Source organism: Amblyomma americanum, chromosome 4 (assembly GCF_052857255.1).
Source record: "Amblyomma americanum isolate KBUSLIRL-KWMA chromosome 4, ASM5285725v1, whole genome shotgun sequence".
Lineage (NCBI taxonomy): Eukaryota > Metazoa > Arthropoda > Arachnida > Ixodida > Ixodidae > Amblyomma > Amblyomma americanum.
Genome location: NC_135500.1, coordinates 215069579 through 215140158, shown reverse-complemented (window position 1 = coordinate 215140158; position 70580 = coordinate 215069579). Strand labels below are relative to the sequence as shown.

The window sequence follows — 70580 nt, the reverse complement described above, 5'->3', positions numbered from 1 at the left end:
TTCTTCAATAAAAAAAAAACAGTTGATAGTCAGCGCCTGTTTGTGCTAGTCTTCGTCTTGTGTCCCGTTCGTGTTGCGCTGAGTGCGAAAATGAACACTTACCAACTCGCCCAAATTTCCGCCTTGCTATGCAGGACAACCCGAGTTTTCTCCTGTTTAAAGTATTTATTTGTCACTTATTTCGTATACACTCATAGCCAAGTGCATTTGAGAAGGAGCGTTTGCAGACACACATAAAACACAGAACGGAACTGGCCTACTGTTATCACACGTAACGCAATGCACATAGTAAAATCGACTTGAAGAAAACATTACTTCTGCAGAGTGGGATGTCGACCTTGTAGGAATGATATGTTTGAGATAACATGACATGCGAGGAGGGCTAATTTTACTTCGAAAGTATTGGGTATGAAATATCTTAGGAACCAGATCGGCACGAAAGAGTTGGAGGTAGTTTAATGGTCGACTTAACTGAAGATAAAGTTGTTGATTTTGGACAGGGGGGCTTTAACTTTGTGAGGCGACTCAGGCTATCGGGGGGTGTTGTAATGAAGGTCTTCAGACTTTTTTTTTTTTGACCGTCTGGGGTCCTTTAACGTGCGCTGACGTCACAAAGCACACGGGTGTTTTTGTATTTCGCTTGCATCTAACAGCGGTCGCCGCTGCCGGAATCGAACCCGCGACCTATCTCAGCAGCCAAACGCCATAGTTAATGAGTCACCGCGGCGAGTATTGAAGATGCACGGGCGGTTTTTTTACAGCTGGAAGAAATGACGCGGACTGATTTATTTCGAATGAATGAATTATGTTGTCTTAATGAGGATGTCATACAAATGCGGAGCATTCGAGTTATTGGTGCTTTGTACCTTAGTGTTTCGTGCCGATACCTTAACGATTTTAAAGCCACCGAGGTCACATCATTCTCGGCTTTTCGGTTCTAAGAGGTTACTATAGGCCTTAGCCACTGTGACGGCGCGGCGTGAATGCCAGGTGTATAAACCGACTTTTCTGCTTCGAACAGAACTGCGCGTGTTCTCGAGCTAACAAGAGGCCGCCTTTCAGCGCACGCGGCTCAATAACATCGACGGATCGGGCGAGTCGAGAGAGAAATCCTCTGCTCTTCTTCGTTGCCACTGCGGTAGCGAACAAGGAAATACTCTCCAGACCCGTAATGGACTGGGATACAACCTGGACGAGCACTGTGTGGGTTGGGGACAGAGACTCGGATGCCCTGGGAAAAAAGCAAAGCCATGGGCTATTTCTTCAAATACAAAGCGAAAGTTGCGCGCAACTGAGAATAGAGATTGCCTCCGCGATGCATTAAATGAGATGTCAAGAATCTGTGCTGGCTGGGGGCTGCGCGGCCCGAGGAAAGGTTTTGTAAATATTGAACCGCTGACAGCTAAATAAGGACTGCCATCAGCGAAAGCAAACGCAGAGCGCGCATTGGCGGAACCTCGTCGAATGCAGTTTAGGCTCGCCACACGAATCCAGCTTGTGGCAGCGTGTGCTGAAGTTGGAAGTGTGTGCATCTTTATTTTTCATGCCCACGTATAAGGAGAGATATGTCGCTATAAAGAATGAATAGAAAAGCTTACTGCTCTCAGTGAATTGTGTTCCTGTAGGCGAATTTGCATAACGAGTCGGCTTACGAACCTCACCGACCATCCGTTCTGTCACGCTTTATTCTAGTTCGGCTCGGAAACCGCCATACGACTCCCTCAGCCATCCACGCCGCCAATGTCCCTGTAATTACTACGGTGAAACGTAACTTGTAGAATCTGGACGGGTCGGTTTTGTCACGTGACCCATCGTTTATCTGATCCCGGCCTCTGTGCCGGTGCGAGACTTTCACATCAACTTGGGGATTTCTTCGCGGGCGTGCCACTTGTAGTGTTTAGGATCCGGCTTCGATGCCGCGAACAAATTTGCATCCTTCACAACTCTATTCGTTTTTCTTCCAAGCGACAGGGCGAGGCACGTGTTTCAGTACGCACTTACTAGCGCCATTTATCCCATCCTTAGGCGTTACGCCTCGCTTTACTGTAATGCTAGTAACGCGAAAAGTTTGACGGTGCTTACGAGCAAGACCAGCCACTGCCAGCACTCGCGAGGTTTCCTAACAGAACACACGGGCGGCTGATTCATGCATAATTCTCCTCACGAGTAACGCCAGGCCGTCATCCTGAGATTCTGCCTTCAGTGATTCTCTCTGATGCGTGCTAGTTGGCTCCGGTACCGTTATTTTGCAACGCGGTACTGGAGCTATACACGCCTCTAAAGACGGTCTTGCGATAATGAGGGCAATGACAAGTGAGTTGCATATGCGTGTAGATTCCGAACGCTTCGGCTAACATAAAAGTTGTTTTAGGACGCAATAAGGCCATTAAATTGGTCACGTTTTTGAAACAATGTCGGCACATCCGGCAGTGACCAGAGGGATGGAATGTCAAGCCTAGATGTAATGTTATGCGAATAATGGCGAATATGCTTCAAGTGCGTCGGCATGTCGCGAGCTCCAATTGATAATTCCTGTCTTGATACAGCCGCAAGTTTTTCCGTCAGCTCAAAACTTTAAACAGCCGCCGCGGTAGCTCAGCGGTTATGATACTCGGCTGCTGACCCGAAGGACGCGGGTTCGGTCCCGGCAGCATTTCGATGGAGGCGAAATTCTAGGGGCCCGTGTAGTGTGCAGTGTCAGTGCACGTTAAAGAACTCCTGGTGGTCGAAATTATCCGGAGGCCTCAACTACAGCGACCTTCATAGGCTGAGTCGCTTTGGGACGCTAAAGCCTATAAACCAAACCAACCAACCAAAACTTGAAACACCGTTACCCCTAACTTCAAGAAGCATCGGAAATCGGGATTTCTTTCGCCGGCCCCAGTAGGAAACAGCGTCAGAACGGAACAGCCGTCTTGTTTAAAATTTTAACTCCTAGCGAATAAAAAGAACCTCTTAGGATCTGTAAAAAATATAAAAGGCCAAAGCACGCGCCTGCGCGTTTCTTCTAAGCAAGCATGCAAAGGCATAAATGCGGAGCTGTCGTGAAATAAACCATCAACAAAGATGCGTGGCAGCGTAATGCGTACGCGGCAAGGACGCGTCTTTTTCAATCACCCCTAGTGCAGAGGAGGCAAAAGGCCGGCCTAATGTGGGACCGTGTACCAATTCGCACCAATACATCGGCGCACCCGCCCTCCCTATTTGGCGCTATTTTTCAATTTCGATCGCGATCAATTCACCCTGTCGGTGGGACGAGATTGAAGTCGCCCCAAACTAAGATAAATACTAAGAAAACTCTAATAAACAAACGTGAACAGAGATAGAGGAATAGACGTAAGGAGTGCAATCTCTTTCTCCTAGCCGGCTTCCCCCCTCCCCTTCCTTCTCAGTGTGGATTTCTTCATCGGCCGGGTTCTCAAATCCCTTTGCAGCCTAACAGGTTGCCGCTTAAATTCTTGCATCACGTCTCTTTACACAGTTTATTACATTATTTATGCCGGCGAAATGAGTCTGAAACAAGCTTGGGCAAGCGCATTTTCGAAACTAGAGTTGCATTAAAGAACAGAAGAAGAAAAATAAGCGAGTCATGGCGCGTACAAATGCGGCGCAATAGGCCATCAAAACACTGGTGACGTTAAAATTGCTTCCCTGCAAAGGCATCCTCCATTGCCTCGACGATACGCATTTGATTCGGTTAACTCGCACCCGTAGAGAGCCCCTCTTGTAATCGAAAATTTGTTGGGGAAAATGCGTTCTGCTTGAGGGTACGTGGCCAGCGATGCAGCTCAAATCACTAAACTTGGTAATAATGACGAGGATAGGTAAGCGGTTTATTCATAACCGTGCGTGCTTGTGGGCATGTTTACACAGCGTACGCAAAGAATATATGACGACTTCCATATGCGAAACGGATAGAATTAATGTGTTTCATTAACAAGCGCGCATTCTTTGGGGCACGTTGGTCGAAATCTGTTCGCCCGCGGCTACTGCACTCCATTCGTAGCACTAAGCAGAGTGAAGAGATCAAGGAAAACTACAAACCGCTAACCCATTTCTCGCGCTGCTGTGCAGCCAGTTTGAGGCAAGAAGGAACAAAAGAAACAAACCATGGAACAAAAATTGCTACACCAACCGCGATATCAATCCGATATCATTTCTTCGAATTGCCTCCGAGAGCATGCTATTAACGCAAAGATCATGGGCGATGAAAAGTGCGCTGCAGCAACTCTGGCGTGGCTCATACTTGAGCGCTTTCGCCCGGTAGAGAAGACCTTTCGGAGATACTTGCGGCTTAGAAGGTCCACTGTCAAGTTCCAATGGCTTGACTTGATATAAATGAAGCGGTTGATAGATCGGCGCAGGAATCACGGGCACATCACAGTTTCAAGTTGGAATCTAAGAATGCGGTCTCGATTCTCCTCTTTCCTTTGGTCTTCGTTGAAGGGCACATCGTATCCATTTTGCGTCTGCAAAAGCTTGTTTCGACAGTCTTCTTGAATGCGGTGCGACTATCGGGACTACCCTTCACACTCTCCTGTTGTCTGATGTCTGGATGACTGGCGTCGATAGAACATAACGTTATCGAGACTGGAGTAGAAGGAAAAAGTTGCAACAAAAAGAGGAAGCTAGAATAGAGTGTTATCGATGTGGCTGTGGAGCAAGAAGAAGAAGGTTAATGTACTATTGATAAAATACGTGGAGTTCCATGGGAGATCTCGTTATCAGGGCTCTTCCCTCTCTATGTTGAATGTACTTGAACCTTGGTGTCACGCAGCCTCGGCGTTAAATGCAACGAAAGCGTCGCGTTTAAATCGACACAGGGGCACGGCTGTGAACGCATGCTGTGATAATTGTGTGTGTGCTTTTGTGCGGCGCGACTTTCGTGTGAATGCTTCTTCTTCTTCTTCGTCCTCTTAAGGCATGGCACATACCCACATGGGGGGATTGGCCAGGGTGTAGTGGCATAAACAAGGAAATTTCCATAGCAGATTACGACAAAATTTTAGCATCAAGCGTTAATTTTGAGAAATGTATCAATAAAAAGGACAGAAGAATATTTAAAGTAAAATAACAGACAGCAGTTTGGTGAAAAAAGAAGAGCTCAAAGAATTTTAAAAGAATTAGCAAATCAACCTACCAGTTGCAATTATGTAATCATAGAGAATCCCACAAATTGAACCCAATGCAAATCCTTTGGCGCTTGCACCGAACGATAATAACACTGATAGAGATAACGGGAGCCCTAACCAGGAGAGAGGAACCTCTAGGTGAATCTTCGTCTGAAGTGCGAAATGTGGACAGTAGAGGAGAAAATGGTCTACAGATTCAACTTCCCCGCATGCGTCACATAGGTTTGTCGGTGTCAACCCACACCTGCATAGATACAAATTCAAACTGGGAATCCTGCACCGCAACCGCGTCATTGATACCTCACACAGCCTGGTTTTACACGAACGGACGTTCCAATTATATACTAAGGGCTGATAATCAGTGGTATCTTGTAAGGGATCATGTAACCTGGCTGATATGTGTTGGAACCGCTGAAACCTGGAAATCGCCAAGAGGCTGAAATTCGGGACAGGATGTGTCGCTGACCCGTCAAGAGCCGACCTTGCGAAGTAACCAGCCACCTCATTTGGATGAATACCTGCATGGCCAGGAACCCAGACAAAACAGACCTCCTTTAAAGTGCATTGGACAGAAAATCGCAGGAAACGGCTCAGACAATCTTTTTGTGATGTTTCAAGGGAGACTGAAACTGACAAACAATCAGCGAGAATAATAACGTGAGACACATGACATGGAATTTTGTGCAGGGCCAATCCAAGAGCCAAAAATTCTGCAAAGAATATAAGAATATAATCAGGGATGTGGACAGAATAGCTCCAGGCCAAATGCTGCGAAAAGATGCCAACTGCAGCTTTTTGCAGCTTTCGTGTGAATGTGAATTTCGCTTCGTCTTCATCGCGCTCATCTTGAGTTAGCCTACCGGATAGATTACCGGGCGGACATCTCCAGTGATCATTACAGAGCGCCGCCTCTTACGTTAAGAAACGTCGTGATATGTGCTCAGAATGCATCTCTTATTCTCGAATCCTGCAGGGTCATTTGGGATGGATAAAACTCTTTACTGTTTCCGATAGATTATTAGAGAGTCAGGATGGGTGGACCTCCTAGTACGGATCAGTGTCACTTAACCATGGCTTTGATGGAAACGTGGAAGCGTGCGACTGGGCGATGTTTTCTTTTACGGGGCAGGAAGTAACAGGCGGCAAGTGTTGCTCGTGGTATCTGACATATTTGAAATTGATTCCGAGGCTAGCGGAAAGCGCCTTAAACGATAGTGAGTAATAACAGACTAGAGTGCAGCAAATCGTGGCCTTCGTGCTAGGAAAGACCGGTGTATACTTGACGACACGATACTATTGTGCACAAGTAAATTAAAAAAAAGGAACGACTAAGCTAATCTTATGGCTTAGCTTGGTTTCAATACAGCGAGGGTAGACGCCCAACCAGCCAGTTGGCTGCGTGACGACCAAACGGCATGCAAGGCGGCATTGCCCACCCTACCGGCGATGTGTTTGTCATAACAGTAGACTCTTGCCGTTAACGTAATAACAACAACTTACGTGTGGACTTCCCCGAAAAAGCTTGTGCACGAAACAGACTGTTAAATTAAAACACACGTCGGGGGCCCGCGCAAGAAATCTGGATATTTAGTTCAGCATCTCTGCGCTAACCCTATGGCCTCAGAGGCCATTCGAAAAGTGTCATCACACATCAGTGGTTTTGACGTGTGCGGGTATGTTCTAATTAGAAAGCATTTCATGCATTTTCATATTCTCGATGACAGCATAAGCCAGGTGGTGATGATCATGTCGTCAGTCTTAATAATAAAAGCATCTTTCTTCGTTCTCTCTTCGCTGTAGAAATCAGTCATGTGGCTTGGGCTACGAAGAGCCAATAACGATGTTCTTTTCCAAGTGGCTGTGCCTTTAACGTTATTGTTCGTGAATTTTTTTGAGGCATACAAATGAGTTTTAAGCTGAACCATACGTTTGTGGTATAATAAATCTGATGAATACTTATCACGTGCCTCGTATAGCAGTCTTATATAGGGCTGCTAGCAAATTCTTATAGTGCTCGTAAAAGCTTACTTTTCTTGTTCTTTTTTCTCTGTTTAAGAATTTTTTGGGAGTGCACACAGCATGTGTTATAAGTAATGCTCACTGTTTCTTTGCAAATGTCGCTTCGCTGATCTACGCAAATGTCTGCCTTAATTCTCATCACAGATATCGGTTTCTTTGGACGCCGCTACCACCCGTGTCCTCCTTTCTCACCGAAACGCCTCCGCCCCCGTCTTATTTTTCTCAGGTTCACCGTTTCCTTTGCCCTTAAAACTTTATGTACCTTTCTCGAGAAGCATCGGAAGCTCTATTTATGTTTGCCACGGGCATGTCTCCACTTCTAACGTTAAAGCCCGCGGGCCAGGTTATTCAACCTGGAAGCAGCGTTTATTCAGGCACGAAATAGAGTCCCTAAGTCTGCTATCGACAGCGCACCGCTGTGCGCGACCGTTTGTCGATTGAAAACGTTTGAAGAACGACCAAAAGTGAGATATCGCATTCCTCTTCCGCTTTACTTGTGTACCAGCGCATTTTCTGTATATCGGTATCAACACAACTCGCCTACCGCGCACGCGTTGCCGAACAAATTTCCATCACGTAGGGCGAACAGAATTTCTGTCGCGCTTCTCACATTCTCCCCCTCTCTCTCGTTTAGATTTTTGAGGGTGTTAGCTTTGCGTTTATGACCGGCGCTTGGTGGTCGGCTACCAAGGTGAGCTAGAGGTCTATTCAAGGCTGCAGCTGGAGAGATATTATTTTTGCTCACTTTATATACGTTCTGCTTATTTATTTTGCACCAAGTAAAGTGACATTGGCATTTATGTGGCCAGATGAACTCAGGGTAGTTTACAGCGAAGGAAAAATGTGCATCGCATTGTGTGTCACATTTTAATATGTAAGAGTACTCGACGGATTTATGTCAGAAAGACTGAAGCGCACAACTTTATTTTTCACGCAAGCAGGCGCATTACCTAAATACCTTGCGATGCTTAGGGGTGCTTGCGCGTGGGGAAGAAATATGAATGACAGTCAAGAAACGTAATTCCATCGTACGTGGTCCGTAAAGGAGCACGGATCATATTTGCTCAACTCCGCACGGGGAGACAGTATTCCGAACGTTGAAGTAAATTCCAACATTTTGGAAACCATCCGTCACAATGTTGCTTATTTGATAATTTCCACCGTTTGTACAGCCGAGTGGCAGGCACCCGCGTAGGCAGTGAATCAAATGAAAACTTTAGGTATGATGTCGAAGACGTTGTTTCACGCTGCAATGCCCCACTTGTGTGCAGCGAGCGGATGAATTTGAAAGGTTTTAGGTCTCAGAAATGATTTTTGCGCTGCTGCGGTGGCCTGGCGGCTTGAGCGCCAGCCTCGCTTGTGGGACTTGCGAGGTTCGATCCCCATTGCCGCCAGGTACCCACCGTTTTTCCAGTGGGCAGAAGGTTTCCCCTGGCGATATTGCTTGGTTTTATGTGAAGCAAATGCTTGGAAAACTAAAAGCAATCTCTGACTCCACATTGTGCCGACTGAACACGTCGGTCACCAGGCTCGGGAGCCAAGATGCCTTTGTGCCAATAAACATTAAATCATCATCATCGTGATCATAATCCGTCCTACGGCGTTGCAACAGGAAGGAAACTGCAGCTGTCTTTCAGATTCAGTTTACAATTCGGGACCATGATATTGTCGCGCGTGGTTCAGGGCGTCTCAATAGGGAGAACCGCAGGGCATTGACGGCGGACGTCGGTGACAAAAACGCGACAGCGTCCGCTGGATAGACTTCAGATTTCTCGCCTCGTGAACCTCGAGGTCTCCGCAGAATGACGGCGATGAACGCACCGCATCAGTATGTAGCATTTAAATTAGCAGAGTTCATTAGCAGCTGGTTCTCTGAGTTGAAACTTGGATGCTGAAGAACCAGCGGCACGTGGCAGCAGGAACCTGAACTAACGGCTGACTAAAAACTGCCGCGCTAAGCAAGGATTGCCATGGAAGAAGGCGAACACGCGAGGGAAATCCTGCATCCAGAGGCGATGGTTCCTCACACTGCGGTAGGAGGAGATGGGCGAGGCCAACTCCTCTCGGGTCACGAAAAAATGCGGTCGGTGAAAGCAAACAAGCGAAGCGAAGGGGGCGACGACTCTCCGGAAAGGACTGCGGATCGAACGCTGGCTGCTACGCCCCGCCAGCGGCAGTGCGCTCCGCCGAACGAAGCTTCGCGTTGCTCCCGCTTAAGGGGCGAAGAAGAGAAAAACAGAAATGGAAGCAGCCTCCTTCTACTCCCAGCTCTGCAACAAAGGCGTCCCATTAGACTGGCAAACACGGGAGCCTGACAGCGCCCGGCCAGGTACGCCTGCTGGGGCCATTGGAAGCAACGCCTTCCTTCCTTCCTTCGTCGTCACTGGGACAATAAGGGCTACAAAGAGCCCGGGGTCACTGCATTCCACCGGAGTCCATCTGTAGGCGCGCAGAGAAGCAGGACAGCTGTACTATTCATGTTGATTGCATCGGACCACTTGTCCCTTGCATGACTGTGCGCCCCTGCTGGGAGAAGCGGGGTAAGAAGAGTCTGACGCCCTGCCATGTGCCATATGTTTCGCTTGCACCACGCAGCGTCCAGCCAATCAGATATGATCTTCGTGAGACTTTTACATAAAACTCATTCGTGGTTAGGTCGTGCTCGTCAAAAATTGTTCTCGCGTGCGTACTGCTCCGCGTGTTGGGCACCGACTGGATGGAGCCGCCCACAAAGCTTCAAAATTTCAGTGAGATGCCGCAAAACGCGGACATAAAAGTCGTGACAAGAACAAAATAAAGGGAATATACAAATGTGGTTACGTAGCGCAAAAGCAACAATTTCCCGTCTCACTGGTGTAGACGGAGTCGCCTAATCGGTGAGGCGGGGAATTTGCCAAGGCGGCTAAAAGAGCACCCCAATGATGTCGCCAGGAACCGGACCGCGTCAAATGCTGTGGCACAACACGCGCAAAAAGTATGGCATGAAATCGCCTGGGATGGCGTGGAAACCGTTGCTACCGAAGGACGCCTCTCAGCACGGCTGCACCTATAATCACACAGTTCACGCCGAACACTATCAACAGGACTAAACAAAATTGAGTAATACTTGTTGGGGGGCTAGTTGATGCATGTTTCCAGAAGTGGGTTGTAGCGCCGAAAAAGACAACACATAGCAAGCGAGACGGGAAAGGCGCATCCCGTCTCGCTTGCTATGTGTTGTCTTTTTCGGCGCTACAACCCTATTCTGGAAACTAAGGGGAATCTTTACCCGGCTTACGCAACATCATTACGTCGACTTTTCAAAGCTTCTTAAGCTGCTTCTCACTCGGTCGGTTCTTCATTGTGAACAAGTAACCCATAGGGGTTCCGAAACGTCAACTAACTGTTTTTTGACCATTGGCCAGTGACCCAAGACTCGTTCAACCATGCTAATACCTGACCAAACGGCGTTCCGTCACACCCTGAATTACAGCACGGTTGAACAATCTTACGCGTTTCAAGCAGGGTTACACTTCACATGCAGTGTTCAGTTAATGAGCGAGAGGGCCGAAAACAGCCTGCTTCATCTCAAGGTTGTCAGGTACTACCACGCATATCAGGCTGGAAACAATTCAGCTTGACAGGCTCGAGGGCGGAGAGACACGGAAAAAGCTTAGACAGCTGTAACGCGAGCAGCGTTTTTTTTTCATGGCTTGAATGGTTAAGCACAGTTTTCAACTTAACAAAGTGAGAGGCTCTTTAGCCAGGAGTATACCTCAAGGTGGAAGAAAACAAGGCTTGGGATGGAGGGGGGGGGGGGGGGATGATGGGCTTACTCCGCGTTATAGTGAACCCGATTACTGCTCGCCCCTAATAGCAGCTGGCTCTCTACCGAGTCCGCGCAGTAACGATGTTTGGTCCACGCGTAAGCAATGCAAGAAGAATCCAAGGTACTTGGCTGCAGTTTTTTCTATTTCGGGCACATAGCGGACGAAGGAAGCATACATTGCGTGAAGATTTGGAGCCTGGGGCTTGTGTAGCGAGAGTTGTCGCTGGTGATGGGCGGAACGCGTATCTCACGTAGGGTGCCCCTTTTTTCAGGGTGCACATTAGAAGGAAGAAAAAAAATTGAATCGCATAAATGATTAGTTAATTAATGAATTTCTTTTCCATCTTCATTGCCGCTTTGAATCGTAACTGCAAAGGCGCTAATCCGGCGGTAATTTGGTCTTTCTTTAAATGCCACAGCGGAAAACAAGTTTTATGTATTCCTCAAGATATGTTGGGATAAAGACGAATGGCCCGCGGCAGAAGTTAGCAAGAAACAGTGATCGAAGGCTGGAAACTTAGTATTCTGGCATACGTGTACATAGGCTCTATAGCTATTTTTCTTCTAATTAGAGAGCTGTGCTTAAATTGTACAGTCTTTATAAACTCTAATGATGGATATACGAAAAAAACCAAGGCAATCTGTAAAAATGAAATTAATTGCTCAAACAAAACATATTTGAATTTATCATGGTCACTTTCACAGATTAAAGACCGGCAGGGAATATCCCATTGCTGTTTCAAGTAAAAATCTGGTGGCAGTCGGGATAAAGTAGAATTTGCATATAGTGAATTAGTGCTGATGGCTTTATGTGAGGCATCAAATGGATTATTTAACAAAATGAGCCGGCGCAACTTGTTGCCTTGTCTTAGGGTGCTTAATGAACGGAATAAAAAAAGAGGAAAGAAGTCATTAAATGCATGAAAGGTGGCTTTGTCAACAAGAGGAGAGATGTAATGCAGGTAAGTCCAACTCAAGCGTAAATTTTTCAACGATAAAATATGCGCCTTTGACTAATTGGACCGGTTAAAATCATACGTAGATTTACGCTAAAAGCACGAATTGCGCGGCAAGTTTCATTTTGCAGGAAGCACATACTTTACCAAATAAGCTCCGGTGGTGCCGGTGACACTGAACCTAGCTATTCTCTGCTTGTGTCTTTTATAAGAGTCCTTAAGATCAGAAATTTACGCCCTGTGTATCGCTGAATTGAAAGTAGGCGCAAACACACTGGCTTCTACTCGCGCACATCTCAAGAGGCGCACTTTTTTCGAAGCTCTTCACAACATGCGTAATTGTTGGTTCCGGCTTGACCGGTCCCGGGAAGCGGTGGTCCCGGGTTCGAACCCTGGGCCAGGACGAATCTTTCTCTAACTACATAGCTTCTGAAAAGCTATATAGCTTTCCTTTGTAGCCGTAAGGCTGCGCTTGGGTGGATACCAATGAGTAATTACTCCCTTATTATGCGTAATTGTTATTCACTTTCAAGAACTGCAAGGAATAAAAGTGGACCTATTTCGCTGAGCTATTGCGAATTTAACCGTAAGGAAATGTGCACGAGGTTTGTTCATCTTGTTTTTAGTGGAATGTTGCGGATATTTTTAAATTTCTTATGGCGATTTAATTTCGCAACTCTGCAGTATATTAGTGCATGCATCGAAAACGAGCCGTAAGTCTATACGGTGCATGTGTTCACTCACACCTGATATTGAGCGGATGTCTTAGTCATTCATCTCTTCAAGGAATTTCTCCGGAAGTCGTGGCTACAATGTGATACATTTCGCTCACTAGCTTACAAGCTATCAAAGAGTGATCAAAACATCACTGCACTGAAGCTGCGTTTAACGAATTAATGATTCTAAGGGAATGATGCTTGGACTGAAGAAATTCAACGTTCCATCTACTTCGTTATTAGGTAGGTTTAAGTTCTGTCGCTCACAGGCTAAGTTGAATATTTTGAGAAACCCGTACGTAGTCACGGACGTGTCACACAGTTGAATGAAACAACATGGAATTCTTTCACGTATGAGTTATGCGCCTCCTGGATGTCGTAAGAAGTACAAATGTGTCTGCAGAATTTTAAACAAAACAGGAGCCAAGCAGAGACAGAAATGACCAGGGGGGTAGTGAACCGCCAATCAAAAACATCTGAATACCACTGCGACGCGAATCAAAGGAGTTGAACCGTGAGACTCGCATCCCGACCGCGGAGCATTCCTCGCATCAGCCTATAGCAGCGCAGAATATTCCTCTCCGCAATGTCAATTTGACGGAGTCAGTCACCGATTTCAAAAAGCGTGGGCATTTGCTGCCGAAACCCGTGTATTGCTCCGCCGCATGCGTCAAGGCTTGCCAGGACTCGCACCTAATAACTTTCCCCGTGGCTGCGCAGACTTCAACAAAGCGCCCGCGGCGAGCGGCATTTTAATCCTCGCAGCCAGGTGCGGTAGAGGGCGACAGCCACTTCACTGAATTACTCTCGGCGGTCGGGATTAGCGGGATGTTCGCTGGCCCATCAGATTGGCCGAGGAACGGTTCCTGCGCTGCGAGCGCTGCAGTTCGGCAAAAAACAAACGAACAAACAAACGCCGGAGCAGAAGAAGCTGTTCAATCGACAGCCCTCTCAGCCGGTTGTTGCGAGATAACAAAAGAGGCGCGAACTCAACTGTTCCGAGGCGACGATAACAAAGCCGGATGGCCCTGAGTTATTAGCTGTGAGAAGATAGGATATGGCTGACAGGTTTCGTCTTTTTGCTTTCTATAGGGGGGCGTGTCTGATGCCCGGAAGGGGGGGGGGGGGTGCGATGGGGAGGCAGTATTTTGATAAACCACGCTGGTAGTTGCATTTAGTAGGAACAGCGTATTGAACGTTCTTTTGGGCATTGAAATGTGCGACGCCGTTAAAACGATAATATGAATGACAAGGTGGAATCGCACAGGGCTGTTGACATGACATTTACTTTCATTTTCTTGTTTGACCGAAAACGAGAGTTTTCGGTATATTGTCTATAAATTATCTATAAATTATTTCAAACGTTGGTGTACGTTTTTACCATACACACAAGCAAAATACAGCCCACTTACAACAAATCAGACGGTCTCGCACATTGCGTCCGTTGTATCCGCTGTTCATATTGAATTTGTGTCGTGTTATTTATACTGAATTTGTGTCGTGTTATGAAGCCTTCTCGTGCAGTAATAACTACACCACATGCAAAGTGAGCCTGCAATTCACAAGTATCGCGTAGCATTACGATACGTAGCTTGTGATGCGGTGCACTTCCTGATGTTCGCAGCTTCCCTGATCTTGCCTTATTCCTTTTTGCACGCGAAAATGCGTTTGCGTAAAGGTGACGGTTATAGGTGCAGAGCTGAAAATAGCACAACTTACATCACAAATCTAGGAAAAGGTTACTTAATGAGCTAAGCAAGAATGCGTGAGCGCAGTGGGCAGCCGACTCTCCGGCTGGGGTGCTAGAATGCGTCTGGAGACACGCAGCTACACAGTATGATGCTGTGGAGTCTGCGCATATAATGCAGCAAGTGAAAACCGAGGAGCTGTTAATTTCTGCAACTATAAGGTGGGGGGCTGTTTCGTCGTGCGGACGCTAAAAAGACAGGCGCTGCAGGTCAGCCGAGCAGCATAGACACGACACTCCAAAGAAGCTATCGGGAGAAGACCACGCGATGAGAACGGCGAGGAAAAAAAAAGTTGTAGAAAGGGATGCAGTTGAAGCGAAAATCAAGTTCACCGACTTGTAGCGTGTTTAACCGCGATGGGATGCAAGGCTACCCACCTTGACCCAGATCCTCAACTAACGTCGTACGTTCTGTCGGTCCGAATAAACGGACGGAGCCGCTCCGTATCGGCTCGGCGACAACACGTTGCATGACCGGGGGTACTTTGTCATCGAGAACCAGTTGGTCGGCAGACAAACGAGAAGAAAGTTGCCCACCCTTCATCGCGGGGACAAGGCAGGAGCAGGCACGCGATTTTTCGGAGGAGTGCAGGTTGTAAAGGCCGGGTCGCCCCTAAAATGCCACGCTGAGGCGTCGCACGCTCCGCGGCATCGCGCGTTGAAACCGCGCCCTGTGGCGTGCAATGCGCGCGCCCCGCTCTGACCCGCACGCTGGGTGGCCGTTGAAGCAATTAATAGGAGATACTCGCGCGTCACCTGGCGCGCACTGTGGCCTCAAAAGCGCGCGAGCAATCGATCCACGCACCGCAACGCGAGCTCGAAAAGAAAGCGAAGGCGTGCAAATAAAGTGGAAACTCGTGTTTCGCACCCTTCTCATCGATCTCTCGCAATCGACAATCTAAAGTGGCTGCTGGGTAATAACGCTTTACTTTTAACACTTGTTTTCTTTTCTTTTTAATTCCCATGCTCGCCCACCGGCGATACAGGCGGCCAGCTCTGGCTAGTGTGAGGAAAGAAGGCTATAAACCATGGCATTAAGCCACACGAGCTTTGGAAGGAAAGCATGAAAGGAGGCCCTCCACTGAACACTGTTTGCTTTTCCCTGTATCAAGTGCTGTGTTTTAGGAAATAGGTTATATTCTACTTTTCTGAAACCTATGAGTTCATTGTAAGTCCTTCAATGGTCTAACAAGGATGAATGCTTGAACTTGCGGTGATTTAACGTTTCCGCCTGTCTGCGGCCGAATGCGATCTCGAAGGCTTGACTTGGATGAATGACAAGACAGACCAATTGTTTCGGTCTGAAAAGCCACAGCTGTCTCTCTAGCGTAATGGTCCGGCTCTCCCGGCAAGGTTCACGCGCTAAATAGCAACAACTAACAAAACTTCGCTCATTTATTCATTGCATTATTATAAATGAGAACTTTATAAGAAACGGACATTTAGCAACGGGGCTCTAGAAACGAGAAATAATTGGAATGATGTCATGCTAAGTCATTTTATATTAGTCTAAGAACTGCTTATCTTCAGGATGGCAAATTTGCACACAGAAAAGGAAAACGAGGTATTGTTTATTTAAAAATTTTGTCCCATCATCATAGAGTTTCTTACTATTAACTAGAGGGAAAGCTGGCGGCGCTGTACCTGAGCCACCATGGGCGCTCAAAGCATCATGGGGCGATGAGCTACTTGGTGCGGGACAGTCGGTTTTCTTCAGGAACAGAAAGTGGCGCTACTGAGATGTACCGTTCCGTCCAGGATGCAGACGACTTTGGCATAAAGGTGGTGCGCAAAAGCCACAGTAGCGAAAACGCAACAGCATACGACGCCAATAAAAGGCTTTTGGTTTCCGAAGCGCCATTAAAAAACCTCTTAAACTGTTGAAGCGACAAATTTTCTTTCAAACACGTATTTCTTTTAAAAAAAGCGCCTGTTAAGCACTAAATATTGGCTTTTATTGTCTGCAATACTTGGCCAATAGGAGAGCTTACTTTGGGCAAATTTTATATTTACACGCTTTTCTGCTCGTTTGTTGCAATTTATAGACAGGATATTGAATGCTAAGAAATTCTTGATCATCAAATAACGTTTGTTTTTTCATTATTTTTGGCCAAAAGTTGTGGTTCTGCAGTCGGCAGCTCTCCGCCCCATGATGCTTAGAGCGCCCATGGTGGCTCAGGTGGTCTCGAGGAAGCTCCATGCAAACTCTCATAGGCGGGAGCCAGCTTTCCCTCTAGTTAATAGTAAGAAACTCTATGCTCATCATAATGCATTCCCAGGGAACGGCTCTGGGAAGAGGGGCAAGAATTTTGAACAGTACACAAAAAAAAGGAGAAAGAAAAACCCATTATTGAAAAACTGTAATTTTAGCCGGCGTGAAGAATTTGTCGACATGCTAGTCTTTGTGGGGAAGAAAATTGGGGATAAAAAGATCGGAAGGAGAGAGGCGCGCAAATTACTAAGTAAAGAAGAAGAAGCAGGCAACATAAAAATGTAATGAAGGAGTAAAAATGAATGGTTGTTGAATTTGGACAGAGGTACATTCATGGACAAACGTCTGCAGGATGCGGATTCGCGGAAAAAAATGTTATTTCTGCGTTTCCTCGCTTGCCCGTCAGATGGTACTTTTCTAGCAAATGCGGCACGCATGCGTCCTTGCCTTTCTATGCATTTCAATGACTTTTATTCCTAACCACGCAGCAATAAATTTTTTCGTGAATCTGGATCCCGCAAAATTTTTTCTACGACTGTATATCAACGAGTAATGTTACGAGATGTTAAGCGGTGAAATGCAGTGTCCTATAAAGGGGATGATAAAGTTCACTGCATGAGGAGTGCATAATGGTGAGATTTACAGAGATATAAGGTTAATCGAGTATACCAACGTCATCTAAATATGCAGTGCAAAGTTGATTGCACGTCTCTGCTGCGTGAAGCAGGCTAAGGGACCTAACACAAAACCCACTCTTAGGTGCACTTGGATGAGTGGGTCCATACAATGTTCATAGTACGGACGCTCGTCAGCATGTGCTGGGCATTCAAATAGAATATGTTGTACCGTTTTTATTGAGCCGCAGTTGTCGCAATAAGGGCTGCTCACTTGTCCTAAACGGTACCGCAAACTGTTTGTAAATACCGCGTTCAGACGGAGACGATGATAAACAATGCCCAGGTCACTTGGAAGACTGGGTGGTAGTCTAGATTTGAGATGGGGGTAGACTGAGCGGAGAAATGGGTAATGGTGTGACGGCGTGTTCCAGAGCCGATTATTTTCTTCACAGACATATCTCATGGTCAAATGGAACGCATCTAATTTTGTGAAGAAAATCTTCTTGGACTTCCGGTGCTGTAGACCTTTTCGGGCCGCTTCATCTGCTTTTTCGCTGGCTAGAATGTTGTAAAGTGGCTTGCGGCAGTAGCCAAGTGATGTATGCAATGTTGAAAGGAACTGGCTGGTGACTGGTTTTCTTCAACAGGTTAGACAGAATTTGTAGCGCTGCCTTGGAGTCGATGAAAGTCACCCATCGGCAAGGAGTTCTGCGCAGAATATAGGAGACAGCTTCTTTAACACCGTGAAGCTGTCGTGGAGGACGTCTTCCGCTAGAGGCGTTAAGAAAGCATTTGGCTTTTTGAGTGCACGTGAAGTCCACAGGAGGAGGTCTGCGGGACATAATCTGTCACGTGTAAGATATCAACAGCTGCACTATCTAATGTTTTGCCCGCCGCGGTGGCTCAGTGGTTATGGCGCTCGGCTGCTGAACAGCGCGCCGGTCGAATTTCGATGGAGGCGAAATTCTAGATGCCCGTGTACTGTGCGATGTCTATGCACGTTAAAGATCCCTAGGTGGTCGAAATTATTCCGGTGCCCTTCACTACGCCATCCCTCATAGCCTGAGTTGCTTTTGGATGTTAAACCCCCATAGTCCAGACCAGGCTGTCAAATGTTTTTTTTTTTGTTATTTTTGCCGGCGTTGTCCCTCACGCAAACGGGCGCCCGGCTCTGTTGTGACAATTTTCATCGAGTAAAACACAGCTATATTTCCAGTATCGTCCTGCCTACTCCTTCGTCTTGTGAACGCGTGCTTTTCCGCTGTTTTTTTTTTCCTGCAGTCGAGATGCAAAATTGGAGGGCATACTTACGCTCTGCTTTTAGGCTATAACACGGTAGTGTTAATGGGTTAATACTGATATACGCGGAATTGGTCATTCTCAAATTTACATTCATAGATCCCTGGGAGTACTCATACCACTCCTGGCGCTGTGGTGCAGCGGTTAAGCGATGCGCCACTGCCCTGCGATGGCAGGTGCTGCCACCGGTGGGGCTCGTGAGGCCCAGGTTGGTCTTCCGGAGCAACCTCTCGCGACAAATCAATTTAACTGCCACCTGCCATGGTGGTCAGTTTGATCCCAATACGGTGGGAATGTAGTGATGACGCCACATGATCACGTGACTCAGGTGACCCTCCGGCCACGTAGGTTGCTTCTCTGGCGATTTTTTGTGTATTTTTCGGCACGGTCAGGCACGCCGAAATCGGACACCGACGACCACGCCGGCTTTTCTGCGACACGGGCTCCTTAACGCTGTCGCGTTAATAAGCGTTGCCTTTAAAAAACCTGCGCACAAAGCTTCAAAAAGTAATCGCAGGGCCTGAACACGGGCCTTCTAGACACATTAACTAGTGCTGCAGTTGCAGATTCTTTTTCTCCAAGTAGGTAATAAGTGTTCTTATAAAATTCTCTCTTTCTTCGTTCTCGGCGCTGTTTACGGCAGTTTGTTTCTTAGAGCCTACAACGCATAATCACATTGAACTATATAAACAGTAAACAAACACATCGAGAGCTGTTAAAGTGTGTGAGCCCTAAAGCACGCCTTACTCTTCAAAGCCTCGGAGACGTGAGGAGGGGGGTCCTTCGTAAACATTCCAGAGATTCGCTGAGTTGTGATGCCATGCTAGCCGAACTGAAGGGCACCGAAACAAACCCTGCGGAACTTTTGAAAAGGACGACGCATCGGTATACCCACTCTTCATATTATCTGGTTTTCATTTTCACTCACCAAAATTTTGTCGATTCCTCGAGTGGAGTCGGTGAAAGAGCGGATGCACTTCAATATATTGACGAGGTACGGAAGATAACTGCAAACAACCGAACGTGGCTCAAGAGGTTTTTGTTGTCGACGATTTTTGCCTTCGTTTTTGTTTTTTTCGGGCTGCACTTCGGCTCATGAATCGGGGACGTCTGGGGGACGCCTACAGCCGCGCCAAGGCTGACAAAATCCGAATAACGGACAGAATATAGGAGCGCGGGGAAAGGAAAGGTAAACTTTGGCCACAGAAGCTGCGAAACAAGATAGCGCCATTTCTTCTCGCTCATCGTTGGAGCAAGGAATCTCGGCAAAAGGAAAGGGGAGAGAAGAAGGGAACCGCGTCTTCCTCGCCGAGCCTCCTCGGCCGTCGCAGGACGGCGCTACGCTTGTGGTTGCACAAGACTTTGTCTCGACGTCACACGCCGGCGGTGACGACACTCGGGGCGCGTTGCCAATTGGGTTATGTTGGCCCAGCGTCGCCTTAATGCTTGCGCAGTTCCTGCGCCGGTGGCGAGAAGGGCGAAGAGGTGGGGACTCGGTATTTGCGCTCTGCTGGTCGGCGGCGGCGCACGGGGCAAACTTGGCCATCGCAGCGCCGAGAGATGCCCGCGCGAACGATGAATGTCCCGTGTTGGTTCGGCAAACGCGTCGAGCCTGATTGCACCACAGTGCGTACACACGCACGCATAAAGCCTGTCCGCGTGAAGTGCGTGGACGAATAGCCGTTCGCATCTCGCTCCATTTCCCCGGCACCTATGAGCAACGCCCGGCCGTTGGCGAGTATCGCGGGGGTAGGCAGGTGGTGGACATCGGGGGAAGCCCAGGCCAGCGCACGGGGAGAAATGCACCAATGTGAAGGCGAACTGTTGGACACATGTTCGCTTCTTAAATCGAGAAAACATTTTCCGAGCTTAACACCGAAGCCCATGTCTTTCACGGCTTTTCACGGTTCAGTTATTGAGAAAAGGGAGCGCGATTATATTTAAGGGGAAAGCTGGAGCACCATTGAAATCAACTTCGGTTGCAGGCATGCTTGCTCGTTCGACATTCGGCCGATCGCAGGTGGTGGGACCGCGGACAGGAGTAGGAATTAGGGCCGATACTTACCACGCAAATAATTTGTTCCTTTTTTTCCCCGAAGCCGGTTTCGCAGAAAAATTACGTATGAAAAAGATGGCTGGAGGTTTAGCATTGCTAAACCCGAAAGATTGTGCGAAAGCACAGTTTTTGCTGGTGGATGCCTGTCACAAAATTCGGCGCATTTTAGAAAGAAAGGGCTCAGCGCGTAAGCAATCGCGCCCGCGCACTGTAAAAATAAAATAAAAACAGCGGGGAAGGATCACCGGAGAGCGCGTAACTTGCGTGTGCGGCTGCCCTTTCCACTCAGCTCGCCGGCGCGGCGCCAAAGTAAACATAGCCACGCGCGGCGTCGATTTATCTAGAACGTCTGAGAAGTTTCTACTCATCGTCGACGGAGAGGGCGTAACCTTGTCCGCGCTAAAGTGACACCCCCTCCCTTTCGCTCCGGCGCCGATGACTCCGCGTGGCGAGAATTACCGATTTTTCTGGACGGTGGTTTCCGCGCTCGACCAATGGGGTCCCGCGCCCGGTGCGAGAAGAGAGGAGTTTGTGCAGTTGAAGCTGCATGTATGTGCGCGCCTGCCTTGGCGCGAAGTCTTGGACTGCGCCTGTAAATGAGGGGCTTCAACCGCTGTCGGTTAGCCTGAGCCGCCGTTTAAGCTTCCGAGAAGCGCGCCCGCTCGACTCCCGGGAGAACACCACTCGCCCAGCCACGGACCAGCGAGGCAACGTGCGCCAGTCTGCGAAACGGCCCCGTCGTGCTCCTCAGGTCGTCGGACTGTCGCAGTTCCCGGTGAAGAAATTGTGTTTTCATTATTTGTCTCTCTTTGTGTTAGTGCAATTTAGGTTCAAAGATTTTGTTGAACTGTATCTCTCTCTATTGTTACTTTGCACGGGTTGCATTATATTTGTAAATCACTTCGTATCTGCTCGTACGAGTGATTGTGAAATACTCTGTATCATCTCTTTGCTGTATAAACTCTGTTTTGTTTTGTGAACCTTTGGCTCCGACCCATTCTCTGGCTTGCGACCGGCGAAAGCTGGGCACCAAATGACCAACCCCCTTGTCACTTGGTAGCTGGTGTACGGCTGAGCTTGCCACGCTGAATCGAGGGCATCTCCTTTGTGTCCGAGACCGCTACACCCACACGCTCTAAGGGTGTCTGGAGTGCGCTAAGTGCTGACAACGCCATTTGCACGTACCTGAGAGCGCGATTGAGGTGTCCACTGACTCAAGGAGCCAGTTATACGCGTCTTCATCTTTTTCATCGTCAATGTCAATTTGCACACTGCACGCTGATGGCTTTTCTGCCTCGTTTCTGCAGCAATGTTATGGACGCCGAAGCGTATTGCTCTAATGCCGTGTTTCTGCCACAGCGTTGTGCACGCGAAGGCATGCAGCGCACACCTCTCTGTCACTACCGACACATAGTTGATAAGAAAACGATGTGAAATGCAATGCGCGAGTGTGTGTTGGAGTTTCAACAGCAGGCGTGTTCTGCTGCGGCGATAGCCTAGCGCTTTCGCGCAGTGGCCAGCGAAGCTGATCTGTTCGCGCCGCCGCGGGTTTGAATGCCATTCGGGGATAATTATTTAATTTACTTTTATAAACATATAGTTCACTTGGCACAAACCCACAAACGTCGCAAATCCACAGAGACTGCAAGGTATTGCTCGGGGTTTACGCATCGGAATACTGCCTGAGGTTGGGTGCCTCAAGAAGCATGCCTCTTTAGAGCGAGGAACGCTTTTAGCTCTCGTTTTCTGAATCAAACTTCGCTCTCGATTCGCGGCGAGCTTTATAGCCCTGTGCGGACTCCCATCAACACCTTATCGCTGGATTCAGCATCAAATGGCTAGGATGCCATCTGTTTTTCAACCAGTTTGAACACGAGCGCGCGCATATAAGTGTCTACATATAAATGACAACTGCGATGGTCGTTTGTGCCTCTGCGGATGTTTGAGCCGGCATTGCCCCTGCCAAGGTGTATCGCACCGGGGATACTTCCTTTGCACCGAGTCTAAAGGCTGAAACCAAGCCTAAGTATGATCACCGCTGCGCTGAGCAGGCCCAGTTGGAAGCAGTGCATGCCATTGCTCAGGAGGGACGTTTGACGAACCGTACGTCGAGGGAGGCGGCAATAATATGTCTTCAGTAATTGCGCCAGTTTGAATCGCAATTCTTGCACCGTCATTTTCCTGCATAAGGCCATCTCACGGTCAGTCAGGACCATAGAGTTTCTTACTATTAACTAGAGGGAAAGCTGGCGCCTCGCCTATGGGAGTTTGCATGGATCTTCCTCGAGACCACCTGTACCGCCATGGGTGCTCTAAGCATCATGGGGCGGAGTGCTACCGACTGCAGAACCACAACTTTTGGCCAAAAAATAATGACGACACAAACGTTGTTCGATAATTAAAAATGTCCTATCATTCAATACCCTGTCTATAAATCGTAACAAACGAGCAGAAACGCATGAAAATGCAAATTTTGCACAAAATAAGCAATGGCTTGCTCACCTATTGGCCAAGCATTGCAGACCACAATAGCCAATATTTCGTGCTTAACAGGCGCACTGTTAAAAAGAAATAAGTTTTTGAAAAAAACGTTGCCGCTTCAACATTTTGAGAGGTTCTTCCACAGCATTTCGGAAAACAAAAAAACCTTTTATTGGCGTCGTGTGCTGTTGCGTTTTCGCTACTATGGCTTTTGCGCACTACTTTTACGCCGAAGTTGTCTGCGCGCGTAGCGCGCCGTGGATACGGAATGGGACATCTCAGTAACGCCACTCTGTGCTCCTGAAAAAAACCTACTATCCCGCACCAAGTAGCTCATCGCCCCATAATGCTTTGAGCGCCCATGGAGGTTCAGGTGCAGCGTCGCCAGCTTTCCCTCTAGTTAATAGTAAGAAACTCTATGGTCAGGAGACGTTTCTTAGGAGCTGAGGAAATACATCATGGAGGACGGAAAAGATAGAAGAGGCGCTTCTAATACCCCAGCTTGGGAAAGTAGCGGTGCAGAAGTCACGTGGTTTTGGAGGCCACCTTGTCCGGGCACTCTTATCAACTGCATTGTAGTTGCTATTGTAGGAAAAGATGTGGCGCTTGCATCTGGCGAGGGGTAAACAATAAAGGGCGCGTAAAACAATGAGGAGAACTTGCCCGACCAAAGCGGTGGTCAGACTTGTGACGCAGCGAAGTGTTGGCTCTGGACAGGCCGCCATTGGAAATGCCATTCACCGCTTGTTTACAGGAGGTATTCCCAGGTCTGGATTGGGAACAGTTGGGAATACGGGTTAATGGAGAATACCCAAGTAGTCTGCGATTCAGTGATGACATTGCCTTGCTAAGTCACTCAGGAGATGAATAACATAACGTGAACAATGAGGTAGACAGACAGAGCCGAACGGTGGGTCTAAAAATTATCATGAAGAAAATCAACGTAATACTCAACAGCCTCGCCAGGGAACAGCAGTTCACAATTGGTAGCGATGTGCTGCAAGTGGTAAGGGAATACTACTACTTAGGACACGTAGTGAGCGCTGATCCGGATCATGAGAAGGAAATAACTAGAAGAATAAGAATGGGATGGAGTGCATATGGCAGGCTCTCTCAGATCATGAATAGCAGGTTACCAATATCCCTCAAGAGAAAAGTGTACAACAGCTGTATATTACCGATATTCAATTATGGGGCAGAAACGTGGAGGCTAACGAAAAGGGTTCAGCTTAAGTTAAGAACAACGCAGCGAGCTATGGAAAGAAGACTGATACGTGTAACGTTAAGAGACCGGAAGCGGGCAGAGTGGGTAAGGGAACAAACACCGGTTAATGACATTCTAGTCAAAATCCAGAGGAAGAGATGGGCTTGGGCAAGGCATGTGATGCGGAGGAAAGATAGCCGCTGATCTTTAAGGGTAACAGAGTGGATTCCGAGAGAAGGCAAGCGTAGCAGGGGGTGACAGAAATTTAGGTGGGCGGATGAGATTAAGAAGTTAGAGGGGATACGGTGGTCGCAGCTGGCAAAGGACAGGGTTAATCAGAGAGACATGGGAGATGCCTTTGCCCTGCAGTTGGCGTAGTCAGGCTGATGATGATTGTGATGCTGACAAACGAGTAGCAGTAGCAATGTTGTCCATGTGATCTTAGAAAGGCCCGAAAACGACATTTTAATTGTTCTTTCGAAGTAGTTGCTCTTTGGGCCTCACAAAAGTGAGGTCCGGACGTCTCCTTCAGAAAGACATCAATGCGGACGTTAAGACCACTCCAAAAGGCAATTTTCTCCTGATACCAGCACCCAAGATAGCAGCATTTACAGAAGTGAAAGCATGTCATTGTCACTGTGATGACTCTGTAATGGACGCTATATGTGTGTGGTGCGAGGACGTAGAATAACCTTTTTGTTTCTGTCAAACAAACTGATGTAGAAGATTGAGAGCATCGCCCGAAACGCGCCATACCCAACGCGGAATACGAAAGCAAGTCCTAAGTAGCGTTTTAATGGGACAGGTGTTTCACAGGTTGGCTCACTATTTTTAGAACAATTATCGTATTTACGAAGGTAGGGTGCATAGCAGCACAACTTTTATTTCTGAAGTTTCGGATTCGAAAAGATGTCCGTCGAGCTTGGCATTTAATGGGCGGCTCTCTAATATTTTGACATGGACCTACCTCAGTGTTCCCTGCTTTCGCTTTAGAGAGCAATAAGCACGTCCCCACACGAACACAACCGCTTGCCCGTTGCGTCTTACCAAAGCATGTGCATAATCCTACCTTTGAAATTTGGCAGACAGATTCCTGGTTTAGGAAGCCTGCAGCGTACTGACAATGCAAACACCGAGGAAGAAGAAGGACAAGCGCTTGTCCTCCTGTCTCGGTGTTTGGCTTGTCAGTGCGCTTTGCCATTTTCAAACACCGAGAACCGTCAAGCCAGCCTGCAAGTTCTGTCGAGCCGTGGTAATTCCTTGCCATCATCCAACCCAGTGCCAGCTATGATTTGCCACTGCGGTTCACCGCTGATGAAAACTTCATCCAAGTATTGTTCTAAGAAAAATTGGTTCTCTGCCTCTCTTTGGGTCCGACAGCAGAAGGGGCACCTATGGAGTAGAAATCTGAATAAAAAATATTCCCGCCGTTCGTATCAAACTTGTAACGTCCATATCGAATGAAGTGAAGAGCGGTGTTACCTAGCCTCTGGTATCCGCGCACAAAGATTGATGTCTACCGCAGCGGTGGCCAAGTGGTTGAGTATTCGCCTCGCATGCGGGAGGTGCGGGGTTCGATCCCCAGTGCCGCCGGGTACCCACCGGTGATACAATGGGTACAAGCTTTCCCCTGGTCTGGTGCTCGGCTTATTTAGGGTGAAATGCTTGGAAAACGGGTCTTTGGCCCCACCTTGAGAAAAAGAAAAATACCTTGTGTCATGGCGCTCTTTGGCCTTAGATGCCTTTGCGCCATAAAAAATCCATCATCATGATGTCTAGCATGCATGTTACTTGCGAAACCGGCCGGTGATGGCGACAGATGTATTTCACTTTTCTTTGTTTTCTAGCTTATAAAAGCGACGTTTTCGGTCAGAGCGAGCTCTTCGTGATAAGAACGTGGTGCTCCGTTGATAGAAGCTAAACTTCTGTTTATCTTTCGAGTCCATTTAATTTCCCGCCCGCTTCTCATCTGCGCGGTAACTGTCCCACCTCTCCGTGGACACCTCAAACGCGCCGTGAAGGAGGGGAGGGATGAGAAAGGGTAAGAAGGTAGAGTAAAAAGGTGGTAGAGTTCTAACGCAGTTAAACCGAGTAGACGTGCGAAAGCATGCATGTGCTAAGCCTGATTGTCTCGTTACTGGGTCGTCGGCACGTCTGGCGGCGATATTAGACTCAGGTCAAGCTCTGGTCGAGGTTAAACTGATCTGATCTGTTCGCGCCGCACATGGAAGTTGACGAAGACGACGATGTGCAATGTTCAGCGGGAGTGTGTGTTGCAGTTTAACACGAGGAAGCGTGGTCGCTGCGGCGATAGCCTAGCGCTCTCGTGCAGTGGCCAGCGAAGCTGGTCTGTTCGCGTCGCCGCGGGCTCGAAAACTAGTCGAGCAATATTTATTTCATTTCTGCTGCTATCTGAAAGGTATATCAATTGTCAAAGTTCGAGGCTTCAGAGACCCATTTGCTTTTTCAGGATTGCTAGTGAAGTAGGGCTTTCACACTAAAAGAGGTTTCATAGTTTATGGTTCCGGCATGATTTCGAACACCTGGGGTCCTTTAACCTGAAGTGAGTACTGCCAGCGCACCTAGTGCCTGATGCCGAGTGCGTAGTGCCGTCGAGATGCTCTATCCTGCTTTTTGTGCCAATGGTATCATTTATTTATTTAATTTATTTTCTGTTCGAAAGTATTTACCACTATACGATTTCGTAAATATTTATGAGCAGTCCGGCTCCTGCACTTGAGATAAGCCCCCTTCCTTCAAGTGGGGAATTATTCTGTGACTTATGTTGGACAGCAATCCTCTTTAGTGACACAAAATGCCCGTGCAATTTTCGGCTTGACCGTCACACGCAAGGAGAGGTCTAAAAGACAGCACTGTGGAGTGAAACGCCAACCTTTACCTTATTCTGAATTGAGTATTGAGATTTAGTTAGGTGGGCGGGGTTGAACCACGTTTGAGAGGACACATTTTTTATGAAGCTTTCGCAGAAACTTCGATTTGTGTCGGCAATTATAACATTATAAACGGGCCTTGCAGTGCCCATTACATTAATCGAAGGGGATGAAACGGAACAGGACATATCTAACGCAACCGTTGCTAACTTTATTTCTACGTTACAAGATCAACAATACTCTGACTGAGGGAACCTTGCAACGCAGATGCGCCAAAATGGCACTTCCTTTTGTTCAGGCTGTATTTGTTGAAAGGAAGCTGCTGACGAATCATTCTTTATCCGGGCTTGCTGCTTCCTTCCGTTCCGCTTCTATTTGCGGAGATCACTGCAATCTTTTTCTTCGTGCTTTTGAAGCTGGCTCGATTTCTTCCCGCTCAATTCATTGCGTCTTTCAGCCCACTCTTGAAGGATTCCATTTCACGCCCGGCTTGTCGTCGCGCGGTAGGTGCACAAAGTAAAGGGAATCAGAAACAGTGGCCAGAATTTCGTTTAGAAGAGGGCGCCCTTAAAGCCGAAGTAGCGAGATAAGCAGCACTTGTACGCAGACACATCATGACGCACACACGGCAGATTAGAGGCCTGAGAATAAGTGTAAGAACCCGTTTGTATAACGTATGCTAGTAAAGCAAAAAACGGGAGTAAAAATATAAAGAAGCAGATACGCCGTTTATGTATTTTCTCCTTCCGCGAGATGCATGAGGTAAGATGCATTGTCTGCAGATAGCAAGAAAAGAAATCTGAAAGAACGCCGAAACAAGCTTACTGTGTTCAATGCACTACAAACAGAGATGCCCACACACTGCTGCCACTTTTCAACGATTTGCCACGTTTCAAGCCGGTTGTCCTGCTGTTGGCCAATTTCTTGCTGATTTCCTCGCGCTGTCACAGCGAAACCGTAAAAAAAGTCTAGACCTGTCTGTACGCGCAAGTTTCAAAGGAGCAAAATATGCGGTCGATATGCTAGCTTCGTTAGATTTAACAAGAATACTGTGCCCTGATATATTCCATAGTGCTTAGGGCTTACTGCACAGATTTGCTCAAAAGCAGTGTGAATCAAGAACCTTTGAGCGGGTGACATTTAGACCGCTAGGGATTTCTTCAGTAAAGGGACTGGCTGTACTTAGACTTCAGGCTAAGGCAGAATGGGAACCTAACAGATACTAAAAGCAAGTGTGGCGTAGGTGATGGCTACCATCTGTATGAAACGGTAGAGGGACAAAATAAGTAAGAACGGCAGAAAATAAAAAAGATGGGATGATATCGGCTAAATAAACTCCGTACACCAGAGTTTTCTGTGAAGGGGACGATGTTAGAACTGACCCGGCAATCAATAGACTACTCAAGAGGTTCGATCGACAACAGGAACTCGTATTAAAGGCCAGTTAGCCTTGCTTAAAATTCTTAAATAGCTCGAATGCACCACCCGGCCATGCGCATGGTCCCCAAGCGAATCGCTGTGTATTAAATCAAAGCGCCAGGTTGACGCTGAGCATGGAGGAAATAAGTCTCAGCGCATTTCGGGACAGCGGCTATTTCTGGAACAGAATCCCGCTTGATACAAAGAAACAAGGGCAGTAGAGAGCGAAACCTGCAGAAAAGAGAAACCTTTACATGTTCGTGGCTACAGCTTGTCCCTTAATAAGCTGCCAGGCTTTTTTCTGTGTCTGTAAGCTCGGAACAAGAATATGTAGCTCCCTTGAAAGCTCGATATGGGCAACATCGACCTCGGGGCCATAGTCTTCGAAAGAGTTGTAAGCCGGGATAACTAAGAAGCTGGTAAGAAGACCCCCCCCCCCCCCCCCCCCCCCCCCCTGTTCTACTCACCTTACCTTGATCTTTCATCTTCAAAAAGCCTAATAAAGTGCGCAACGTGCTTTTCGGGGCGGAAAAAAATAACGTTTAAGGAGTCGGCTTCCTTAGGCCGCCGAATAGCAGGAGCGGGTCGCAGGAACGACGAGAGTGCTCAAGAATGCGCGGCCCATTGACCCAGTGACGAAGCGGGGTCCGCTCCCCGAGTTCACCGGCGAGCGGCGAAAGACAGCGGCAGCCTTGTTAGGCCCTCCTAATTGGCGTCAAACTTTCGCCGCGTCCCGAACTTCGATCACTGTGCACGCAAGTCTTGGAGCAAGGCATCTGTGTCGAACCTTGCCGAGGCTCCAGAAAACACCCTTTATAGCTGCAAATCTCACTTTTGTTGCTTGCTTTTTCTTTCATAGCGTTGTTTCAGAGCGGGTGGCCGATAAAAGCTGTGTGCAGAAATGGCTTATGATGGCTTGCGTTTGTTAGGTTGTTACTACGCGGTTAAGTAGTATATAAACGGTTATGATGAAATTTATGGTTCGAGGCCTTCAGGAGTTGAAACTACACTGTGGTACGTGGAATGTGCTCTTGTGGAAATCTACAGAATTTATTCCACGAGTACGGGTTGCTTGGCGTGCATCAGGACTCTAGAACGAGTGGATCTTTGATGGTTTAACTTTGGGATATATGGCCGCCAGTAATCTTGCCGTGTTTGCAATAAAAATGCAGTGTTCTGAGGCATTACAACGTGTGCAACTAATTCATTAATTTTAGATAAAGGCCTAGATGCACAGTACTGGTAAGAAACAAACAGCGAGAAATAACGATGTGTTAAATTTAAAGGGGTGGTCCTCCCCTCGTAGCTAAATGCAAAGATTTAAAGTGATTACGCTAATTAATGTAACAGTGCTCGTTAAGGTGGACTATAGCGTATTTTTTAAATGTTTAATTCGGCGCCAGTTCACACATGTGCAACACTGCATAAAACGTATACGCTGTTTTTCAGGAACTCCGGCTACTGATCCGGAATTCCCGGTTTCGAACCCGACTGCGGCGGCTGCGTTTTTATGGAGGCAAAACGCTAAGGGGCCCGTGTGCTGTGCGATGTCATTGCACATTAAAGATCCCCGGGTGGTCGAAATGATTCCGGAGCCCTCCACTACGGCACCTCTTTCTTCCTTTCTTCTTTCACTCCCTCCTTTATCCCTTCCCTTACGGTGCGGTTCAGGTGTCCAACAATATATGAGACAGATACTGTGCCATTTCTTTTCGCCAAAAAACCAATTAATATTATTATTATTTTTCAATGCACGAGACAACTGTAAACATGTATTGTGCTTTCCGACTTTCAAAGAAAGAGATGGAGTCCTTGTAGTGTTATGTACTGGAGGTATCCGGTATTACAAAAAGTAAAGAAAGCGTCAACGTTGGCAATGAACTGCGTAAGCACAAAGTTGCTTTTTGTGTCTTTAATATAGTTCAGGAGATTTTACGTTGAGTTCTAATGACCATTTTTTCAGCAAATCTTAGCGAGACAAGAGTGCTTTCAAACAACTTACTAACAAGAAATAAAAGTAAGGGATAGACAGCGAAGGCGATATAGGGTACTCTCCTATCTTGACAGGTTTGCAAGAAGGCCTTTCTGGACGTCGCGATATTACTCGCTGCACCGCTGGCTAAACGTGGCGCAAGAGCGTATTGCACGCACTTGGAGCACTCCAAAGAGCGCGCATTTTATGTGGGAATCATACCAAGGACCAGAATATCAATAATGAAAAAAATATTTGCCTGAAATAAATTTTTTTGACAAGTCGTTCTTTTCTATAGACCCCTGTGCGTATCTGCGCACGAAAGCTTCGTGATTGCAGTTATACTCCTCGCTAGGTATTGAAGGGGGCAAGAAATGGCGAAACCTTGCAAAGTTTGTGGGCATTCAATGTGCTCACCCAGTGCATGCTTATAGCCTTCATTGCTGCAGCGGTGGCTCAGTGGCTACGGCGCTCGGCTGCTGATCCGAAAGACGCGGGTTCGATGCCGGCCGCGGCGGTCGCACTTCGATGGAGGCGAAATGCTAGAGACCCGTGTACTGTGCGATGTCAGTGCACGTTAAAGAACCCCAGGTGATAGAAATTCCCGGTGCCCTTCTCTACGGCGTCCTTCGTGGCCTGAGTCGCTTTGGGACGTTAAGCCCCCTAAACCAAACCAAACCAAACCAAACCAAACCATCATCGCCTTCATCATCGTCGCTCTCCCTGTGCGAAATTGCGAAGTTGGGAATTGCTTTTGCACGTTGACATGCACTGCGAGTACCGCCAACTACAACATTTTCTTCTCACAACCCATAGAGGAACTGTTGGGCCCATGGCCTACATGTTAGACCAACGGCTTCCGAGTCACTAGGATGACAAGCTTATTTCCGGATCGACAGAGAGTTCACAGTCTGCTTCCCTTATCACATGACGTCTAGGGACGGACAGCTTCCCAGCGAGGCATTGCAAGGAATACTATGATAAAGCTTGACTGCTGTTCTTTCTTTGAGGGTAGCCCTCTGTAGAGGGAACCCTCTAGTGGAGATCAATGAGCTTGCCTGAACGTTGGCTAACACGGCCTGTACGCTTGTCATACTTAGTGAAAGCTTAGCTTTGTTTTAGGTGACGGGGATGAGTCCTCACGTACATAACGAGTGCCATTAAATATGACAGAGACATAGCATAGGCCTAACTAAAGTTATATTACTCGGAGAAATAACAAAAGCGCCTCCAAGAGATGGCGCTCTCGTCTTTTAAGCATTTGTTGGACAGCAGGGTAGTCGCTCTGTACTTTTGCATCTTCTCTTTTTACAATAGCGTGCGTCATAAGTGAAAGAGTTGTGGCTCCAAGTTGGGACAACCTCCGACTGCCATTTGTCTCACCCGTGGGACTACTTAGGCGAATTGTCCTCGCAGCAAAGAGGCCATTCATTGCGCCTTCCAGAACGCTGCGCGTCGCTGAGCGATTCGTGCTGTACACCAGACTTTGGAAAATGCAACCAGAAAATGTAAAGAAGGGCAAGGAATGCTTCGCATTGAAACAGTGTTCTCGAGCGCTGTAGCAAGGATCTGGGGTACAGTCCAAGCCCTGAGCGGCCCACGGCTTAGAAAGAAAAATCATAAAAAAACTAAAAGAGTGAAAGGAGAAGCGAGATGAATAAATCGTTCAACTTGAAAGTTCGGACGCGAAACCTTTTGAAAACTTGCATTTCCTCTTATTGTGAGGTGTTGCATTTGGGTTGTAAGCCCCAAGGGTAGCGTTGGCCTGGCGGCCTGGGGCAAAGCTGGAAACATCCGAAGGTCCCGGCAAAGGATGAGTCGACTGGCAACAGAACAACTTATTTATTCTGGCATCGCAAAAGAGCAGCCGGTCAGGGCGACCACGTTACTCGAAGGACGAAATCGAAGTCTCCCTCGCGTCCGGCGCAGCTGTCTTTTTTTATACCCTCGGAGTCGAGGGCAAGAGGGAACGGCTTGGGAAGAGTCATCCGATACGGCGACGCTTGAACATGTTCAGGCGTGACGGGCGCGTCCGCCAGGCCGGCGCCGGTCAGACCTCCTCGCCTCCCAGTTGAGGAGCTCCTCTCCCCGGCTGCCGCGCTTTGACAAGCGTGGGCAAAACAAGCACACACACACACACGCACGCACGACGACACGTGGCACTGAAACATGCCTGGACGCGCTTGGCGGGAGGCGTCGCGGCGGCGATGAACGAAGCCGCGGCGTCCGTTGCATCCGCGCCGGCTATACCGCGCGTCGTAGGTAGGCGAGACGTAACAGACCGCCCCGCCGGGAGAAGGAGATCCCGATGGTCAGGGGACTGCATCCGCTGTCCAGAGGGATGTCGCTCGATGATGCTCGTAATCGAAACCGATCGTCCCTCGACGTTGCTTGAGCGCAGCGCACAGAGAAGGCCTCGTTCTCGGGTTCAGGATCACATAGGACACTGTAAAGTCACTTCGGGAGAGTTGCCATTTTTGTGCTCGTTCCCAGCAAGCGTTAGAACTACGCCGAAACGCAACCGCTCAGTCAGCAAGCACGAGACAACCCTCACTAAGCTCTGCCAGGCTCTTTCCCCTTTTATACTACTGCCTAGTTCCTTACAGTAGTCAAGCAGCACTCAGAACGCGTCCACAAATTGGAAAATTGCACTAGAAAGCACATAATCACTTTGAAACACTAAACAAAAGCAATATGTTAAAAATCCTGCCTCAGGAAGAAAACATCAGTAACCAACAACTTTGAGGCGGATTCCTACGTTAGGGGCTTCGACTTAAGCCATCGGCGTTACCGTTGAGACTCCCCTTTTTGTAACGCACCTCAAAGGAATATTGTTGCAAAGCGAGGCTCCAGCGCAGGAGGCGGCCATTTTTGGGAGAGATGTTCTGCAGCCATTGGAGAGGGCAGTGATCCGTCTCAATGATAAACCTCGAGCCGGCTAGGTAGCATGACAATTTCTGAACGGCCCACACGAGACACGCACACTCTTTCTCGGTGGCGCTGTACGCCTGCTCACGACAGGTCAGCTTACGACTAGCATACAGGACGGGGTGTTCCACTTCTCCATTGTCCCTTTGGCACAGTACAACGCCCATGCCTCGCTCACTAGCATCGCACTGAACAACGAACCCTTTGGTATAGTCTGGCGATCGTAGCACAGGCTGGCTTGTTAGGGCGCTCTTTAGGGCGCTAAAAGCTCTCTCCTTTGTCTCGCTCCAGACGACTGTTTGGGGCTCTGTTTTTCTTAGAGCATCCGTCAGGGGAGCCGCGATATCGGAGTACCTGGGGATGTACCTCTGATAGTAGCCGGCGACACCCAAGAACGACCGAATATCGGTCTTCGTGCGCGGTTGCGGGAAGTCTCGCACAGCGGCCACCTTTATTTCAGAGGGGCGGCGACGACCCTGTCCAATCACGTGACCGAGGTAGACAACCTCTGCCTGTGCTAATTGGCACTTGGGAGCCTTGACTGTCAAGCCCGCTTCGCGCAGGCGGGTTAGCACTGCCCGCAAGTGTGCCATATGCTCAGACCAGGATGCGGAGAATATCGCTACGTCGTCTAAATACGGTAAAGCAAATTCTTCCTGTCCCCGCAACACTTTGTCCATGAGGCTTGAAAAGCAGTATGGCGCGTTCTTCAAACCAAAACTCAAAACTTTAGGACGGAATGTTCCCATTGGTGAAATGAACGCCGCATACCTACTAGCCTCCTCTGTAAGTGGAACCTGCCAATAACCCCTGACAAGATCTAGGGTGGAAATAAACTGAGCGCTACTAACTTTCTCAAGGCGCTCCTCGATGTTAGGGATCGGATAAATTTGATCCTTAGTGATAGAATTAAGCCTGCGGTAGTCGACGCAAGGACGAGGTTCCTTGCCCGGTACCTCAACTAAAATCAAAGGGGAGGTATAATCACTCTCACCCGCCTCAATAACATCGAGCTGTAGCATTTTCTTTACCTCAGCCTCCATAATATCGCGCTGGCGGGGTGACACCCGGTACGCCTTGGATCGTACTGGCTCTGGCGAGGTAAGTTCTATATCATGAGTAAGGACAGAAGTCCTACCAGGCCTCTCAGAGAACTGACCTTGAAACTCTTGTAAGAGTTGGTGTAGTTCGGTTCTCTGCTCAGCTGACAGCGGTGCTTTAATGATTAAGTCACTAATGACCTGATCAGTGTCTTCCCTGTTCGTCACTGAGCCTAGTCCCGGAAGCTCGACCGGAAGCTCTTCGGGAACGTTTACCATCATACACACCACTGCTTCCCGTTGTCTATAGGGTTTGAGCAGATTACAGTGGTAAACTTGCTGTGCTTTCCGTTTTCCTGGCAGACTCACCACGTAGTTAACATCCGACAGTTTTTGAACAATCCGTGCTGGGCCCTCCCACTGCACGTCGAGTTTGTTTTTTAGCGATGTGCGCAATATCATCACCTCATCGCCCACCTCAAAACGACGGGCCCTGGCTGTCCGATCATAATAAACCTTGGCTCTCTGCTGGGCCTTTGCCATTGCTTCACCTGACAACTCCTGTGCCCTTCTTAAGCGTTCGAGGAGACTAAGCACGTACTCGACCACGACTGGGTCGTCGCCCCTGCCTTCCCACGAGTCTCGAAGCATGCGAAGCGGAGACCGCAGCGAGCGACCGTACACCAGCTCAGCTGGCGAAAACCCCGTAGCCGCATGCGGCGCGGTCCTTAATGCAAACATCACCCCAGGCAGACACAGCTCCCAATCACTTTGTTGCTCAAAACACAATGCTCTCAACACGCGCTTCATGACGGAGTGGAGCTTCTCAACGGAATTCGACTGTGGGTGGTACACTGAGCTGTGTAACAGCTTTACCCCACACCTTTCGAGAAAGGCTGTCGTCAAAGCGCTGGTAAACACTGTGCCCTGATCTGACTGGATTTCCGCAGGAAAACCAACTCGCGCAAATATGGACAGTAGTGCATTGACTATCTCAACTGAGCTGAGATCTTTAAGCGGCACTGCTTCAGGGAACTTTGTCGCTGGGCAGATCACAGTCAAAATGTGTCTGTACCCCGTGGCTGTTACCGGCAGAGGTCCCACTGTATCAATAACGAGCCGTCTAAAAGGCTCCGTAATGATAGGTACCAACTTCAACGGCGCCCTCGATTTGTCCCCTGGTTTGCCAACCCGCTGACAGGTGTCACATGTCCTCACAAAGGTTTCTACGTCACGAAAACACCCTGGCCAATAGTACTCTTGCAAGAGACGGTCCTTAGTCTTCTTAACTCCTAGGTGTCCGGACCACGAACCGCCATGCGACAAGCGCAACAGATCCTGACGGTAGCACTGAGGCACGATCAGCTGATCGAACTCGACTCCTCTGCGGTCTAGATACTTCCGGTACAGGACCCCACCTCTTTCCACAAAACGAACATTTTTCTTGGCGATACCTTCTTTGACATTGCAGCGCATGTTTTCTAGGCTGCCATCCTTTTTTTGCTCTGCTATCAAAGCCGACCGGCTGACTTTTAGCAACCTATTAAGTCCATCGGACGTAGGCGCGATGAGCAAATCTGTAGATAGCTCTTCTAATTTTCCCGTGTCGGGCATTTCCTCTCCAGTACCTGGTGCCTTCAGCGCTACAGGCTCAATTTTATTCAGTTCGGACGTGCTCTGAATATCAGCTTGCTGCGCCTCCGACCCTTTCTCATTGCTCGACAACGTCGGCCCCGCAACTACCGCCTTTGCAGCGAGCTCCCGAACTCTCGATCTGGTTAAGGCCTGAACGCTAGCCTCACCAAACAAAAGACCCTTCTCGCGCAGGAGGTGATCGGACCGGTTCGAAAATAGGTACGGGTACTGGGGGGGCAGCATAGATGACACTGCTGCCTCCGTCTCAATTGCTCCGAAAGGTCCTTCAATGAGCACTTTTGCTACGGGCAGACACACGCTGTGAGCTTCCACGGCTTGCTTGATCCATGCGCACTCGCCCGTGAACATATCGGGTTCTACGTAAGAGGGGTGAACTACATCCATTGTAGCTGCGGAATCACGAAGCACTCGGCACTCTTTCCCGTTCACGAGGAAGTCTCGCATGTAAGGCTCGAGAAGCTTCATGTTCTCGTCAGTGCTGCATAATGACAAAAAAACGACTTTTGTTTTTGTTTCTGGACACTGCGCCGAAAAGTGACCCGGCTTCTGGCACGTATAACACACGCGCGCTTGCCTCGCCTCGAACCGCTTTCTGCGTTCGGCTTCGGCTGCCGCCGTCTCCTTACGTTCGGTCGGACTGCTTTCACTCGCATCCGCACTACGCGTGTCCCCCCTTGCTCTCATGGGTGTGAACTTCGGCCTCTCAGACTTGGAACCAAATTCACCCTTTTGACCGTCCTTAGCTCCGCGAGCCCGACGCGTCACAAACTCCTCGGCTAGCTCGGCGGCTTTAGCCACTGTACTAACGTCTGGCCTATCCAAGACCCAGTACCGCACGTTCTCAGGTAACCGACTATAAAACTGTTCCAGCCCGAAACACTGCAGAATTTTCTCGTGGTCACCAAACGCTTTCTCTTCTTTGAGCCACTCCTGCATGTTTGACATAAGCCTGTAGGCAAACTCTGTATATGACTCATTTCTGCCTTTTTCATTTTCCCGAAACTTCCGACGGAACGCCTCCGCTGACAGCCTGTACTTTTTTAGCAGACTCGATTTCACTTGGTCGAAATCCTCTGCCTCCTCTCTCTTCAAGCGAGCGACTACGTCGGCCGCCTCGCCGGGTAACAAAGTGAGCAAGCGCTGTGGCCACGTTTCCCGAGAGAACCCCTGCTTCTCGCACGTTCGCTCAAAGTTAACCAGGAACAAACCAATGTCCTCTCCAAGCTTAAACGGCCGCATCAGGTCAGTCATTTTGAACGATACCCGTTCTCCTGCACCGTGTGCCTGACTTCCATTACGAGCGCGTTCCATCTCTACCTCGAGACGCTTCATTTCTAAAGCGTGGTCGCGCTCTTCTTTCTCTTTTTGCTCTTTACGTTCGCGCTCCTCTTTCTCTTTTTGTTCTTTCCGTTCGCGCTCCTCTTTCTCTTTTTGTTCTTTACGTTCGCGCTCGTCTTTCTCTTTTTGTTCTTTACGTTCGCGCTCCTCTTTCTCTTTTTGTTCTTTACGTTCGCGCTCCTCTTTCTCTTTTTGTTCCCTCTCCTCAATGGTCTCAAGGCATTCCGACAGCTCGTCATCCTCAGCCTCCAACTCAAGAATCGCCCTTAGCAGTTCTGGTTTTCTGAGTTTGTCTGAGACATCAAGACCCAACTCTCTTGCAAGCTCCAGCAATTTCGGTTTGCGCAACGACTTCAAATCCATGGCTGCTCCGAATGCTGCTTTCTCTACTGCCTACTATTGTCTTGCCGCAAACTAACCCGGCAGCAACGACAACCACAATTACCAGCTCTGTTTCTGACACTAACAAAAGCCTGGCAAAACTCAGAAGAAGAAAGTCCCGCACTCACCAAACCTCGCAGCCACGAATTCAGCGCAGTCGTTCCGCTGCAGGCAACCAGTCATCACACAGGGCTCGTTGCACTGCTCCCGGATGGTCGTTGTGCTGCTCAGCATACAGTTGACCGCATATCTTCGCTGCTGGCCTCCGTTGTCGGGATCTCACCGCTGGCAACCAGTTGTTGCATTTGGGTTGTAAGCCCCAAGGGTAGCGTTGGCCTGGCGGCCTGGGGCAAAGCTGGAAACATCCGAAGGTCCCGGCAAAGGATGAGTCGACTGGCAACAGAACAACTTATTTATTCTGGCATCGCAAAAGAGCAGCCGGTCAGGGCGACCACGTTACTCGAAGGACGAAATCGAAGTCTCCCTCGCGTCCGGCGCAGCTGTCTTTTTTTATACCCTCGGAGTCGAGGGCAAGAGGGAACGGCTTGGGAAGAGTCATCCGATACGGCGACGCTTGAACATGTTCAGGCGTGACGGGCGCGTCCGCCAGGCCGGCGCCGGTCAGACCTCCTCGCCTCCCAGTTGAGGAGCTCCTCTCCCCGGCTGCCGCGCTTTGACAAGCGTGGGCAAAACAAGCACACACACACACACGCACGCACGACGACACGTGGCACTGAAACATGCCTGGACGCGCTTGGCGGGAGGCGTCGCGGCGGCGATGAACGAAGCCGCGGCGTCCGTTGCATCCGCGCCGGCTATACCGCGCGTCGTAGGTAGGCGAGACGTAACAGAGGCAATACACTTTTTATGGGAGCCAGAGGAGGCGGCAAATGTAGGGGAGAGAAAGAAACTATAGCGTTAAATAACAGCAGAATACATAGATCCCGTCGAAGTTCGCTTGAGTCTTAGCTGCTGCATACGTTTATGACAAGAAAAAGAAAAACACAAGCTCCAAAATAGTTTAAAGCCAGCGATAACGGCGTGACGACGTTCTTCAGAGACAAAGCACAGGCCCGGGCCTGGTTCACAGAGCGTTTCGCTGAACCAGAGCTTGGGGGCGTTGACAGCGCCAATTAGAGCGCCGACACTCAAGGGTTCGGGCCGATCGCTTCGGGCACAAATGCTGCTCGTTCGTAATTGAGCGAACAAACGGCGCTAATTGGAAGAAACACTGATTGTTTCGTCTTTGAAAAAAAAAGAGTGGGGGGGGGGGGGGGTGGAGGTGACGCTCGAGACTTGTACCTTTGAACACTGCTCTGTTACAATCGTGAACTGTCGGTGGCGGTACTGCGCTTTTCATTAACCTTACTGGGAAACCGTTTTGTTTGCGTGCAACGTTCTGGCTTCAGAGACAGCGTCATGGAGATGGATATGCGGCCCTGTACGCACGCGCTGTCAATCTGGGCGAATTGACTCAATGTTTTATAGAAAACAACGCAAATATGGGGCAAAATAAAGAACAAAATGAAGAAAATACGAACGACATCAGTACTGACCGCCAACGGCCGTTTTTATTTCTGGTATCGGTGTAATGGGAAGGGAAAGACAAGAAGATGAATCTGGAAAATACGCAGCAAGAAAGGAATAACGACGCAATTTAAAGCATAAAGAGGAAACAACAAAACAGCGGCTAGCTTTATCGGCGTTTTTTTTAATGTTTGCGCGATGTTTGCACGTACGAACGGTTTATGAACGACTCGCGTCCGTAAGCTCGGCAGTGATGGTAACCAAGAGTGCCGGAGCCCAACCACTCACACTCTGGTCCACCGTGCGGGTACTCTTAGGAATTCAGTACCAAATTTCTCGATTCCAGCTGTGCTTTTCACAACACAGCTGACTGCGCTGTGTCAGGAATTGAAACGGAATTGAATTTCCCCAGGAATTGAAACGGGGGGAGGGGGGCTACATTTTTCAGATGGGTTCAATGTAGAGAAGAAACGGCAGTCATTTAAAGTTGTTCTTTTTGTGTCATTAAAGTGTCGCATAGGACTAGACAAAGTGTACGACTCCAACACTGTTGACATATACGACAAAAGTACCCCGTGGTGTGCAAGAGAAAGTTCATTACGAAAGAGGGTAACAAGAAAATGTGTACACCTCCTATCTAGAGGGTGGGTGTGCAAGGAAATCAGTGCAGCCGACACATTTGTGACTGATGTGAATCGTAGATTGTACTCTGATATGATTCAATGAGACGATGGTGTTTCATGTAACCCATACTGACATCGAAGCTTTGGATGTATGATTCCACATCCGCAAGTTGCGAAGTAATGATTCTTCGTGATTTCAGTTTTGATTCGATAAAATAACTTCTATGGAGATTCGATTGTAAAGTTTTGAATTCGAGTGAAACGATTTATCCCTCTTCGCACGACACTCTGTCAATGTGCCTGGTTGTTAGTTATCTCCGCCGTTAGGACGAAGTTGGCAACCCACTTCAAGAGCCGAAAAAAAATCATTTAATGGGACCCTGAAACGATACCGATGGCCATGTTCTAAAGGAGCAGATCTATAAAGGTGGCCTTTGTAAGTATTCGAGTCAAATTTGAAAGCTCTGCGTGGACTCTATAATTTACAAATAGTTTAAAAAATTGCTGCTCACAACCTATTAGGGCGACACCTCACCTCGCGTACTTAGCCACTCCTTCCTCGATGACTTGAATGGGCAGTCTAGGTGAGCCTTCTCACCGGGTGTGCCCAATTGATGTGGGCGGTATGGGGCGCGGCTTCGTAATGAGAGAAGGACCAAGAGAGGAAGAAGCTCCTGGAATCTGCATACCTCCTCATTTTCGCCCTTGTCCCACTGAGGAGCTATTTTGATTTTAGTCACGGACTGTACCGTGCACCTCGCGATCAATGCGTTCTTTTCTGTCTCCACATCAGTAAACCTCACGTCTCGCGGCGCACTGTTTTCATGCGTAAGCATTATGAGTGCCATTTGTGGAAAATGCCGGCGTGTGTCTCCGCATGGACGCCAAGTGAAGCCTCCAGCGCTTGCAGCGAGCCGAGCGTACCCCCTCCCCCTCCCACCGACACGAGAGGCGAGAGAGAAAGTCCGCACCGGCCGAGAGGAAGAGGCGGGCGCAGCGGCGCCCCCAAGTGAGCTGCGAGTGCGGAGAGAAGGCAAGCGGCGCCGAAAGCCAGCGCACGTAATCGGCTGATCCAATGTGGCGTACTAAGTACGGTGAAATGTGTGTAAAGCGGCAAATTAAAAGCATAAAGTCATTAGCGAGACATAAAAGCCAGCCAAGGTATTGCGAAATTAATCGGTGCATATTCATACAGTGGGATGCGGCAAAAGGGGAAACCATCAAATAGAAAAGCATCACCCCAAAAGTGCATTCTGCGTACGCGGTTCATCGCCTGGGACCATCTGAGCGTCTGTCAATTTTTTGTTTTCATTTTCCTATTTTAGTGGCTTAGAAGCTGCCGACATGGCTCGGCACTTTCAGAACACGCGCTTTTCGACGAATAGAAAACTTACCATCATCAAAAGCTATGTGCAACCATCTGCACAGCATGTCATTGTGGCCTATTTTATTGCTGAGCAGACAAATATTGCGCTCCGTGCTTCACGCCTGAGTGTAGACATCTTTGTCCTATTGGCTACAGCATAAGAAGGTAAAAGAGAGAGAGAGAAAAAACAAAATTCGTGCCCTTTAGGGTTAGCAGCGGCCAGGCCAAATGAAGTGGGGCACGCTTGCGACTTTTCCGCACGAAAGGAGATTTCAACAATTACCACAACCAGTCGAGTGCGTCGATCTGTAAACGTTCTGCTGATGCAGCAGGCGTCGGGCACAAATCGGAAGATGATCGCTTGAGAACGCACACACAAAAATAAACATCTGCATCGGATTGGTGGGGCAAATATAACGATAAATAATGACCGCGGAAGGCACATAGTGCTTGCCCCTATTCACTTACTAATAGCAAAGCAATGCTCACAAAATGTATGCACCTACTCATGAACAGCAGCGGCTATATTTCGCTCAGCGGCTACCGCTTCTTGCTGTTGTGTAGGCGGTCGCAGGTTGAATAACCGGCATCTATAGTCCCATTTAGATGGGGAAAAAACGCGACAACGCTTGAATTCTGCGATTTTCATGGGCGTGAATTTACAAAAATTTTACAAGCTTTAAATCGCCGAAGCATTGTGAAGGTGAGTAGATTATTGATAACAATCTGGCGGCCTCCACTACAGGGTTCGTCACCGCAACTTTGCATACTATATATGCTAAATGCATTGGTTTCCTTATATACGGAACACTTCGGCCTTCGTAGTTTCCGCTCTGTGTGACAGTTTTCCTCACCCGCGCGCCCTTTAGCTTTCGTAGCGTAGAGGTAGGAAACAGTATACTCACCACTTGAAAAAATTCCGGGGTCTTGTGTTCGTAGCAAAAGGATATCGTAGACTAATTTGTGCACAAATATTTTACCCAGTGGAGTCCCGGTAAGTAGACATCTGTAGATGCGCGCATGTGCGCGCTCTGCTTTCGAGGGGGGGGAGATGCCACAACTCGATGATGATAATTTTATACTAATGGAGCTATGTCAACTTAACTAAAGAGCGTCATGCTTAACATGTTTTTTGACAAGCGCGAGGTTCGACTGATTTTTCTGAGCATTTCACCCCAGAGGACCAAACGACAGGAGGGGAGGGGAGGGGTTGAGAGGCACCCACGGGGAAGCTCGTACCCAAAAGAAATGCGGGGTTACGCGGCGGGGCTGGGAATCGAAACCTTGCACCTCCCGCATACGATGCGGATACTCCAACCACAAGCCCACCGTTGCGATGCCAGATGCCCCAACTCTTACCGTGACGCCACATACGACATCAAGCATGACTTAGAAAGTATTGATCTTTCACTCAAGCGATGCCAATTCGCCGAGTTTCTCGCGTGTGGCCTCCAGCTTAGGAAAAAGCACGCGTGATTGATGCATTCTGATCTTCGAACTAAGACATCTATCGAGACGTGTGTCTCTGTACGCCGTATTACAAGCGACTGATATGCATTATGAACGAAAAATAGGGTAACATTTAATTTTGATCACTCCTTTAGAAGCGCAGTATTGTGAATGGCCATTGGATGAATTGCACATTAAGTCTCTTGTTCTGTCTTTTCATTCTTCCCAGGGAAAGACCACGCCTTGATGCTGACTTGCCTGGCAAGTCCACTTTGGCATGCTGCACTGGACCCCACAGCTGATCCCGCTGTTCTTCACCTCAGCGCTGCTGCCGTCGGTCATGAGCGCCACAATGTCAGTACGCCGCTGTGCATAGAAAACGATATCGGTTTATTTTTTTAAATTATGACAGTAAAAAAAAAATGCTGGCACTTTAGCATGGCTAATCACGAAATATATGCGAAATCAGTTTTTTGCGGGTGGACACCGCTGCCACTTACCTGAAAGTGCGATTGTTGTCTGCTACCCAGGGAGCCGGTTATGCACGTTTTTAACTTTTTCATCGTCAATGCCAATTTACCTCATGCACGTCGGCAGGCAGCCTAGGCTCCAGCGCCACATCGTTGCAGCTATGTTATCAACGCCAACGCATGCAGCGCACATCTCTGTCACTACCGCCACATAGCTCAAAGCCGTCGGCGTCGTAGTAGTTGTAGTTGTCAGCACCGCGCGTCGGGAATATTCGGGGGCTGCGTAAAAATCAGAGTACGCACACTCGATGAATAAAAGAAAACGGGGGTCTAGGCCGGGAATCAAACCAGAGCCATTTGATGTTCGAGACGGGGACGCTTCCACTCCGCCACGGTGGCTTGACGTTTGAACATGAACAAAGGCGCGTCTAATAAAGGCAATGCGGGGCTGAGCATGAAGTATGAGTGATCGAAACTATTGGAAACGCCTGTTGGAAGACTACCGTTTGGACTTTATGGTAATTCAGTAGAGAAGTACAAAGAGACGTATGTTGGACATGGTTTTAAGTGCGGGAAACTATTAGCAGACTCTTTTGGAAAAAGTGAGTTAGAATTGAAAAAAAAATAAGTGAATTGATAGCATGGGTCTTTGAGTTTGCAATGTACAAAAAAAAAAAACGTTCGCCCTTAGAAAAACAGGAACCAGAACGCTAAATAGTCAGCATACGCCAAACGGTGTAGGCGGCGACATAGGAAAGGGCGTTGTACGATGAATAAGTGGAACGAAAAGGGAGCTTATTTTGCAGCATCATCAAAGTATATAAAACGAAATAAGAAAGAAAACAGCCTGTGGCAATTCGAACGGCAGAGCCTTACCTTTTTAATATATATTATTTCTTCTCAGAAAGGGGAGTTACGCGTGAGGAATTCGGAATGCGGAGTTTTTAAGAAAGAACGGCTCATATACAGCGCGCGTAAATAGCGAAGAAAGCACTAAACGCGCTTTGTTAGAATACCGGAGTATCCACCCAGACGGAGATGTTTGCACAGTTTGCCTTATTGTCTAGAGGAACCCTGTATTTCTGAGAGTTGCACGCGTGCCGCCTTGTCCGACAAGCAACCGTCCATCCACTCGAGACTTTGCGGCCGCACGCGTAGCCTGACAGAAGCAAGAAGTGGCGATTTTCGGAAACCGACGAAAGTAGCTAGCAGTGTGTCGATAAAGCCAAACTTGGTACGCCGCACAAGAGAAAACAAAAGGCGCTTCAAGCGCGGTCGTGTTAGGTGCGCATATGGCTGCACGTTTACTTGCTCGTGAGGCCTACTTGTCGTCATGCAGGCCATGCAGATACCAGTGCCAGCAAATGCAACAAAGTTGGAAGACTGAATCGCGTGACTTATGTGACAAGGATGCGTTTTTCCGCAGGGCTTACAGCGCTGGCAGATCCAATAAAGAGAACAACAAGAACGTGTCATTACTGCTGGACAGCCTCTTGCAAGGCTACAACCACCATGTGAGACCAGGGAGAGTCGGTGAGTCTCTCCAGCCTGTTGCTCACTGTGAAGTACGACAGAAGGGCCTGCAATGAACGCAAACCAACCACGAAGTCGCTGTACAAATGTAAATAACAACAAAAGGGGAGGGAGAGTCTCGTTGCATGAACGTTAGCCGAGTGAGACTGCTGCACTTGTTCATACAAACCACTGCATGTGTTTTAAGCGTGAATCGTATTTCAGCAGATAAATAATAGTAGAGAGAAGCACTGGTTGATGCAGCCGTAATAGCTGCGTATTCTGTATTATCTTGGTCTGCACGCATGTATGCAACTCAAAAGACATTTTGCGCTGATCAGCCGCATGATTACAGAGCATTCAAGTCCTCTTTCCGGGCATTTGTACGTTTCTGAAGAACTCCTTGGAACACAAGCATACATTTAATTGTTGTTGCTAAGAATCCGTTTCTTTTGACGCCTGAAGAAATGCAAACAAATTTGAAAGGAGGAAGAGATTCTTAAAGAAGCGAAGACTAATGCGCACCGACGCAAGGTCTCCTCAATAGATGCCCGAAATTTGTGGTTAAATTTTGGATGTGTGAAAGGGGATAGCTGTCGGGTACCATGCGAGCGTTAGTGTGCCCAGTAGTCGCCACACGGCCGCCAGTCACCTGGTTCTTACTTGGGCGCAAGGTATAGAGGTGAGGCCCATGTGCTGGGGGAAGGGCGTATGATACCCACATGAAGTATGTGGTCAAACTCGCGCTTCGCAATCGCCAGATGCTCACTGGCCAGAGCTGCAGCGGGTAGACCACGCGTCACAGTATGGTGGGCCACCATGTGCTGGGATAGCTGGTTGTGGTTGCACTGCTTAGTGACCTCTGGAGGGTTCTCCAGGACCTTGGCATACGGGCACGCGGAATCGGCGTGCGGATTCCCGTGGGAGCGACAGCCGATATCAAGCCAGTGATGGAAAGGCGCGTCATGCTGTCGATTAGGCGATGTCGAAGCAGGATGACGTCCAGGTCTAAGTGGGTGAGAAAGTCGGGGCCAATGGTGGCCTGATGGGCGCCCTCAACTTCGGGCCTCTCTCCGCTCACCGTCAATCACCCCTCAGCTTTCACAGACAGCAGACGTGTACGCGCGGTGCTCTCTAGACCTCGGCTTTTTACCGCTCGCCGCTTTGTGTGCATCGGAACCTCTAATACCAAAGCATAACGAAGTGTAAAAATGCTTAGAAAAGTATGCCAGGAGTAAGCAGTGCTAGAGCACCTACTTAGCACTTGATGAACAGTGTAAATCGGCTGTAATTTTTTTTATCAGCCACTGCACTGACTCGATGATGCCGATGATAACGAGAGTGGGGTGGCGCCTCAGCGCCTAACCGTGGGCGAAAAGGAATAGAATTATCAATAGATAGACTATCCAGCCTTCTCTGTAAGCATACGTGCACGGAGCGCTTCACTTGAAAGAACCAGGCCTTCTTTTCATAAGAAAACTTTCCTGAAGCCATAGTGGAAGCGTGAGTGTGCAACGAAGCTTGAACAACAATTTCTTCTTTTTATATTTTATGCCCTTAGCGGTCCTCAGGGCACTGTATAACAACGCGAAATGGCACGAAGCAAGAGGGTTGTCTTCTCCGTGACGCCACTACTACTGTATACAGTACTGTCGTAGATGCTGCGAGCTTCGCTCTCGCAGGAGCAACGCCACGCCGCAAGCGCGGCTATGACTTAAAAACCGGAGAAAACCGAAAAATGAGTAGAATGTTCGGCTGCGTTTCGTGCTTGTTTTATTTTTCCTCCCTGCCTGCCACCGCAAGCTTGTATGTGCACCGTGCAAGCTTACCAGAAAGGGGAGTTACTTCAGAAGCAACGCCAATGTAAATGACCCAAGCCGTTAGGGGAGAGGGAAAGGGATGCTGGAACGGGGTCATTTTTCTCAGCGTGACAAATACCGCGCGAGTTTAGAAATTGCCGGCGGCGAGGTCTTCTTTTTAAAAGCAAGCTTTGCTATCACTGAAGGGCAGAGAAATATACCTGGAAAAATTCCCGCTGTAAGTTGTCAACTGCTGAACAAGGACGTTGCGGTTATAGCCGCACTGGTCGGGGAGCTGCTAGTGTTGACTGTGTGTGCTTTCAAAGATGATCGAGCAAAATATTTGTTTAAAAAATTGGCGGTGCCTTCGGACATCTTTGGCACTGTGCGCAGCGCCAACAATACCAAGAAAAGTCGAGCAAAAAGCGTACTTTAAACTTCGATTAAAGGACGCCGTTGGCTTTAAAATATGCGCCCGTGTGCGTATATATGAGAAAAGGTTTTGGCGCGACCATTTCTTGACCTGGCAGAGGCCCGGGAGCCTATATTTAAGCCAAGTCGTGTTCCACGTGGTGGCATCTAAAATCTGGCTTCCCTATTTATTCAACACATTATTGGGGTCATCTTCGGCCGGGGAAGCCGATCTGGGGAACAGCTGCTGCGGATCAAAGGTCGTCAGACGGCAGCCTGGAAGCCCGATAACGTCCTTTGCCCTCCGCGTTCTCACTCTCAAGTTTTTTTTTCTTTTTATAAGACAAGAAATCGCTTAGTTCGATCGTGCATGAGGCCTGAAAATGCTGCGGGTCTTCTCGCGGTGAATAATCAAATGAAATTCTTCGGTAAACCTTCTAGGCTGTGTAGCTTCGCAAGCGTACACAGCATAGTGGAGTGAAATCCAGTTGTTTACCTCCCAAACAGCAAAAAGGTTTTTTGTGCTGGCTCAAAGAATATGTTGCTGTACAGCAGAATGCCTTTATTGTAATCAGGCCAAAGTGTAGCATCACTGTTGTAGGCTTAATGCAGTTCTAAAGGGCAGTGCTTACAGCACCTTGCAGGTGGTCTTACAGTCAGTGGGCCTGGTGATGTTACGTATTTACTTTGAAATCTCTGGACTTTCCTGATATAGCGCAGCCGCCACGAAAGGGACACGAAGACTTAGTGGTCGATAGTTTAGACTCAGCCTTTCAACGAAAATTGTCTCTGAAGTGCCCTAGTCCCCAACTGTTGTACCGAAAACGCCATGAAAATAACTCCTTTTTATTCAAACAATCATGCGTTTTTTTTAATTTGTCGCTGTGAGCAATAACTAATTAGTGGAATAGCGATTGCACGCCAGGGGAGGGGAGAAAGCGAGCACCAATGCAGTCCAAGCCGCAATGACGAAATCTTTCGATGAACAAAGCGATTGCAAACTTGGTAAATGCTTGCTGGGCAGTTAAGCTTGTATGTATTGAAATATACAAGCTTTTACTATTTGTTCGCGCTTGGATACGTGAGAAAGCACCGATATTTACCGCCGTGCTACGAGGGCTGCGAATTTTCTGCCTCTGTAACTGTCGACTGAAAGGCAGCGCTGCATTTCAGGCTAAACTTTATTTCTAAAAAGAAGAAACACTTTTATTTAACCAATGGTGGGTTGGTGTTTGGTCGGCATCCTCTTCGGGCAGCGTCTTTAGTCTAGGGCTCCATTAATTGCCGCCGTCCTGCGTGCCCGCTCGCTCAGCCGTTGCTGCAAGAAGAGCAAATGATAGATAACAAGATATGGAAACAAAGTTATTAAGAAAAATCACAGCCCTCACGGCTCCACTACGAAGTACGAACTGTTGAAATTTCACTTCAGGACGAGGCTTAGTCGAGGTGTATGAAATTTCGCGTGAGGATTGAAAAATAGAATCTCTTAGAATTAGAATTTTGCCCAGTTACATGAACATAAGGACCTGATATTTTAGTGGTTATTTAGCGAAACGTTCTGATCACTTATCGTTCCATATTGCTGCACTTTCGCAACTATGCCATACAGAAGTATTGGTAGGAATGGGCCGCTGAGAAATCTGTCATGCGCAAATGGATGGAAAGTTGGCTGTAAACAGTTTATACGTGTTTGCTTATAAAAAAAGATTCCACATTCATCAACGAGACTTAAAGATAAAGAAATATGGAAACCGCAACTGCAAGTGTGTACAAAGAAAGAAAGCTGATACTCACACCAGGTGGAATTGTCTTGTTCATTAAAATTTAGAAAAATAATCTGTACTCGAGCGCTATTCATAATATTAACGGCAACATCGCTACGACGACTGGACAAATAAATGAATCAAATAAGCCTGATCACTAATATTGAATTGATGTCTTCGTTTTTTCTTCCTCTAGATTCACCAACGGATGTTTATATTGATATCGAAGTACGCAGCATGGGACCGGTGTCTGAAGTTGACATGGTGAGGTTATAGGAAAAAATGTTACAGTTTTAAGGTTTTATTATGGTGAAAATAAATGCTTCTTCAGTGGGTGTTCCTTCGTTTTCAAAAGTTATCAAGCCTTCGTTATCAAAGTGCGAAATCTAAACAGTTTCTGAGAGATGCAGTAAGATGCTTAAGGCACGCTATTTTGCACAGTGTCGTATGGGTGTCGCAGTGCAGCAGTGAGTGGTTGAGTTGTGTCTAAAACTCATTTAAATTCCTAAAATCACCGCGTTATGCCCCCAAGAAAGAGTTTGCGCTCAACAAATAGCCGAAAGAGCTGTGGCGAGATGTTGCAAGATACCCAACGAACAATACCAAGTGACTAGCGCAAAACTACGTGATCGATGAGAGCAACCACGTTTGTCGATATCTCAAAAATGACCGCTTTTAATCAACATAACGAATAAAAATCTCTGTGCCAGCCGCGTAGGACTTAGGAGACCTGCTGGAAGACCACTCACTGAAAAAGTTGACGTTAACGACAGTATAAAATTTGCACGGTTCTATTGCGCTCTATTCGGTGACGGACGCTGTTTTAATTTTGATATTTGTTTATTAAAGGCATCTGTCTATTCACGCGAAATGTTATTGCTGCTAAACACGCAAATAATATCATTATCCACCAATTTTAATTTTTCAGTAGTAATAAATTTCTTTACAAATCTGCTAGTTTTTTTTTTACATTTCCGCAATGTAGGGAACTCTAGAGGCGAATAAGCGGAATCTTGCGAATTCTCTCCCATGTTTCTTTTGCTTATAGGCGTTACAGGGATAATTGCTACTTTGGTATTGTTTCGTCCGCTTCTTGCGCCGCTTTAACCCCTCTGTTTTCGGATGCCATGTTTGATGTGAGCGTACGTGGCGATTAATTTGCAGTCGTACTCCATGGACTGCTACTTTCGGCAAAGCTGGATGGACCGCAGGCTGGCGTTCCGCGGCTCAATGTCATCCATGACTCTCTCCATATCCATGCTGCAGAAGATATGGCGGCCAGATACGTCCTTCCTGAACGGCAAGCACTCCTACCTGCACACGATCACTCAGCCGAACAAGTTCGTTCGCCTCGCACAGGACGGCACGGTGCTCTACTCGTCGAGGTACCCTGAGAATAGACAGGAGAAATCCCCTCTCTACATTGCCTGGCACGATGAAATACCAACGGCGATAGTTGCGGCGCACGACGCTCGATTTTCCCATAAGCGAATCCACTCCAAGTGTTATCGGGACCAGGTGACCCAAGTTTGCACACTCTTGAGAACGATTAGGGACATTAGGGAAATATTAGGGAGCGAGATAAAGGATATGTTGCAGCTCACATGTCCCTAATGGCTGAAGTGTACATAGGCGACAATCTCATTGGGTAGCTGACTACGCAGGAGTTTTCTGGTACTACATTATACGGTGCCGACGGCCGCACATTGTACTCCGGAGAATGACGTTTGTACAGCTATTGTTCCAAAGTTGCTGGTGCTGACGATTACACATATAGTGAGGAATACTTTCTTTCCATGACGTTTCCTTGTACCCAAGGGAGAAGCCATGGCGTTTAGCGGACTCCCTGGTAGACGCTGTCGCAGGGGCATAATTAAGGAACCTCCATTGCCATTCTTTTTATGAATAGTCCTAAGGCGCAATGGGTTGCTACTGCTGCTATACAGCTGTGCCGCGAAAAAAATGACGTCAATGATTGATGATGTTCAATGGTTGATGGTGGTGAATGTTTAAGGACGTCCAAAGGCGAAAGAGATTCCGAAACTGACACGACGCTTGACGAGTCTAATTTACCTGTAGTGGCTCTTTCTGAGTGGAATTCAAAGCCAGTGTACCGCGAATGGATAGCTTTCAGCAGCCATTTGGAATCGAATTTCAACTCAAGTTTGGATGGTGAACGCTGGTAGAGAGGGTAGAAGCATGCTATGCTTTCTGCGCTGGAAGCAGCAGTAGCGTAGCGTTAGCCAGTGATCTTGGTGAGCGCCGGCATTACAGGAAAATGTGCTCTGGCTTGTATTTGTGACTCGAACGCGTAAACATGCATGCCAGATGAGCTCGCAGCATGGCATTTTCACTTATGTACGTGTAGTTAGTGGCAAGTCGTGCGTTATGAATCCCAAAACGGATCTTACTGTCAAACATCACAGTGGCATTAGTATCGTTTTTTTAAAACCTTTTCAGTGGAAGACTCTAGATCTAAGCACATGCGTTGGTACATAAGGTTACTGTTTACGACATTCCACACTGACAAAAGATAGTGCGGTAAAAGCAGTGGGGCGTGCAGGTTTTGCTTAGCGCGAACAGACAATCGCGGAATCAAGGATTTTAAGCAGCTCAGCCTTTGTGCCTCAGCAGAAGCTTCTAATGCACATTTACGCAGTAAGCACTGAAAGAATCAGCAAAATTTCTAAAAGGCGACACGCTGGTTTTATACAAAACATTTACTTGGCGTGAAAAACACGGACCATACCCCGCTGAACTTATCAAAAGAGAGATTATTATTTAGACCAATGTCTTTTAATCCCTAGATCTTACGACAGGTGCGAAATGCTCTCGAGGTTTATATTTTATTTCCGACACAAATTTAGCGTGAATAGGCAACTAAGTTGAATTCATAACGTCAATGGCAGCTTTTGTTTTTGTTTCAACAAACGCATCAAAGCCAATTGTTCATTTAAAGCATCTAAATTATAATATGCTCGTGTACGTACTTGAATCTTTCAATGCTCTGGATCTGAAGTGCATATGTTTATTAAGTAGGTTCCTTTTAACATTTTTTTTTCTCTCAAGAAAGCAGGATGGCCCACGCCATTTGACTGGTTGGTCGCCTAATAAAAAACGAGATATTTTGTTGCTCATAAGACCGAGCGCCCTAAAAGTTTCCTCTCATGTGCTCTGGGCCAACCCTTCAAGTGGGCTGAAGACAGAGAGAAAAGGAATTTAGGAAAACGATCCTGAATGACAAAGTGAATAGAAGCGATTACGGCAAAAGCCGTTTCTCAATTGGCCCTAGTCGACAGTGCCGACGAGAACGCGTAATGGTTCGGAGCCAAACAAAAGCTCTCTCATTCCGAGTGGACGGTTTCACCGCAGTGCAATGGTGGTAGAAGAAGGAAAAGTGAGTAACGGTTGGTGCTGCGGCATGCATCTTTCCAGGGCAAACATCTTAACCGAGCCAGAGAGTGGCGCGATGCAGCGCTGTCTTTTTTAAGGGCAAAGCTCTAACGGAGAATTAGCGCCTCTGGTGGAAATAAAGAGCAGAGACTCTTTCTGCCGTTTCCAGCAGAAACGGGAAGAGCCGAAGTGCTTCGGTTGTGCATCGTTGAAATGACGCGTGGTTACACAGTGTACAGAAATCTGGCGCCAGCGCTGCCTCCGATGTGGCATAATGGAATAAGCTGTGCATTCCTGCAACTGCAGTGACTTGCAGTCGTCCATTTGCCTTTTTCAAGATTAATGGCGCTCCTTGGCTGAGAACAAATGACGCTTAACATGAAACGCAGATGTCTCTGGATGACGCAAGGCCATGCGCTTTTACGTCAGGACACTAACAAGAACATTATTAATAAAACACTGGCCATTCTTCATGCCGAGTGCGTCCGCACTTTTTCTTTCCGGCGCCGCGGTTATTTTTATTTTTGTTTTTCATGTTGTGCAAGCCGCCTGCAAAGCAGTGCGCGTTTTTCTTTTCTCCAGTTGTGATAAATATTTTAGCCAGAGTGACTGCCCTATTTCCGACTGGATTTTTGCTTGAATACAAGTTTCGCACAGTCAACCGAGGGGACGAAGTTCTAACCATGGGCTTGATTTCCCTTGGTCGTTGCAAGGCTCACTGTGAGCGCCAGCTGCCCCATGAACTTGGAGAAATTCCCAATGGATACCCAGCGCTGTCCACTGCGGATAGGAAGCTGTAAGTGTTGCGAACTTTTCTAGACACGCATTTTTTTTGTGTCCCCAGTTTAATAGGACTTCCGCAGGCAAAGGCGTCGAATTGAGCGTTTGATTAAAGCGTGAAAGAGACAGTGCCTTCACAAGTTCAATGCTTTAACAGGTGAAATTCTCATTTATGTATCGTTTTACAGTGGAAATAACAAATAAAATTTCCCCACGAAGGTTTGGTCAAACTTATGGTGTTCATGGTAAAGAAAAAGTGCCTAACATTTTGATTATGCTAATTTTGTACAAGTTTACAAAACGACCTGAAATAAATATTTACACTCAGAGAGCTCGACGTGACTGGAAAAAAACAAGGGTGCATGTTAGCTCCTTAAAATTTGTGCCGTTTTTTTAAAACTGAGCATTGAATTGGGTTCAGGCCAAAATTTGATGTAAATGAGTCCATACTTTGCTAGTGTTAACAAAGTTAATGTGAAGAGAAAACCAACAATTAAAAAAAAGATGAAATGACAAATTCTGCGCTAGCGTATGTGTACTTTGCTCTTATTTCTTCAGCTGGGTATCCAGCGAAAGAGGTGATATTTCGCTGGAACCCGAAGCGGCGTGTGGTGATTGCCTCGGACATGAAGCTGAACCAGTTTGACCTTGTTCGAACGCCCACTGATAACATCAGTGACTATTCCAGAAAAGGTGAGAGGCCGATCGATATGTCCCTTTACCGTTCTTTATCGGGAGTTCCTATTGTACCTCACCGTCACAAACACTGAGATGTTCTGGCAAGTAGATAAAACAGATTTTTAAATTCGCCCGAGAATTATGAAAAGATCTTAACCGAATCGACACGCCATGAATCTGAGATAAAAGGACTGAAAAAAAAATGGATACAGACCCTTTAACTTCGGGAGCAGTCTGAAATGGACACTGAGAAGGAACAGTTAAATGACCTGGAAGGGAGAAGCCGTAAACAGAACCTAGAGTTCCATGGAGTTAGCCGAGCAGATATGAAAACCTGGTTCAGAATGAAAGTGTTGTGGATAAAGCATTAAACGTTCCTAGCCTGAGTAACGACGACATCTTTACCATTCACCGCTTTCCGGCCAAACCTGGAAAGACAGCAGGCATGATCGTTCTGTTTTCGTAAGAACAAACAAGGAAGGAGAGGTCTCAGAAGAGGCAGGACCTAAGGAGTAGCTCATCTCCAATCTACATAAAGAAAATCTAACCAAGCTGTCAAAGGCTCTACTTTTCGAGGCAAAGAAATGGGGTAAAGCAAACTAGTTTCAGTTTTGTATGGCATAGAAACGATCGAATCTATGTTGGACGAGCTGATGGGGAGACCGCTTGGCGCATTCAGACTTTGAATGACCTTGATAAGGTCGATGATGTTGAACTCGAACTACATTTTTTATAGTCCCATACGAGTACGTAGCCTCTAATAGTATGAATTATTTAATTGTTTTGAAACTTCTTTCAAACTATTTCATGCTAACATGCAGTCGGCTAGACACAGAACTACCAGCCTGGAGAGTTTTCTCAGGGAACTAAGCCGTGAGTTTAGTGTGAATATGTTAAGGAGACTTGGTACGAAACTACGGATGATTGTTACAATATATCTGGTTACAACATCTGCAGCCTTAATCGTAAACTCGGGAGAGGAGGAGGAGTTTCAATGTGAATAATAACGGAGGTAAATTATGAACCGATTTTATCTTTTATTCAGTATACAGATTTCTGAGTTCTAATAAAAAAGCTACCGCTACGGTATGCTGCCGCCAGAGGGTAACCTAAAAACATTCTTTGAATTCTTTGGATCTCTGCTGAGGTTCACAAATGACAACAGACTTGCTCTCCCTTATGGTGGGGATTTAAACATAATAATGCTTATACCTTGTACTCCTGTAAAGGAATTGAAGTTAATACCAGATGCATACTCTATGAAATATGATTAGTTCACCAACCAGGGTTACACCAAAGTCTTCTACTTTGCTTTAACTTTTTATAATAAATTATAATCCCAGCAATGTTACGGCTGGATTCTTGTGACATGACCTCAGTGACCACCCGATTTTTCTCTGTGTCCAGTTGCAAGAAAAAGCGAAAACTCAGTAAAAAAAAAAACAAACTAAAATTCAGTTGTTTCACAGGCGCGTTAGGCACACAGGACATCGTGCATCCAAACTTCCCCTGCTGGAGGCACAACTGAAGCAGAGCTTTGGCAGCAAAACTCGTAACAAGCGGATAATATTGAAAAACATTTTCTGTGCTACCGTTGTGCCCCCCTTGTTAGAAATAATAAAATAAAAAGAAACAATAACTTCGCCTTGCATCACTACAGTGGAAACAAGGAATAAATGCATTTCACATGTCACGCTGCCGCCGCAAGGAGACAGGTGCGAGCTATGGCGAAAGCGCCAGTTTCCTACTAGTGACTTCGGTTGCAATATATATATATATATATATATATATATATATATATATATATATATATATATATATATATATATATATATATATATATATATATATATATATATATATATATATATATATATATATATATATATATATATATATATATATATATATATATATATATATATATATATATATATATATATATATATATATAGTGCCGAGAGGGATTTAAAAGAAAGAACAAAGAATAAACAAAGGCTGAGTAAATTTTGTTGTAAAGCTCTGCGGACGACGACCAATTGGGTTTGTTTGTTTCAGAGGGGATACAAAAAAATTGCACGAGAGCAACATTGCGTGTTCTCTAGCCCTCAGTATGGAACCTTGTGCCTCTGACGTGTAGCATATCTGAGAGAAGTAACTGCTGTCGCGGGGAGCCGCGTCGCATGCAGAGTGTGCCGCGTGTTTTCGCAGAGGGGCCATTTGCCACACTGCTTGTCAGCTTCCAGCTGAAGCGACACATGGGCTACTTCCTGATCGAGGTCTACGCTCCATGCACCCTGCTGGTGGTGCTCTCGTGGGTCTCCTTCTGGATTAACCGCGAAGCCACCGCGGACAGGATCGCCCTCGGTGAGCAACTAATGATCGCACGCCGTCCGTAGAGCACTGTGTGATTCAGTTCACTATTATCATTGCTGTGCACTGTGTTGTCAGTTCTCGTGCAATTTCTTGCCTTCTGCGAGAAGGGATAGCAGGTGCCGCTGGCTGGCTCTGCTAGCATAGCATGTTCATGCCAATAAAAACAGGTGCGCAGGCGATCATTCGCTGTGATGGGACAAAACTGCGTTTGCAGTAATGGTTGTAGTACATTTCGCTTTTGCGTTGATCGTCTTGCCACTGCGTCTTTGAATTTGATTTCGCCGGCGCTATTTCGTTCCGCTGCTGCATGGGTACAGGTGGGGGAAGACTCGTAGATAGGAGGTGCACGTTTACCGGAAGGTGCTCCAGAGATGGCAACTTCCGGGCCCGGAGGGTGCCGCAAGATGAAGTCTTCACACAGACGCACAGACCAAGACGTTTTCGCCACCGCAGTAAAAGAGGAGACACAGCTTTGACGTCGCCACCAGCAGCTTCGTCGTAATAGCTGCGGGAATTTCCCCCCTTACTCTCAGCTTAAGGAGACAGGTGGAAGTATTTCTTCGAAGAGTGAAGGATGGGGCGACCTTTGTCCCTTTTCTGCCGGCCATTCACCGACGCTGCTCTCAAGAAGGCGGATAACATAGCACGTGCTCGAAATGTTAAACGCCTGCTGCAGCAGTTGACGTCCGGCTATAAACGTGTTCAGGGACAAAAGCCTCGGCGACTAGGCTACTTAAAGGTGCACTAAAGAGGAATATGAGCTTGTATTTTAACTGTCCCGAGAATTCTTAGAAACTTCGAATTATTGTTCTGTGTGGCCGATTTCCCTAATTTAAGTCAGAGTAAACGTTCCGGCTCCCTCCTTTTTTTTTTTTTTGAACTCAACGCTGAAGGTAGGAGGAGTCAACCAACATGTGGAGTGCCTTTCAGTCAGTACCGTGGCGGCTTCGCTTTCGCTTTTATTTTGTTTTTTAGATTTCGATGAATAAATAGTTTCAGTCGCAGACAATATAGTCGCAAATTAGGCCCACAGAAATAAAAATACGCGTGGATTCTTCTAGTTACGTGTCACTCCGCCGATGGCAGAGCGGTAAACCGCCACGGGACTGGCTGAAAGGCACTCCCCGCCTTGGTTGACTCCTCCTACCTTCAGCGTTCAGTTAAAAAAAAGTCGGCAGCCGGGACGTTTAGTCTGATTTAAATTAGGGAAATCGACCACACAGAACAATAATTCGAAGTTTCTAAGAATTCTCTGAACGTGTAGATCGAGTTCCCGCGACAAAAAAAAAAAATCAAGTTCAGATTATTTTTTAGTGCACCTTTAAGCACGCTGAAATTCCTTCGACAAGAGAGTAAAGCCTCTTTAGGTGGATGAGGGAGAACAGTAGGAGCCGGAGCCTGCTTCGCAACTTGCACGACAATAGCCTGCATGACTACCTATAGTATACACCTAGTCCCAACTTATGCTATGTTGGAAATCTTGTAAAAAAAAAAGAACTTGAAATGTAATGAGAAGTAGGAAGATATCTGCATTTTCGACTGGAGCATTCGGCAGGCCGAGTGGAGGATCCCCAGAGTGGCTTTCAAGCCATTCGGTCTGAGAAGGCAACACTTCTTTTGACAACCTCTGGGATAGCTTTTGCGCAGATAAAATATTCCACCACACTGATGGAAAAACGAGATTGCGTATCTGTCGCCATTTGTTGCTGTTTACTTGGGCTCAAATTAATAATGACTAAACAAAATTTAAAACGGAATTTTTGAATACCACCTTACAGAGAACAAAAATAAGAAAAATGGGGCCACCAGTGTCTTTCGACACTGTTTCGAATATCATCAGCATACTTGCATCAACTGAATATGCACATTTTTTCTTAAGGAAATTACTTCTGAATGCCTAATGAAGGTTTCACTCAGTTCTCATTGTAGAGCAAGATAAATATTTTAAAAGAAATACACTAAAGCTGTACTTCTTTCTGTCCTTGTCTTTTTCTCAGGGGTGACAACCATCCTGACGATGACGTTTCTCGCACTGGAAAGCAGGAACGATTTACCCAAGGTGCCCTACTGCACTGCCTTAGATTACTACGTGGCCATCGGCTTCGGTTTTGTCTTCGCCACTATTGTTGAATTCGCCATTGTCCATTACTTTACTAAGGTGAGAATTTTGTTGGAGATCATACCAAAGCCAAGTGAAATGTTGAAAAGAACAAGAAAAAACCAAGCATTTTTGTGATCTCTCTGTTCGCATGTTATGGCATTGAAGGTTCAGCATTTATTTAGTATACTGCAGGACCGGCAGTTGATAACTCGTACCGCCTGTGCACATCCTCAGCGCTGACCTTTCACGCCATTCGAGAAATACATTCGCCGAACACAAAGAATTCCCTGCGGGTCATAACACGTCACACCATAGCCTATCTGGCGTTCCTCATTGTCAGGTGTGTCTGCGGTGTTTATCCTGAAACAAAACACACGTAGCTCACCTATCCTCACAATGAACAATCCCCGCACTTCCTCTTGCCTCACCTTGTTCCGCTGGATGTTCCTTTCCTCGGGAATATCTTGGCCACGCTGCGCCATCGGAGGTTCGCTCCGTTGTCTGGCCTCGCCTGGCGCGACAAGCTTACCATGGTGGAAACCCCGTAAATGTCATCGCGGTCTCACAGCTTTCTGTGTAGCGTGTCAAATAACATCTTTTGTAATCTTCACAATCGGATGTCTGCCGTGCAGTAGGTTCTATCACTCTTGGACCGTTTATACTGAGTTTGAACCCAGCTGCTCAATTTTGCAGAAAACCTTTATTTACCAGGAACTTCAAAGATAAGATGATATCTCTCTTGAAGAATAAAAGGTGGAGTTCTTTGAGCAGCAGTGATGACGCCTCGTAAGTTTCTGTTATTTTAAGGAACCGCGCACCAGAGCGAAATTTTAACACTGAAAGGAGAAGCACTTTCAGGTTGTCTGCATCGTCGGGTCCGGAACGGGCGTAAATATTTCCTTTTCAAGTCCGATTTGTTAGCTTTGTGTTGTTTAATACTTTGTAATTAATTTTTGTAATAGGTTTATCTAAAATTTTGCTTAATTGCCCTTGCGACCATGCAAGGGTAGTTACAAACCCTTAATCGCGGAAACCGCGCTCCTTCTTCCGCAATGCTTTGCACAGCAAGGCAAGCACTAGAAAGATCTTGAAGCCCTGCGGCACGCGCTCAGCCAGTGGTTATCTGTTGTCAATGCAACCTTTTTAATGTTTTCTTTGGGGACGGGAGATATGTTCACGGTGCTTTGGAACCACGCTCCGGTCTCCGCGCACTTGCGGGAAACGTGAGTTCACAGTACAACATTTTTCGTTATAACCGAATATTGCGGCCGTAGTTAGTTGCATTTGAGACGCAGTCCTATAACCCTAATGCCTCTACCACTAACTACATACCTAGTACCACTCACTATATACCCGTCCAGTCTAATTACCCGCCCATTATTTTTTGCTTCTCATTTTTTTACCTAACTGCCTGAAATTTATCATTCTTTTTATCACTTATCTCTGGACACGTGATTGCCCATTTGGAGTTTTCAAACATGGCGCCACGCTTTGGCTCCGTACACACTTTCGGTTTTTCGAATATGGCGCTACACTGTAGCTCCGCCTACTTCCGGCGTTTTCAAATTTCGCGGAACTTTTGCTCTGGCCCCGCCCACTTTTTGGACATTTTTGGCTCTAATTAATTAAGTATTCATCCCATTTCGAAATTTTTTTTTTCGGACAGCATTCTCACATCATCCTCATTCGATTACAACCACTCGTTTGACGCTATTTCTTCTGAGTTGCCCACAACTGCTGCCGACACATTTTACGGACACGATCCCCGCCTACATAGCGCAGTAAAGCTTTTGCTGTAATAAACGAGCGTTCGTTCTGTGGTCGTTATTATTGAGCTGGACTGTATATATGTATTTGTGCTGCAAGCAGACACACTTTGTTTGTGATACAGAAGAACAGTGTTCAAATATTTGCTTGCCATCGCAGGTTGGAAGCGGAGAGTTCTATTACTCCCCTGAGGTAGAGGCCCAGCGCCTTAAGGCTTCCTCAGAAGACAGCGGCGAGGAGGAGAGCGGAAGTGACGAGCAGCAGCCGTTAGAAAGCGCCCCCTACGGAGATGCTGGCGACCACTGTCCGAGGTTGCACCACAAGAAGATGATTGCGTTACCAACCAACGTAGGTCTTTACTGCGTCGCACGATGAATGAATGATAAGCTGTCTTTTTGGTGGGTTTAAACCAAAAAGTTACAAATGGCAGTTTGAAAGGTCCTAAGCTCAGTGTGACTACAGTGAGTGGTCAAGTGACACAAACGTAACAAATAGGACAAAAGTAGGAACGGATTTTTGGTTCTTAAGAAAAATATATTCAATACCAGGGCAAAATTGCAACAATAGAACATTCTAACAAGCATGATCAAACAAGAACTGAAAACGCGTGCTAGTTCAACAGAGACTAAGAAAAGAAATTGGAGAGCTAAGTTTTCCTGCTTAGCATCACCGAAACCTGTTACAGCTTTGGCTCAGTCATATAGCCATGCAGTGTGCCGTGGAACCAGCCTCAGGTTGCGCATTCTTCCGCCCACGTCATAACCTCCTCCTCCTTCCGCGGGAGTTGTTTGTGTGTGCCTCCTAGTTCTTGTCCTGCGTCAGTTTCGCTGGTTCCACCATCTGTGCATTATGAACCAACTAGCCCAGCAATTTACTTTATTTAACAAAAGAGGATCACCTTTTTCGCCACGTGACCCATTACTTGGTTCTTAGATCAGGGAGCGAGTGCTTCGAACGCGCAGTGCTGATGCCCTACACGACGTTTCTGTTTCCCTCTGACTGCAGAGTTGCGCTTGATTCCTTTTGAGCCCTGCTTTGTTCCTTAAAATCCACGGCGAACAGCAGTTTTAACGTGATCTAACCATAGAGAAATACCTAGAGGGAAAGCTGGCGTCTATTCGAGTTTCTCAAAGAGCGCTTCATCCGCCACGGGAATGCCGGGAAGACGAGGTTAGTTACTTAGCTTGGCTAGTGTTGGACCGGAAACGTGGATCCTGTATCGCAATCGGCAGCTGCACTGCTGTGCGCCGCGATGCTCTCGCGCGCAGATGAATGATTTTAATAATGCTATTTTCACGTTTAAATAAATGTGTTAATAACGGTGTAAGGCCGGCACGAAAGCTTTCAGAGCATTTCTTCGAAGTTTGCCGCGAGAAGAGTCGCACTGTTATGGCTGAATCCATGTTTCATGCCTTACAATAGGGGAGCTGAATGCGAAACCTCCTCTTCCCGGCAGCCCTGCTCCTCTTCACTATGGACGAAGGGCAGTGTCGCCTGCTTTTCCTCTAGGCAATATTGAGAAACTGCATGGGATGCAAGCGCTTGGTTATATTTGCCTAAAGGATCAGTCTATTTAAACAATAAAAAAACAACCTGTAGCATTGCCTTCAAAATGCATGGTTGTATATGTGCGAAGCGTCGTGATGCCAGCCTGCCATGTTGCCACCGGCTCCGAATTCTTCAGGTAGCGCGTGTACTGTGTTCGCTCAAAGATGTGGATTCAGTGCGTTGCTTTTCATATTTGACCAAGGGCAGCACAAAACCTTGACAGGCGAGATGTCATGAGGCACCTTCATCTTCCGTTCGCCAGACATCCGTTCGCAAGGCTCCGTCACGATTCCCTTATAACAGCCGGGACCGTTTACGCAACTCCGATTTTATGTCAACACAGCCGAGAAGAAATTCCACCAGAATACAACGCACTTTTCCTCGTTTTGGCGTGTTAACGCTTACGTGCGGTAGCTACAGCAAGCCTAGTACTGTTTTTCTTCGTTTTTGAGCTACCGGAGGGTTTGCGCGCGCACTTCAAATCTACTCCAAATCTAGTGCAAATATGCGTTACAAGAGGCCTTGAACTTGCAATGCCTCGTATATGGTGCAGTAAACAATCTGCTACTACCATCTATGAAATGCATGACGTTATAATTAAGACGAAATAATTTACGTACTGCGTGGTTTTTATCTGTCTGAAATGCACTCGCACCAAGAACTACGCTGCTATCGCTGCCTTGATCGGTCAGTCGAGGCAGAAATAGGGAAGAATGCATAAATCGAAACGAATATTGCAGTTGGGTAATGTTGTCCCATTTGTCCATATTTACAAGTGGTGAACGAAATGAGCCCGCCCAAATCGCTAACCGAGGGAGTTGGTCTTTCACTTGCCTGCCTCTTTTGCGGCTGCGACATTAATGCCTTAACCACAGTATTTTGTTGGTGACAGCTACTGTACTCAAACGCCGGAGATGGACTGTATATATTCTCCTATATTCTGTCTATACTTAGCTCTTGCTTACGCGATTGCAGGCTCGGTGATGAGTTGTGCATCAAGTTGATTCGCAACAGAAGGCCGTGTGGTGCGGGTCAACTTAGTAGGCAGAGCCGAGGTTAGACAATGAACTAAATATACAACAAAATAAGAGTGAAAGAGGACACTTTTTCCTCAACACAGGTCGTTATTCACTACTACGCATCGTCTTTTAGTACTTGACCACCACGTCATATATGAATTTGCCAATTTATCCCCGGTCCTCAGCGGCTGTGGACCAAGGACCAAAGTGGCGCTCAGACCTGTTACGCAGCGCAAGGAAGTTTGCGGGAATAGGGTCGTCGCAGCTGGACTGGGTTACTGGTAGATAAATGGGAGCGGCCTTTGCCTACAGTGGACATAAGTGGGTTAGTCATGATTATCGCTGAAAACATGCGACCAACGTTGCTTTGATCCTTCCCTACAGGCCATCTACTGCAGCGAATCAGAACGCCCTGAAGCGACCGTAGCCTTCGTCGAGTGTCCCGACACGCCTCCTGGCGAGGTGCCAGCGGAAAGCGCGCTCAACGGCGGACTGGAGGCCCCGCCTCCGCCTCCGCCGTGCCTCACGCAGCGAGGGGGCTCGAGGCACGGGTCGGGACGCAGCCGGAGGAGCATCAGGCGGCGCGACCATCAGCGCCAGAAGAGGCCCTCGCTCATGGCGCGGCGAAGGATGTCTAGCCAGATCCAGGAACTGTGGATCAACAGCGTCAGCAAGGTCGACAGGGTGTCCAGGGTCATCTTCCCGCTGTCATTCATTGTGGTCAACGCGGTCTACTGGCTCACCTACTTCAGAGGCGACGAGGACAGCTGATGGCGCCGTTGCCGGCGCGCAACTCAGAGGGCGCCATATTTGCATACTCGCTCGACCTACGCGCTGAGTGATGCGTGCGGGAAGGCGCGCTGCTATTTGTTCGGAGTTCCCTTTTTGGAGTACTGCTAGCATTGATGCGTTCCCAAGGTTAACAACAGCTGAATACAGTTTACTGAGGGACTTCACCAAGGTCATAGTCACGATCTTCGGGTGGGCGTCGCTACATGCATGCAAGTCACAACTTGGACTGCTAGGAACCACCTAGAAAAAGAATTACTGAGGGAGGTTGAAAATCACGTGCTCCGATTGACAGCCTAAAAGACTCATTCTGAAACAGCGCAAACAAGACAAGGACGAAGGAAACGTACAACACGAGCGCTGACTTACAACTGAACTTTATTGAGCACAACCTGCACAATATATAGGGAGAAAGTGGCAGATGTAATCATTAGCAGTCGACGTCATAAGGTGTAAAGGGCCATAAAAGCGATAAAAGCGTAAGAGGGTGGTAAGGATAAAACATGATAAAATCTCAAAAGAGATGGTAGAAATGAACACAGCACAATGGTTGGTATACGTAGCGGATAATGTCACATGGTGTAGAGTCATAAAAACGAAAAATACCTATGTAACAAAGAAAAACCGATAAAATCTAAAAAGTGAATGGGTATGAAGGTGACAAGGCTTTGCTGACGACTGCAATAACTTTAACATTAAAATTAATAAAACGCTGACATGATTGAATTTGGCATTAACATATTCTTCTAAGAAGGCAAGTATACTCCTATCCAATACACACTGACACACTTGCTCAAAGGGGAAGAGGTAATCGAAGAGCACATATCCTCAATAATAATAATAATAATAATAATAATAATAATAATAATAATAATAATAATAATAATAATAATAATAATAATAATAATAATAATAATAATAATAATTGGTTTTGGGGGGAAAGGAAATGGCGCAGTATCTGTCTCATATATCGTTGGACACCTGAACCGCGCCGTAAGGGAAGGGATAACGGAGGGAGTGAAAGAAGAAAGGAAGGTATCCTTTTTTTTCGAAAGGAACTTCATTTCTTTGTCTGCTAAAAGCGCAGACGGCGCACTAACACATGTGTGTTTATTAAAATTTATGTTAAAGGCTTCAATCACTTCCCTAGTTGATCAGCGTGGCGGCCTATGACTCTGCATTGTTCGAATTCTGGCCAGCAGGCGCTGCAGTTTTCTATATGGGCTGCTATATGTCCTTTTTCCCCTTTTTGCACATCTTTGTTATGCTCACGCAAACGGTCATTAATGCACCTGTCCGTCTGTCCAATGTATTTGTCATCGCATGTTAAGGGGATTGAAGAAATCACTTCCTTTTCTCATGGGACGAATTGTTTCTGATAACTAGTCCTGCATGTTCTTGCTGTCCTGGGAGAAGGGTTAGCACGATTGCAGATGTGATTGCAGATTGCAAACATGCGGTGAGAAATACATTGGACAGACGGGAAGGTGCATTAATGACCGTTTGCGTTAACATAACAAAGATGTGCAAAAAGGGTAGAAAGGACATATAGCAGCCCATGTAGAAAACTGCAGCGCCTGCTGACCAGAATTCGCACAATGCAGAGTCATAGGCCGCCACGCTGATCAACTAGTGAAGTGATTGAAGCCTTTATCATAAAATTTAATAAACACTCCTGTGTCAGTGCGCCGTCTGTGCTTTTATCAGACAAAGAAATGAAGTTCCTTTTGGGAAAAAAAAAGATACCTTCGTGAGGATATGTGCTCTTTGATTACCTCTTCCCCTTTGTGTAAGTGCGTCAGTGTGTATTGGATAGGAGTGAACTTGCCTTCTTAGAAGAATTTGTTCAATTTGCTGTTCGCGCATGCTAAACTCAATCATGTCATCGTGTTATTGATTTTAATGTTACGGTTATTGCAGTCATCAGAAAAACCTTGCCACCTTCATATGCCATTCACTTTTTAGGTTTTGTCGGTTTTTCTTTGTTATAGATGTATTTTATCGTTTTTATGACCCTTTACACCATGTGACATTATCCGCTACGTAGTCAATCATTGAGCTTTGTTCACTTTTACCACCTCTTTTGAGATTTCATCGTGTTTTATTCTTACCACCCTCTTACTCTTTTTATCGCTTTTATGGCCCTTTGCACCTCATGACGTCGACTGCTTCTGATTACATCTGCCACTTTCTTCCTATACATAGTGCACGTTCTTCTCAATAAACTTCAGTTGTAAGTCAGTGCTCATGTTGTGCGTTTCCTTCGTCCTTGCCTTGTTTTGCGCTGTTTTAGAATGAGCACCTGCCAGCTCGCCCAGGCTTCTACTTCGGGCTTAAAGAATACTCAAGGCGAGTGATTGGTTTTTGCTAGACGGTGAGCACGGTGTGATCTTGCGGGATTTTAGATAGAGGTGGCATAGACCTAATTAACAGAAGAACTACAGAGAATGTTCGCTACATTCGAATCAGTGCAAAAGCACGGATTTTCGTTGCGTAGAATACGACGAAGAGCGGGCAGTGCTGCGGGACGGAGCGCTCGCGCCAAGCGAACAGACAACGGACGATTTTGCTCAGGGTTGGTACCCATCGGATTGGTGCTTACGGACGAAAAATTGTTCGATGACGGTTTTGAAATGGCTTACGTTAGGGTCAAAAGATGGCGTCAGCGGGGGAAGATAGTTCCAGTCGATGGCTGCCCTTTAAAAAGGCATCTGATAAAGGTCGTCGTTCGGCCATGTGGTGGATAAGCCACCGCGTTATCGGAGATGTGGATGGAGGTCGAGGGGATTGGCATGAGGACTGCGATTCTAGGGGATAAGGCATGATAGAATTCATGAAACAAGCAGGGTCTAGATATTTTGCGGCGAGCTCGGACGCTTGGATGACCGGTTTCAAGTTTTAGATTAAGGATGCTTGTATCGCGAGAGTAAGCAGAAGAGATAAACCTGGCTGCATGGTTTCCAGTCGATTCAATGGTAGCGATTAGGTTATGGTGTTGCGGTTCCCATCATGCGCATTCGTTCTCCAGTTCACGCCTCACAAGGGTCACGTATGCTAGTTGCTTCACGTGGGAAAGCAAATGACCTAAATTATGTCGAAGGAAGCCAAGAGTGCGGTTCACACCGTTACAAACATTTATGATGTGAGGAAGCCATTTCAGACTACTGGAAATGTGAACATCTATATATTTTTCAAACTGGAGACTGAAGAAATATGCGTCCCTTTCAGTAAGTAGTAGTTTAAAGGATGACACTGAAGTCAGTGGAAAGTAATTGCGGCTGTTTGGTTAGTACTAAGAGTGATTAACCAATTGCGACACAATTCCTCGACTTTTTTCTAGCCAGTTCTGAAGAGCTAAAGTGACAATAGGGTAGATAACGCCCTCGTCGGCAAGAAGACGGACATTAGAGCAGACGCAGCTCGGTAGGTCATTACATGTACAAGAAAAAGAAGATGGCCAAGATTTGCATCTTGGTGTACACCAGGAGCGATGGGAACGAAGCTCGGTGAATAATCATTGGCATAAACAAGCTGCAAGCGATTAGTGAGAAAAATCTTTGATCCAGTAAAATACAAAAGTGTTTAAGTTTATTCCCGAAAGTTTTAATAAGAGTCGCTTGTCGGGAACATTATCAGAAGCTTTTTTCTAAATAGAGGAAGCGTGCACTAACGGGGACATTTGTCCAAGTTAGGACTAATATCGCTTAGAAGCAATGGGAGTGAAGTGTCGCGGGACAGGCCTTTCTGAAAGCCGTGCTGATTGGGGTGAAAAAAGCTGATGGCTTGTCAGATGTTTATGGCATGAGAATAAGTATCTGTTCCATGAATTTTGAGCGCACACTTGTGAAAGAGGTGGGACGATATGGGTTACCTGAGCCTTTCTTTTGGACTGAAACGACCTTGCCTACATTCCAGTTTTGAGAGACTGTGCCACTTCATAGATACTGCTGAAAGATGTGTGCTAGAATTTTGCTAGTTACATATTTAGTGTTTTTCAGACCCCTTGACTTGATGCTTTCAATGCCTGCAGATGACGTAAGCTCAAAGAATAGACAATGCTTGTGATGCCGTGAGGTGTAAACGGGATATCAGCATTGCTCGAATGATGTAAAATTGAATAGAGAGGGAGGCTATAGTACCGGTTCCATGAGTAAACATTACACTGAAAGTGCAATTTAGAACCTCAGTCACATCGCAGCCAGATAAACAAATTCCTGACTTTTCAGTTAGAGATACAGATGCTCTCTAGCGTTTCGGGTTAATAATCCTCCAGAACTGTTTCGGGTTGCTGCGGATTAATAATGGCAGTGTTGATGCAAAGAAGAAACGCTCAGATTTTATTAGTAGCAAGCTGAAAACCTGTTGATGGGGAACGATACCTCTGCTATGCGCGTAAACTGTTAATTAATTTCGCAGCTTTGAATTATCTTTTTGCTTTGTTTTTGAGCTGCTTAAGAGCTGGCGTAAGCCACGGTAATCAAGAGCAGTCACGAGTCTTCATAACAGGGATGCACTCTGTGATTAGGGCTTGCATTTTTTTTTCAAAATTTTCCAGTTTAATTCAACTGTGTGTCCTCTATGCCCTGAAATTGAAATGAATCGCAGAAATCGCTAAGCTCAACATTCGAAGATGTGTAATCACCTTTTTCGTAAAATGAGATGAATTTAGTGTTGGCGTTATGACGTTAGCGCAGGATGCACCGAAATTTTTCGTGAATTAATGTGTGGTCGCTGGAACCTTATTATATTTTATTTTTATTTATTTTCTTCCAGTAACCCTTGCGTGATAACAGGAGTGCAATCACGCGGCCAACTGCGGTCTTTGTTGCGTTTGTAAGGACGTTTAGCTTCGGCTGAAACGCAGTGGTATAGAATTTTGTTAAAGATGGCAGGCATGGTATCAACATTCGTGCTGATGTGCCGGCGGCGATGTTGGTTGGTTGATACGGTGCACTCTTTTTTTTCGCCTTGTCGGATTCCTATGCAACGTGTGCGTGCAATATCTAGAACTGGCCGCGCGACTTGAGATAGTGCGTGGACAATCTCAACAATGGGTCTGCTATGTCGTCCGGCTCGGACGGTGTTAAGGGACGCAGCACGAGCCAGTGAACCTTTATGCTGGGCCCTCGCATTGGTTGGGTCATATAAAAAAAAACCGACACGTCGTCACTGGATTTTCGTAGCTTGATTGTAGGAAGGAGTGCATGTAGATTCAGCATGTGAAAATGACAGGTCTTTCTTGTAACGTCTTCCGGTCTCTGTTGCTGAAGCCAGTCCTATTGAAGCAATATTCGAACCATTGCGAGACGTCTTAACTAAAACGGTTTAACACTTAGCCCAGAAATTGCACAGCGCTCCTTTTTTCAATACCAATTTGTATCTTAGAAAGAGGGAAAGAGCACATAGTTGTTCGGCCTGCTTTGCCCTTGACATCAAAGACAACAGTATATATTTAATGCCCTTTTGCTTTCATGTAGCACGAGCTACCAACGGCACGAAGCCGACAACTCGTCAGACATGATGGCTCTGCTTAGCCACAACACGGGGGACCAGCCGTTCCTTGTAGTAATAACAAGCATTTAACTTACCGTTGTACATTACGCAAAGCAAAATACAACTACTGGCTTAGAGAAGGAAATGATAGACTAATATTCTAGCTTATAGTACTCACTTCCAGGTGAAGCCCGCCGCGGTGGCTTAGTGCCTTTGGCTTTCGGCTGCTGATCCCAAGGTCAGGCAAAATACAAAAAAACTCCCACGTGCTGTGCTGTAGCAGCCCACGGTAAAGAACCCCAGGTAGTTTATTTAATCCGAAGCACTCCACTAAGGCGTCCTTCATAGCCCGAGTCGCTTCGGGGCGTTAAAACCCCCATATTCAAATCATTCATTCATCTCCAGGTTAAATTTGGGTCACTGACCAAGTCAAAAACAAACGTCATTTTATATCATCCGATGTAGACGGATGTGCATGACTGCACATCCGTCTATATCGGCGAAACCGGGAACTTCCAGCGACGAATGAAAGACCATCAAGGCGACGTAAGGAACCATCGCGCATCAAAGAACGCTATCGCCAAGCACGTGCAGACCACTGGCCACGAGATAGCCTGGGACGAGGCGGAGATTATAGCCACAGAAAGAAATAATTTGAACAGACTGCATCTAGAATCATTAGTCATCCAGACGACGAAAGATACTTTGAACAGGAATCAAGGCTCTCTTCATCATATCTACGCAAAAAGATTAGGAACAATCCTGAAGACTATATAATCCCGCCTTCTTCTTTGACAGTCTTATTGTGAACAAGGGTCCCGTACGGGACCCGAAACGTCATTTTCGTTTGTTTTTGACTTGGTCAGTGACCCAAACTTCACCCTGTTATTATGCTTCATCCTGACCAGACGGTATTCCGTCGAACGTTAGACTATCTCCAGGTTAAGCGCACGATGATCCCCATTGCACTGTGTGGTTTGAACATAATAGCCGCCCTCGCTTTTATAGTTACGGTGTATGAAGAGCTGTGAGAATTTTATTAACCGTTTAGTATACACAAGAATATAACTATAGCTGAACCTTCACTAACAGAAGGCAAGTAACCGAAAGGAACGCATATATGTAGGAGTCGGTGGGCGTTCATTCGAACAAATATATTGTTTCTTGTTATCACAAAAAAGCAAGAATGTTGAGAGCAATATTTATGGAGTCCACAAGCGGAGCTCATGAGCCGTTCTTTCAGGGACAAAAGCCTCCGGAACGCGTGGGCGGCAACCAAAGCCCATAGTTTTGTTAGCAGCCGCTGGCTCGAGAGCCGAATTCTGGATGAGCATTCGCGTGATCTCTCATGTGATAGGGAAATCGGAATTTCGATGGCGGACATAACAACTATGCGCCTAGATCGCAGTCCGTTCGTCCTGGTGGCTTTTGTCCTCAATAGCATGTAATGCATAGTTTGTACCACCATAACTATTAAGGATGACCAAAAGATGTACGCCTTGTTCACTTTGTCTGCTTGCATATTTATTGCGTGATCCATACCCACTTGCCCAAATAGTCATTATAGCTTGGTTCTAGGCGTCTACGTCAAAGCAGTCACATTGGAGGGCTCTGAGAAGAATAAAGCGTTTAGGCGGCGATTTCAGTAGAACTAGTGGTGTATATAGGTGCGCTTTCTGGATCTCCCACGGTGTGTTAATCTCTGTTTTCTTTCATGGCAGGGAGAGGTTGGTCAGTTGGTTCTTTATAATCACAAAGTGAAGAAAGGAGGGAACACATGAGGGTGCTTGCCAACGTTTTGACAAGAGGACTTGTCGAAGACAAAAGCAAGTCCGCTTGCCGAA

General features: G+C 47.0%; 1 protein-coding gene across 1 annotated transcript; it reads left to right on the top strand.

The window, feature by feature from the left end:
• Positions 1-43114: 43114 nt before the first annotated feature.
• LOC144127579 (gamma-aminobutyric acid receptor alpha-like) lies at positions 43115-63320 on the top strand. Its single transcript, XM_077660562.1, has 10 exons — positions 43115-43191; positions 44734-44840; positions 48989-49056; positions 49957-50177; positions 52899-52981; positions 53524-53658; positions 55855-56010; positions 58017-58177; positions 60047-60235; positions 62839-63320. The coding sequence occupies exons 1-10, from the start codon at positions 43115-43117 to the stop codon at positions 63223-63225; spliced, it is 1584 nt and encodes a 527-aa protein (XP_077516688.1). The 3' UTR covers positions 63226-63320.
• The last annotated feature ends 7260 nt before the right edge of the window (positions 63321-70580 follow it).

What these genes read in the sequence shown, in the direction of transcription:
- LOC144127579 (XM_077660562.1), top strand. Translation starts at nt 43,115, where the DNA reads ATGCTGCACTGGACCCCACAGCTGATCCCGCTGTTCTTCACCTCAGCG. An exon ending in TCCACTGCGGATAGGAAGCT is followed by an intron (nt 52,982 to 53,523) that starts GTAAGTGTTGCG and finishes TTATTTCTTCAG; the next exon opens with CTGGGTATCCAGCGAAAGAG. An exon ending in CGCGGACAGGATCGCCCTCG is followed by an intron (nt 56,011 to 58,016) that starts GTGAGCAACTAA and finishes TCTTTTTCTCAG; the next exon opens with GGGTGACAACCATCCTGACG.